The sequence below is a fragment of the Manihot esculenta genome, chromosome 3 (genome assembly GCF_001659605.2).
Source record: "Manihot esculenta cultivar AM560-2 chromosome 3, M.esculenta_v8, whole genome shotgun sequence".
NCBI lineage: Eukaryota > Viridiplantae > Streptophyta > Magnoliopsida > Malpighiales > Euphorbiaceae > Manihot > Manihot esculenta.
The window spans coordinates 22589882-22650829 of NC_035163.2; the positions used below are offsets into that span (position 1 = coordinate 22589882).

The 60948-nt window shown below is 29.9% G+C and overlaps 8 protein-coding genes across 11 annotated transcripts in view; 6 read left to right on the plus strand and 2 right to left on the minus strand.

Annotated features, from left to right (window-relative positions):
* Nucleotides 1–1898, plus strand: part of LOC110611895 — a 7443-nt gene extending 5545 nt beyond the window's left edge. Inside the window, exons 8-9 of the mRNA XM_021752452.2 lie at nucleotides 358–457; nucleotides 1562–1898. Coding sequence (XP_021608144.1) covers nucleotides 358–457; nucleotides 1562–1738 — 277 coding nt within the window. The 3' untranslated portion in view covers nucleotides 1739–1898. The remainder of the gene's footprint in view (nucleotides 1–357; nucleotides 458–1561) is intronic.
* A 6062-nt stretch (nucleotides 1899–7960) lies between these two features.
* Nucleotides 7961–13234, plus strand: LOC110612300 (phosphoenolpyruvate carboxylase). 2 transcript variants are annotated; one of them, XM_021753048.2, is made up of 11 exons: nucleotides 7961–8113; nucleotides 8360–8552; nucleotides 9194–9585; nucleotides 9764–9848; nucleotides 9989–10211; nucleotides 10352–10455; nucleotides 10582–10669; nucleotides 10879–11033; nucleotides 11162–12160; nucleotides 12257–12643; nucleotides 12774–13234. In XM_021753048.2, exons 2-11 carry the CDS (start codon nucleotides 8385–8387, stop codon nucleotides 13068–13070), a joined length of 2898 nt encoding a protein of 965 aa, XP_021608740.1. In that variant the 5' UTR covers nucleotides 7961–8113; nucleotides 8360–8384; the 3' UTR covers nucleotides 13071–13234. The 2 variants fall into 2 exon arrangements, with proteins under 2 accessions (XP_021608740.1, XP_021608741.1); XM_021753049.2 differs by lacking the exon at nucleotides 7961–8113 and adding an exon at nucleotides 8146–8282.
* Nucleotides 13235–15455: 2221 nt separating this feature from the next.
* Nucleotides 15456–23384, plus strand: LOC110611957 (dol-P-Man:Man(6)GlcNAc(2)-PP-Dol alpha-1,2-mannosyltransferase). Its single transcript, XM_021752544.2, has 10 exons — nucleotides 15456–15777; nucleotides 15990–16077; nucleotides 16220–16379; nucleotides 16626–16843; nucleotides 17136–17431; nucleotides 19996–20110; nucleotides 20566–20704; nucleotides 22610–22806; nucleotides 22898–22987; nucleotides 23077–23384. Exons 1-10 carry the CDS (start codon nucleotides 15503–15505, stop codon nucleotides 23206–23208), a joined length of 1710 nt encoding a protein of 569 aa, XP_021608236.1. The 5' UTR covers nucleotides 15456–15502; the 3' UTR covers nucleotides 23209–23384.
* Nucleotides 23385–25610: 2226 nt separating this feature from the next.
* LOC110610833 (olee1-like protein) lies at nucleotides 25611–26201 on the plus strand. Its single transcript, XM_021750908.2, has one exon. The coding sequence runs from the start codon at nucleotides 25701–25703 to the stop codon at nucleotides 26199–26201; it is 501 nt and encodes a 166-aa protein (XP_021606600.1). The 5' UTR covers nucleotides 25611–25700.
* Nucleotides 26202–28060: 1859 nt separating this feature from the next.
* LOC110610247 (ubiquitin-conjugating enzyme E2 36) lies at nucleotides 28061–32635 on the plus strand. Of its 2 annotated transcripts, XM_021750086.2 has the most exons (8): nucleotides 28061–28212; nucleotides 28622–28649; nucleotides 28863–28949; nucleotides 30481–30539; nucleotides 31605–31646; nucleotides 31725–31798; nucleotides 32165–32262; nucleotides 32388–32635. In XM_021750086.2, exons 1-8 carry the CDS (start codon nucleotides 28177–28179, stop codon nucleotides 32423–32425), a joined length of 462 nt encoding a protein of 153 aa, XP_021605778.1. In that variant the 5' UTR covers nucleotides 28061–28176; the 3' UTR covers nucleotides 32426–32635. The 2 variants fall into 2 exon arrangements, with proteins under 2 accessions (XP_021605778.1, XP_043811343.1); XM_043955408.1 differs by lacking the exon at nucleotides 28622–28649 and having other exon boundaries at nucleotides 28078–28212.
* Nucleotides 32636–32788: 153 nt separating this feature from the next.
* On the plus strand, nucleotides 32789–34034 carry LOC110611572. Its single transcript, XM_043955409.1, has one exon. It carries the CDS (start codon nucleotides 33522–33524, stop codon nucleotides 33927–33929), a length of 408 nt encoding a protein of 135 aa, XP_043811344.1. The 5' UTR covers nucleotides 32789–33521; the 3' UTR covers nucleotides 33930–34034.
* Nucleotides 34035–37365: 3331 nt separating this feature from the next.
* Nucleotides 37366–42091, minus strand: LOC110612010 (TPR repeat-containing thioredoxin TTL1). 2 transcript variants are annotated; one of them, XR_002487414.2, is made up of 7 exons: nucleotides 40753–42091; nucleotides 39475–39670; nucleotides 39212–39396; nucleotides 38791–39124; nucleotides 38470–38674; nucleotides 38259–38378; nucleotides 37366–38165 (listed from the first exon to the last, which is right to left on the minus strand). XR_002487414.2 is itself a non-coding variant. In XM_021752629.2 (7 exons), the coding sequence occupies exons 1-7, from the start codon at nucleotides 41637–41639 to the stop codon at nucleotides 38013–38015; spliced, it is 2067 nt and encodes a 688-aa protein (XP_021608321.1). In that variant the 5' UTR covers nucleotides 41640–42084; the 3' UTR covers nucleotides 37366–38012. The 2 variants fall into 2 exon arrangements, 1 of the variants encoding a protein (XP_021608321.1); XM_021752629.2 differs by having other exon boundaries at nucleotides 38259–38365; nucleotides 40753–42084.
* Nucleotides 42092–49697: 7606 nt separating this feature from the next.
* Nucleotides 49698–58286, minus strand: LOC110611241. Its single transcript, XM_021751436.2, has 8 exons — nucleotides 58018–58286; nucleotides 56230–56569; nucleotides 56049–56118; nucleotides 55852–55907; nucleotides 55473–55548; nucleotides 55329–55365; nucleotides 50472–50586; nucleotides 49698–50383 (listed from the first exon to the last, which is right to left on the minus strand). The coding sequence occupies exons 2-8, from the start codon at nucleotides 56523–56525 to the stop codon at nucleotides 50143–50145; spliced, it is 891 nt and encodes a 296-aa protein (XP_021607128.1). The 5' UTR covers nucleotides 56526–56569; nucleotides 58018–58286; the 3' UTR covers nucleotides 49698–50142.
* Between the last annotated feature and the right edge of the window lie 2662 nt (nucleotides 58287–60948).

Below are 60948 nucleotides of genomic sequence, written 5' to 3' on the forward strand. Positions count from 1 at the left end.
GTTCTTAGGGAGAGAGATAGAGAGATAGAGAGAGAGAGAGAGCAAGTATCCATTGCAGTAGTGGAAATAGGGTGGGAGAGGAGGGCAAGGCGCACACCAATTTTGCCTTTGGTAATAATTTTTCCTTCCATCTCCTACCTCAACTGCCCTCTTTCCTCAGATAAGGTGGAAATGCAAGGTCCATTGGAAATGTGAGTTCATGTGTAATATGATATGTAAATTGTTAACTGTATCTAAATCTACATCACAAGTCTTGAAAATCAGAAGAAAAGATTACAGTAAAGGCATAGATATTTGAACAGAACTTATTCCAAATATATTATTATTGCAAGTTATTAAATTCATCTCCCGTGGCAGAAAGCTTCAGGAGGACTTGACTGATGAAATGGTCCAGTTGGCACAGCAACTCAAAGAAAGTAGTCTCCTGATGAGCCAATCTGTAGAAAATACTGAAAAGGTAATGGTTTTTCTTTGTTATCCTGTGTTGCATAGTTCATGAACTTATGTTGACAATTCATGGGAAATGCATTAAGGAGGAGAATATGCAATTTAGTGTCCGATGGGTACATCTTACATTTTCTAGAGGCAGCGTTGCATAATCTGGTCCTCCATTATTCATTCAGTGGAAGTAATTTGATATGATAAAATATCAATTTGGCCACTAAACTTTTAGTAATGTCCATTAGATCCAAAATTAAATTTTGCTAGAAGGACAAAATTTTATTTTCTCGGGAGAGAACTATTTTACTATTATGGTATCATGGTATGCCCATCCCCTATCTCATATGATTCTCCTCTTTGATATGGAAAGGATGGAAATAATTTTTGGCTTGGTGGAAATACAGTCCCTAGTCCCTGCTAAAAAGTAAGGGAAACTGGTTTCCCCCTTAGATGTTTGCTGCCTATTGTCCATCCACTTACTTTCTTTCCTTGCCTCATCAATCCTGTTTGTCTTCATTATATATGTTATTAGTTATTTAAACAGAATCTGCGAGGGTTCTACAGTACAAAATGTATATCTACCGTAATAATGTGTTGCCTCCACCAACTCGTTCTGCTGTCTTATTGCTCAAGTTTTCATTATCTGTAGCATGTGCGTATCTATGGCCGTATAAATGGTGAACCATGCAGCACCATCACAGCAACAACTCTTAGGACTTGCTGCTGACAATTACAAAATTTAGCTTCTGTTAAACTGTAAAAGTTTTCATCTGCCACTTGGCAGTTCAAGCATTTATTTCACTCAACCATTCTGCCATCATTCATACTCTCTCTTTTGCATTTGCATGTGTTAATATTGCACGCGCGCACATACATACACGCCCCTCGTCCTCAGAACACCAAGAAGAATTATCCATAGCATCATAATTATCCATAGCTCTGGCGCTGAAGCATTCAACACTGTTGTGCAAGAAGTGCCATGGATATTTATGTGGGAGAAACATTTTCTGTTGTTTCCTATCTAAATTAATGACACTGTCAGCCATGTTGGCTTGCTACACTTTTGGTTATCATGTGTTGTGGTTTCACTCTTGGAGGATTATTGTTTGTTTGAATGCAGATACTTGATTCGACAGAGAAGGCTGTTGAGCAGAGCTTGGCTAGCACTAATCATGCCAACGTACGAGCCTTTGATATATACTCAAAAACTTCCAAGACCACATGCTTTACATGGCTTCTGATTTTTTTAATGACATGTATTTTCATCATGGTTGTACTCCTAATTCGTGTCACTTGAAGTGTTCTCTGGTCCATCGATGGACAATGTCTTTCCAAGTATTCCTTTCGTTTCATTTCAAGTGTTAATTTGACAATTTTTTTTGGTTAAATATGTATTTATTTATACCTCTACATTAATTTGGATTAATTCATTGAGCATCTAAATTAAAATTATAACCCATTTAACTCTTGAATTTATAAAATTATTAAACACAAATTAATCATATTATTGATAATTTTTTTAGTTTATTAATTGTGTTTAGAATTTTTATAAATGGATAGAGTTAAAAGAAATTAATTTTATCACTTTATGAAAATTTGTAGTCTAATCAGTAAAATTTTGATTACATTTAATAAGTCATTATTTTTTTTAATTTTTTTATAAATAATTAATATATAATTAATTTGTGCTTATTTATAATGATTTTTATAAATTTAGATATTTAATAAATTGTAATTTTAATTTAAGTATAGTAATTTTAATTTAAGTGTTTAATGAATTAATATAAAATAGTATTAAGCCTTTTCCTTTAGAAAATTAAAAAAGTGATAATTATTATTTTCCAACTTCACCCATGTTTATTATTATTTCCATTGTATTTTTCACAATTATTGGTATTTATTTCATAAAAAACTAATTAGTGGCTAAAATACTCTTGTATATTAGTTTTTTAGAAAAAATAAAAATAAAAATGTGAATATCCCGTAATCTCTTCATGTGTAAAAACCTTAAATGACCTTTAAAATGCAATAAAAGTAATAGTAAACACTGAAATAATGTAAATCATAATATTATTCTTCTCATTTCGCGTAATCAACAATCTTATGACGTTCTCTCTCTATTGGGAGAGAAATTTAGAATTTTAGAAAGCCTCCTCTGTGTCGGTGTAACACGGTTATCCTATCCTTTTCAGGTGGGGTGGCTCCTCCTCCTCCCTCGTTCAGTTGTGAGCATACTCCACTCCTGTTTGGGTGAGGTGTGCATACTTTTTAATTGATTTATTTGGACAAGTGAGAGTTAATAAAGGGAGTTTTGTTTTGGCTTGCCAATTTATTGTTACTGTTGTTTATTTATTTTTTAAATTTGGACGATTTGAATGCAGTGAAATCGTTGTGCAGAGTCTCTCTATCTTTTTTATGAGGTCGCTAGGAGGCTGTTCTTTGCCTTTTTTTGACATTTCTCTTGAAATTCAAAATTTTCTTATTTTTTAAAAGTAGTTGGTTTGACTGAATCGAAAAAAATAGCTTCCCTTTCATATGTGTCTGGTACCACTCCTTTAGCCGATTTGGTGCATGTCTTTATTTTTCGTCTCTTTTACTTTAGTGGTTTTGTGTTTTGTTGATGTGCATTGGAGTTCCTTTCTAACTTTTCTCAGTGATTTCAAATTTTTCTATTTTTATTGAGATTCTCATTCTTTACTCTTGCCGGTGGCAGTACCTTTGGAATTAAAAGTGGTGTTGCTTATTTTTTGTCAAATTAGATCTAGAGTTTTGTAATTTCTTTTTTTATATATATTTTGACTCCTTTAATTTTTGATAGACTATTTTTTTATTTAGTTTTCGTGCATTTTTTTAATGAAATTTTATCTCTTTGACAAAAAAACATAAAATTTAAGATAATATCTCAACACGATTCTTTATAAATTAACCATGGCATAAAGCGAATTTATAAATTTCTGGAGCTGGGAGTCAAATATTTTTTTCCATCATATCTCTTTGGCAACAGAAAAACAAGTATATTTGTAAACTATTTCCTTGATTCTTACAACTGTTGAAGTTAATTTCCAACTTCTCATATCTTGTACATTACCTTAGATTTTTCTTTTAGATTCTTTCTTTACATGGCTGAAAATAAGATAAGCTCATAAAGATATTTTTTTTTTTTTTTTTTTTTGCCCATCATCTATTATCATCCTTTATAAAGTGACCTACAGGATGGGACAGGCTTACCTTCCCAGCAATGATGGAATTGCCAACTGCCAAGTAGCCATGAAAGCATTTTTGGTTATGCTGAATTGAAATGCTTCCATCTTTGTTGGATTAGATGTATTATTTTTTATATATATTAATGATTCAAAACAACATTAATAATGTGTTTTCAATCATAATCGCACTTCTAAAATGTGAAAGTTTGCTAATGAGAATTCTCCACGGCATTACTTGTGGGTTGTGCAACTGTTGTTTCAATCAATTCTTATTTTGATCCTATGGAGTCGACTATAGGTGAAATCACCTTGTGTTCTTGATATTATTTTTTATGATATTTTTTTTTAATGTCATTATAGAGTTGTCCTATTCAAAGGATGGCCTTATGCTATAAAAAATCAGTACATTATAAGTCATAAGAAAATAATTGCAATAATAATTTGTAATTTGTAAATAAATTTATTAATTATATTTATGAAATTTAATGTTCACATGAATTAAGAGTTAACCTTTTTTCTGAGAAAGGTTAATATAATTATATGAAAATAGAATTGAAATTAGTATTCAAAGTTACCATTGAATTTTATAAATTTATTAATTAATAAATTACAAAAAAAATAGAGAATATATATATATTTTTTTTCAAATAAAACGAGCGATTGGGAGAATAAAATTTGAAATCTTTTAAATTTATTCAGATAAACTTATTATCAGATTAAATTTATAAATGTAAATAAAAAATATATTTAAAATTAAAATTTAAAAAAATAAATAATGAATTTTTAAATAATATTTAATAAATTTATCAACTTAATCCATTAATCCAATAATTAAAAATTAAAGATATATAATTTCGATATATCCAAATTCGAGTTTTCACTCCTTTAATCTCTTATTAAAATATTATCTCAATGTAAAATGTTATAATTTTTCTGTTTTAGGCCCTTTTATTTTGCTGAAAATATTTTTTAATAACATATTTCATAATTTTTAGCAGGAACGGATATTCCTAATAAAAGAAAAATTAAGTCACCTATAAAAAAATGGAAATTCATAATTTTCTAAATTTTAAATATTTTACTAATAAATTATATATATATATATATATATATATAAATTATATTAAAATTATTAATATTTAACATAGAAACCAAATAATATAAATAGATTATTTTTATAGAAAATAATTTTATAAAAAATGTATTAAATAAATTATTTTCCAAAAGCAAACTGCTACAATATTAACAATTGCATTGAATTCCTTATTAATTAGCTTATGCCCTTAAAACATAAAATTCACATGATATTTAAATAAAATTTTTTAAAAAATAAAAATAAAATAAATATTAATAGCAGAGAAATTAAAAATAAAGAGAATAATTTTTCGATGAAAAATAGCTGTATGAATTCAATTCATCATGTACTAAGATATTTTTAAAATATAAATAATTAATTTTTTTATAAAAAATAATTTTTTTAAAATAAAAATTAAAAATTCGAAAAATAAAACTGAGATATCTCCGATTTATTCAAACACTCACCACCAATCTAGTATAAAAAAAAAATTTATTAAATTCAAAATAAATTGAATTCATATAAAAAAGAATGAATCTTCGAAATCTAAATAGAATATTCTGCATCACAAAATCAAATCAAAACCCACATTGCTAACTTCAACTTCAATTACCTACCTTGATAATTGCAAGTCAAAGACTCAAGATGGTCCCCTCATCCTCTTGCTTATAAGTCTTAAATCAACGTGGAAAATGCATGGGTGATGTGGAATTTCTCAATTTAAATAAATTTAGATTTTTTTAAATTTTTATAATAAATTTAAATATAATATAAAAATATAATATTATAAAAAATATATTTAAGGTGAATACTATAAATTATTAATTTATATTATAACTATAAGTTAATAGTGATAGTTTAAAAATTATCATGTTTGTCTATATTATTTTAATAGATTTATTTTTTTTATAATAAATAAAAAATGTAATTATAATTATAATTATATTAAATATAAAATATATTATTATATATGTATAACAAAAATATGGTATCAATGAAATATAATTGAATGTATGAATAATTTAATTGTTGGTTCACTTTTTTATAGTTTTAAAATTATTTTTAGTCAAATTAAATTTAAAATTTATTATAATTATAATAAATTTAGAAATTAAAATTTTTACTCAAGATAAAAAATTTAGATTATAAACGAAGAAAAATGTGAAGTTAGAGCATTTTTAAATCAATAAGTCATTAAATTATATATTTAAGCTATTAAATTATAAATTTTCTTTGGCACAACGATGCATGTTTGACACGTGTACTAATTGCGTTGTACATAGTGGAGGAAGTCATTTTTAAAAATCCTATTTAAAATGTTAATTAATAATTTTACTTAAACCTATTATGGATAGTTGATGCTGACATGGAAATCAATATAATTAATTTATTAAAGGAAAAATTACTTTTTAGTTCCTGAGGTTTAACGTAATTAATACTTTTGTTCATTTATTTTGGTAACCCAATACTTAAGTCCCTCACTTTATTTTCTGTTCAAATCCGTAGTTATTCCGTCCAAAATAGCCGTTTGAGACACGTGAATTGATAAAATTAACCCTCACTAAACCCAAACCCAAATGTCTATTCTTTTTCTTCTTCTTCTTCCTACCCTTTTCTGCAACTTCTTCTTCTGCAACTGGAGAAAACATGAAAGAGAAAAAAAAAATAGGAATTTCACATTAAGAGAAGGGTATTTCTGAAAAAAATTATCATCTCTTATTTTTGACTTTTTGACTAAACGGCTTAAATGGACGGAAGGATTACGAATTTGGACGAAAGAGAAAGTGAAGGATTTAAATATTGGGTCGCCAAAATAGAGGGACAAAAATATTAACTACGTTAAATTTCAGAGATTAAAAAGTAATTTTTCTTTTATTGAATGAAAGAAAAATATCTAAGCCCTTCATGTGAAATTATAGTTTAAAATTTTATTTTAATTTTTTTAAACAATGACAAAATGAGGGAAAAAGAAAACTTGGCTAGATTCAAATTTACTTCTTAAAGGATTCACATCAGCTATTGACTAAAATTATAGGGTTATTTTTATTTTAATTTTAAATAATTTAAATATATAATGTGATTTTTAAAATAAAATTTAGGATTCTTGTGGTATTTTTTTCATTGAACTTCAGAATTATAAAGAGACAGAAAGAAAGAAGCAAAAGGACTTTGGCAAAAAACAGAAAGAAGCAAAACGACAAAACAGAAGAAAGGTCCTGTAACTGTAAAAAGGATGTCGTTTTGTACATGTCACCATCTATCTCTCTCGTAAAAGTAATAACAAAAGTTACGCCTATTTGTAAGTTTTGACTCCAAAGTCTCCATGAATCTGCAAGGCAAGAGGTTTGTAAAAATCTTTTATTTATTTTTTAATTTGAAGAAAATATATGTTTTATTATTATTATTATTATTATTATTTTAAAATATTATGTTATATATTTATCCGCCAAAATATCTTTTGATTTTAAAAAATTATTATTATTTTTAAATTTGTGGCTATCCATGTCAATAATTACTTTTTAAATATGGAACTTCAATTTTTTCATTGCATTATCTTACCATATTTATTTGAGAAAAAAAACCTTACCATATAAAAAAAATTGTTTTTCAGTTTTTATTATGTTTAATTTAATAGAACGAATTTAAAATTAATTTAATGGAATTTAATTTAAGATTAATTTTCTTTTATTAATTTTTATGTTTTTTACGAAAGTTAATTATGATAATAGAAAGAATTTTAATTTTTTAACTTAAAATTTTTACTTTAATAAAAACTATAAAAATAGTGGCACAATTCAATTTGTTTATTTAGGAGAATTAATATGAAATTTTTTAAATTTTAAGAAAATTCACTATTTTCTTTTTATTTTAAAATTATTTAATCATTTCATAAAAAAATTATTAGTTAAATTATTTTAACTTTAGTAAAAAAATAAATAGTATAAATATTTAAAATTATAAAAATTAAATAATATATATAAATAAAGTTACTAATAATTTTTTATAAAATACTAAAATATTAAATTTATAATATATAAAAATATTTTAATTAAATGATTTGAATAGAATCAAAATACTAAATTTCCTAAAATTTGATATATTTAATAATAATTTATTTTTTTATATGATTTTTATAAAAGAGATTTAGAGAGGGTTAGCTCGCAAATTATTCTCCTGTGTCTCTCAAATTTTGCTTCTCTCCGTCCATATATAGCGTACTTAGCTCCTCTTTTCATTCTCAACCTTGTCTTCTCTCTCCCTCTCTCTCTCTCTCTCTCTCTCTCTCTCTCTCTCTCTCTCTCTCTCTCTCCTCTGTGCAAACTCACTTGTCCAGATTCCATCTCTGCTCCATCTGGGGTATCTTCAACAATCATCATTTTCTGTCCCCACATACGTAAGCATTCTGTTTTTTTCAATATCAACCTCCATTTTCTGTTCATTACACGTGGCTTTTTTTGCATGGAAACCTGGAATTCACAGGCCCAATTTTAGTGGGTCATGATCAGTTTTTCTTGCTCTTGTTATTATTTGAAACCAATCCGTGAATTTTGCTCTCTTTTGTGGTATTTTTTTTCTTCTTCCCTTTTTGTTTGTTTATTTTGCTTCTACTTCAATCCCTTTTCGTGTGTGATTCATACAGATAGAAGCAAAACAAGAGCTGCGCAATGCAACCTAAGAATGTTGAGAAGCTGGCATCTATTGATGCACAGCTTAGGCTTCTGGCTCCTAAGAAAGTGAGTGACGATGACAAATTGGTGGAATATGATGCTCTGCTTTTGGATCGGTTCCTTGATATTCTTCAAGATTTGCATGGAGAGGATCTCAAGGAAACGGTAAACTCACGAGTCTGGCCCATATTTTTTATTAATATTTATATCTGATTTCGATCACTTCCAAATAAAATTTAATTAGCAGGGGATTGTGAATGAAAAGTTCTAATGCTAAGAATGGATTTTCCCCCGTGTGTGTGAAATTATCCATTATGCTTAAGATTTTTTATTTTATTTTATTTTTTTTGGGGTTCAGGGGATTTTATATCACTGGATTTGTTGATTCAAATGATAACCAGATCACAATTTTGTTTCTTGGGTACATTATTTAGTGGGAGAATCACTAAAAACCACCATAATCTAAAATTTCCACTCTGTACTACGTTCTGCTGACACACTGCCTAGTGAAGGCATCCTCTTAAATTTGTTTAAAGTTGAGATATATTTTCATTTTGATAGGTTTTGATTGGATACCTAATGTTCATGTTGTTATTCCTGTTTTCAATGATTTAGCCTTCACATTGGAGAGATAGAAGGATATAGTGATCATGATCCTGCAGTGTAGAGCTTATGGTGTCTGTCATAGAAATATATGTGCATGAGTATTGCTAGTTTTCCTGTATGCAAAATAATAACTAGTGGGATTCGTTGAAACTTTTGTGATGATTTACTATTTATTATTGTCAATATGTAATTTTGTTTAGGTTCAAGAATGCTATGAGCTTTCTGCTGAGTATGAAGGGAAGCATGACTGCAACAAACTTGAGGAGCTTGGAAAGGTCTTGACCAGTTTGGATCCTGGGGATTCCATTGTTGTTGCCAAGTCTTTCTCTCATATGCTTAACTTGGCAAACTTAGCCGAAGAGGTTCAAATTGCATATCGTCGAAGGCAAAAGTTGAAAAAGGGAGATTTTGCTGATGAGAACTCTGCAACAACTGAATCAGATATTGAAGAAACTCTCAAGAGGCTAGTTGTTGATCTGAAGAAGTCTCCTGAAGAAGTTTTTGATGCACTGAAGAATCAAACTGTAGATCTTGTCTTGACTGCTCATCCTACTCAATCAGTCCGTAGATCTTTGCTTCAAAAGCATGCAAGGTTTGTTCAGGAATTCCTATGGTTTGCTTTTATGATTTCTAGTGATTTCTTTGAATTGTTTTTGATGATTTCATCGTAGCTACCATAATTTTCTTGTTCATCATAAAAAAGTTAGTAAAACAGCATCTGGGTATCTAATTATTTACAATGTCTTGTTTTTTTTGTTCTCATTGTTCAGGATTCGTAATTGCTTGGCACAATTGTATGCCAAAGACATTACTCCAGATGATAAGCAGGAGCTTGATGAGGCTTTACAGCGTGAGGTGCCACCTATAAATATCTTTCTTTATCTGCATCAAATTCTCTAATTGATTTGTCTAATACATAAGCATTTTAAAAGTTGTTTCAAACAATAGAATGGTGATTTTGTTTTCTCATTTTCCATCTTTTATTTTTCATGCAGATTCAAGCTGGATTTCGTACAGATGAGATTCGAAGGACCCCTCCAACTCCACAAGATGAGATGAGGGCGGGAATGAGTTATTTCCATGAGACAATCTGGAAGGGTGTCCCGAAGTTCTTGCGTCGTGTTGACACTGCTTTGAAGAACATAGGGATTAATGAAAGAGTTCCTTACAATGCTCCTCTTATTCAATTTTCTTCTTGGATGGGTGGTGACCGTGATGGTGTGATCTTTCTCTATTAGTATTACCATTTTTATCCATTAGATTTTTTCTCTTTTATATTTTTTTTCTCTTTATATATATATATATATATATATATATATATCCTCCCCTGTTTATCATTTTCGTGATCTGAGATGCAGGTAATCCAAGGGTTACTCCTGAGGTCACAAGGGATGTCTGCTTATTGGCTAGAATGATGGCAGCTAACCTATACTATTCCCAAATTGAGGGTCTTATGTTTGAGGTACTTAATTTCTGTTTTAGCTTTAGGGTACTTATTATTTATGCAGTGTCATTTTGCTCATTTCACCTTTATGCATGCTTTTCATTATTGTGGGGCTAATTGCCTACTGTGTATTTCGATGGAAAGTTGTCCATGTGGCGTTGCAGTGATGAGCTTCGTGTTCGTGCATATGAACTTCACAGATCATCAAAGAGAGATGCAAAACACTACATAGGTAAATTGGAACTAAGCAGTTCTTAAATTTAATTTGCCTCAAAATTCTAATCTACCTAAATTGCCTAAGCTATGTAACTATCCTTATGTTAGGCTGTGGTTTCCTTGTTATTGTCACATATTTCATTCTAAGTTCCAGACTCATGAGGAGGTCACTTTAACCGCGTAGTTATAATATATTGATGTCATTTCTGTTTGCTTGTGGTGCAGAATTTTGGAAACAAATCCCTCCAAGTGAACCCTACCGTGTGATTCTTGGTGACCTGAGAGATAAGCTGTACCAGACCCGTGAACGCTCCCATCAAATGTTATCCCATGGGATCTCTGAGATTCCAGAGGAGGGAACCTTCACTAATGTTGATCAGGTGTATATTAGTGTTTATTTTGAGATTTACTTATGCTAGTGTGCGTTACTAAGTCATAATAAGAACCATTGAATTGCCTGTTGTTATTTCAGTAGATGTGGGACTGATTTGTATCCAATTTCATGCAGTTCTTGGAACCACTTGAACTGTGTTATAGATCACTATGCTCATGTGGTGATCGGCCAATTGCTGACGGAACCCTACTTGATTTCTTGAGGCAAGTTTCCACCTTTGGATTTGCACTAGTGAGGCTTGACATTAGGCAAGAATCAGACCGACACACTGATGTCATGGATGCCATCACCAAGCACCTGGAAATTGGTTCCTATCGAGAGTGGTCTGAAGAACGCCGACAGGAGTGGCTTTTATCCGAACTCAGTGGAAAGCGCCCCTTGTTTGGCCCTGATCTTCCAAAAACTGAGGAAATTGCTGATGTGTTGGACACATTTCATGTTATAGCAGAACTCCCTGCAGATAGCTTTGGAGCATACATCATTTCTATGGCAACTGCTCCATCAGATGTGCTTGCAGTTGAGCTCTTGCAACGTGAATGCCATGTGAAGCAGCCATTGAGAGTGGTTCCTCTGTTTGAGAAGCTTGCAGATCTGGATGCTGCTCCTGCTGCTTTGTCTCGGCTCTTTTCAGTAGAGTGGTACAGGAACCGCATCAATGGAAAGCAAGAAGTCATGATTGGTTATTCAGATTCTGGTAAAGATGCTGGAAGATTCTCTGCAGCCTGGCAGTTATATAAGGCTCAAGAAGAGCTTATAAAGGTAGCTAAGCAATTCGGTGTGAAGCTTACAATGTTCCATGGTCGTGGTGGGACTGTTGGAAGAGGGGGTGGTCCCACTCATCTTGCTATATTGTCTCAGCCACCAGACACAATTCACGGATCACTCCGTGTTACTGTTCAAGGTGAAGTTATTGAGCAATCATTTGGCGAGGAACACTTGTGCTTTAGAACTCTTCAGCGTTTCACAGCTGCCACTCTGGAGCATGGTATGCATCCCCCTGTTTCTCCCAAACCAGAATGGCGTAAGCTGATGGACGAAATGGCTGTTGTTGCTACAGAGGAGTATCGCTCTATTGTCTTCAAGGAACCACGATTTGTTGAATATTTCCGCCTTGTAAGCAAAGCATGCATCTCATTGTCTTATTGGTTCCATTTGGAGTTTACCAAAGTAAGGATTAGTAAAAGTTCTCCACTTTGCTTATGACTGCAGGCCACACCAGAATTGGAGTACGGTAGGATGAACATCGGAAGCCGTCCATCAAAGCGAAAACCAACTGGGGGTATTGAGACTCTCCGTGCAATCCCATGGATCTTTGCTTGGACGCAAACCAGATTTCATCTCCCAGTATGGCTAGGCTTTGGAGCAGCATTTAAACATGTCACTCAAAAGGACAAAAAGAATCTCAATATGCTGCAAGAGATGTACAATGAATGGCCTTTCTTTAGGGTCACCATTGATTTGGTTGAAATGGTGTTTGCCAAAGGGGACCCTGGGATAGCCGCCTTGTACGACAAACTACTTGTTTCTGAGGAGCTATGGCCATTTGGTAAGAAATTGAGGACCAACTTTGAGGAAACCAAGCAGCTTCTTCTCCAGGTAAGTCCAATAGGATGCAAACATATTGATACCTTAAGATTTTAATTTCCAATTTCCAATCTACTTAGAGTTTGCTATATGAATAATTTTTTAATTTTTATTCACTTATATATCTGTTTTTGTATTTCAGATTGCTGGACACAAGGATCTCCTTGAAGGGGACCCGTACTTGAAACAAAGATTATCCTTACGTGATTCATATATTACCACCCTCAATGTTTGTCAGGTCTATACGTTGAAACGAATCCGAGATCCAAACTACAGTGTGACTGTGCGGCCGCACATATCCAAGGAAATTATGGAATCAAGCAAACCAGCTGATGAACTTGTGAAACTGAACCCTACTAGTGAGTATGCTCCTGGTTTGGAGGATACCCTCATCTTGACCATGAAAGGTATTGCTGCTGGAATGCAGAATACTGGTTAAAACCTCTATTATTCTGCATTGTTTTCCTTTTCCTTTCTCTTTCTATCAGAGGTTTTGCCCAAAATAAGGAAATTATAAAGTTATTATGTGGATTATGTTTGAATATCCACCTTGAGGTTAAACATTTGTAAAATTTTTTCAAGTTGAATCATGTTTTTGGTGTATTTGTTGGAACTTTGCTCGACATAGCTTTAATACTAATAATCCTTGAGGCATTTGAATACATTTAGTTTTAATTTAAATACAGACCTCCTCACAATAAGCCAATATCTTTTGGCCAAATACAGTAATTAGACTTAGTTTTTATGTAAAAGGTGGGTTAATATGAAGATGGAATGGTAGGGTCTTTTCTTTCTTGACTAGTAGTCTCAAGTTGCGGAATGCAGGTGAGGAATCGGTCAGTTTGGTTTAAACTCAAATCAAACTGAATAAACGGAAAATTGAAATTTTGATATTTATGAAAATTAAATCAAATCGATTTTGATCAGAAATTAAATTGAATTAATTTTGATCAGAAATTAAATCGAATCAAACTGGTTTGATTTAGTTCAATTCGATTCGATTTGATCGATTTAAATTTTTAATAAAATTTTTAATTTTTATACTTTACTTTTATTATTTTAAAATTTAATTAAAATATTTTAATAATTTAATTTCTTCATATTATTAAAAATAATATATTAATTGATTCAATTCTATTTTTTTATTAAAATCGAATCGAACTGAAATAATTAAAAATTTTAAAATTAAAAATTAAATCGAATTAAAATAAATAAAAAAATTAAATCAAAATTTTAATTAATTCCGTTGAATTAATTTTTTCGATTTAAATCGAATACTCGAAACAGTAACATTAATAAAATTATAAAAAAATAAGAAATTATTCTCTTTGAAAATAGGTTATTTTCATTAAAAACAATTGAATCTTTTAATTAAAAAATATTTTATTTAATTAATTTTTCACAACATTTCAAATATTGAAAGTGCGAAAGAAAAAATTATATCCCTCCAAATAAATGGAGCCCTAATTATATAATATTTATTTCAAACAAATATATTCATAATAAGTAAAGAATGTTAGATAAAAACTATTAAAAACATTATATTAACATTATTTTGGCATAAATTTATTTTTCAATAATATATTTTAGTAACTTATAATATTAGATATTATTTTTAAAAATAATTATATTTTAATTTAATTGTACTTAATATTCATATGAATGTGGATAATTATAATAAATATATTATTATCACTATATTATATGTCAACTCTATTTTACATTTATTTTTTTCTTATTGAATAAAGAAATTTAAACCTTTTGGTAAAAGCATAACTATATTTTGATTTTTTAATTTTTAATAATTAAATAATTATTTTAGATAGCTACAAATTAAAATTAATTTTGATCAAAATTTAATTTAATCACCTATCATCCTATATGATTTTTTATTATTTTTTTAATTTATATCTTAACTTTTAAATTGTTGGACAAAATAATCTAATTTTTTAGTTAAATTATGTCTATATTATAACCTTTAAATTTTAAATAATGTTTATATAATTGTCAATCTAAGTATTACTTAGATGTGTTAAAAAATGAATAATTTCATTAATATTAATTTTAAAAAATAAAAATTATAATACTATTTCACTTTAGAAATTAAACTAAAGTTGCTTGATTTATGATTTAACAATTGAATTTTCTTCCAAAACAATAATATTAGTGTTGGATTTGATTTGTCATAGGCACAAATTTTAGAAAAGCAAATACTTTTATCTATTTAACTATTTGACTAATAATTTAAAAATAAAATAAAATACATTTATATGAATTAGTAATTCTCAAAATATTTTCATCTATTTTTTAAAATAAATGAATAATAATACATTCAAAAATTAAAATAGTTATTTATACAAAATTTGACTGCCACTTCAAAATAATAAAACTATTTAACATAATAAAAAAATTAATAATATTTTAAGAACCTTTTGAAAATGTTAAAAAAAAATTATTAATAGTTATAAAATTTAAGGTTGAATTTGTAGGATAAATTATAATTTAATAATATTGAAATTATTTTGAATTTGTAAAATTTCAATTTTTATTTATAGTTTAACTTAATTTAAAAAACTTACAATATTCATTTAAAAATTGATTTTATTTTATGTAAACTATGGAGATAAAATTATGGATATATATAAAATTAAAATTTTAAATTTTGAATGAAATAAAAAAATATTGACAATATTAATCACAAACTAATTTATGGGTTTTAAATTATAATTTCCTGAAAATAAAAAGGAAGTACACAGTATATCTTCGTCAGCAAGGAAGGAATCGCCCACCAATTTCCACGGTGTACAGCCGAATACACTCTTTACTCTCAGGATCATTTGCGCAGCCCGTTTCGCGCCCGGTAAATCGTCCATGGCTGTATCGACGCGGCAGCGCCGTCCCCTGCCTTCTGATAACACCTCGTCGTCGTCGGAACCATACACGAAGGTTAGTAAACCTCGGAGATCGAGTGTCGGAGATGAACAGGATAAGGGGTTAGGATGGTTCTTGCCTCTGCTAGCTTTGGGAATATTGAGATACATGAGTGCCACATCTAACATAATACATGACTGCGATGAAGTTTTCAACTATTGGGAGCCTCTCCATTATCTTCTCTACAATTCTGGATTCCAAACCTGGGAATACAGGTATTTTTATGTATTGTATGGGAATTGGTTTCTCTTTGCTTCTCTCGTTTTACAGCTGGAGTAGTTTCGCAGTTGATATTGTGTTTCATTTTGCTATTACGACTTCAAATTTAGTTGAAAAACTTGTTGGGTTTTGGTTATTCTAGTGTATTTGGTATTATTTGATGCTTGAAAGATTTGATGGGTTGCGTTTTGTTTTTGTTTACTTGCAGCTCTCAGTTTGCACTTCGGTCGTACCTGTATATTAATTTCCATGAGCTAGTGGGCTTACCTGCTTCGTGGTTGAATGGGGAAGAAAAGGTAAAATTTCCTGCTTCTGCCTTCTTGAAATTTGCCTGATGGATGATGATTCCTTATTTTTTTAGTGTGTGCTCTCTTTATTTTTTTCAATTTAAAAATGTGATTGCCAAGTAAACTTAAATACTTTTTTTCTTATTCGCAGGTGAGAGTATTTTATGCAGTGAGACTCTTCCTTGGTCTCATTTCTGTGATTGCAGATGCTACCTTGGTAGTTGCCCTTTCCAGGAAGTATGGCAAACGTCTTGCTTCCTATGCGCTTGCAATGCTATGCTTAACCAGTGGTTGTTTTTTTGCCAGTACAAGTGAGTGGTGCTTTTTGAGCTGGCTTTGTTATTTTTATGGAATTTGAATCTTATTTATTCTATTTGTGCTGCTGCTAGCAATTGGCCAAGTATTTATGGTTGTGAATTTCTGTTCTGGTTTCATTTAACCAATTATCAGAAGACAATGATTTTTAATTGTGATATTCTACTTATAAGAATTTTTTTTTTTTATAATCTTTCTTCAATAGCTTTTATGATATCTGTTTTCCTGGGTTTGGTTGGCAGGTTTTCTGCCAAGTTCATTCTCAATGTATGCCGTGAGTCTCTCTTCGGGGTTATTTCTTCTTGGAAAACCTGCAATGGCTGTTGTTGTTGCAGCTGTTGGGGTAATCCTTGGTTGGCCATTCTCAATCTTGGCTTTCCTTCCAGTTACAGTCTACTCTTTGGCTAGAAGATTCAAGCAGACGTTTTTAGCTGGTGCAGTCACTTCTATTGCTCTTCTTGTAAGTGCATCAATGCAATAATGTGTTTACCTATATCTAGCAATTGGCGTAGAAGAGATAATACTCCTTTTAATTCATTTCAAAGTTCACATTAATCCTCAACATTTGTGTTTATATCCAATAGCAGTACTTAATTGGAACTTGTAACTTTTTGTTTCCATAAATGTGTGTTTTGAAACCTTTGGGACCAGTTGACAAACAATTAAAACCCCAATTTTAGGGACTAAAATGGACATTTCCCATGTCATTTACATTTTTCTTGGTTATAATTTTACAATCTGAATTCCTTCAGGTACTCTCAGTACTTGTTGATTATCACTACTACGGAAGGTGGACATCATCTGTTTTGAATCTTTTGATATATAATGTCTTAGGAGGTGGTGAGAGCCACTTGTATGGAATTGAAGGGCCATTATTTTATATGAGAAATGGATTCAACAATTTTAACTTCTGTTTCATTCTCGCATTGCTTTTCCTTGGATTTTTGCCAATTGCAAGAAGAAAGTATGCCCCAGACATGCTAATTGTGATCTCACCACTTTATATATGGCTAGGATTTATGTCCTTGCAGCCCCACAAAGAAGAAAGGTATGATTTATGCTGTTGGTGTTGGAAGTCCTTATTGAATTGTGTTTCTTTTTGTATAAAGGAATGATATGGATCTGGATGCTTTATGCAAATCTTACTGGGATGTTTCATTCAAATAGATAACTCTGTAATTTTATTTGCCATTCAAAAGTTTGACCTTAACAATGACTTATTTCTACCAAATGGTGAAATTTGTTGCTGTGTAAGTTTGTTACATTTGGGGAGTTGTGTCTTGCTTGGGCTTGTGATATTTTTCTTGTTAAGGCTGCTCTATTCATATGATATAATTGTGCTGGTATATCTAGGATTCTCATTCTCTTTGGTGTGTGGTCTTTGTATCGCTAATTACATTGCATTTGTTGCCATAAAATCTGGTGTGGTGAACCTGATTTTGGAGGTAACTACACCCCTTATTTGTGTTATTTGTGCCATGTTGCTCTATTTGTACCTCACAGTCCTTGGTTTCACTTTAAATTTGAGAGCAAAATTAGCCAGAAGGGTAAATTTGTACTTTCTTTTTTTGAAGTATGGATAAATTTACAACTAATAACATGGTTGCTAGTTTGAAATGCTTCAGTTTGGTTTACAGTGAGTATGACAGGACCAACAGTTGTTTTCTAAAATGAAGATTTGAAATGACATGATGTTGTTCAGAGCAACAACAAGAAAAGATGCTATTGACAGTTAAGAAATTGGGTATCCATTGGTTTGAATAACACTTCATGCCCCAGAGTTTGAATCTCAGAGTATAAATGAAAGGTGGTGTTTTGGGGGGGGGGGGTTGCGCTACTATAAATTACTATTACTGTTATGATTTGAGTGATTATTTTGATATTTAAATTAAACAAGTTGTGAGCCTGCACTTTGAGCAGGTTTAATTTTTTGAATTAATTTCAAAGTGCTTTTTGTCCTTGTATTTTTATGTGAAAGTGATCCAAATGCTTCTTTTACATGTATTTATCTTTATACACACACATACATATTGTGATTATTTTATGATAATGAATATTAGTATAAATATATATTTTAAATAATTATTGTAACTTAATCATTCCAATTGCTTCATCAGATAATGGTATGAAATATATTTTTGTAAGTATATATAATGAATGTATTAAATAAATAATTTTAATACCTAATGGATGTTTTTGTGAAGGAATTTATTGAAATAATTTAATTAAACTTTCATTATTTGGCTCATTGAATTCATATTTAATTATTTTAAAATTAATTGAATCAAAATTATCAAATTGATGACTTGGTGAAAAATCATGGAAATATATATATATATATATAATGTAAACATTTGTATGTATGTATGTATGTATGTATGTATATATGTGTATGTCTCTGTGTGTATGTGTATAGATGCTTAATTGATAAGTTAAAAGAATGGCAAATTCATTTGCCTCCTCACCTTTTTATGAAAAGTCATTTTACCTCTAATTTTATTTTTATCTTATTTACTCATTTAAATTTTAAATTTTGAATAATTTAATCCTTATAAAGTGAGAGAATGTACATATCACCCCTTTAATTTTTAATTATTAAATAACTTAATCCTATAATGTAATAGTACGTGAATATCACATGTCAGTTGCAGAGATTAAGTTATTTCATCGTTTGAAAGTTGAAAGAGTAGATAGGATAAAGTTAAAGTTGAGGGAGTAAAATAACTTTTCATGTGAAATGAAGGGGTAAATTATGCATTCTGCCTAAATTGATTCAGGAAATTTTTTCTATATGCTTTAGTGCAATTATTAAGATGTAGTTGTTATGGATTCATAATAAAGAACTACACACACATATTGACACATCAGAACATGATATAAAAATTAGTACTCTGATAAAAGATAAATAAAATTTAATAGCATATTAAATAACATGGTAAATAATGAATAGCTAGTATTTTGTTATTTCTTTTTCTATAATGTTGAAGGTGTCCATATTTGTTATGGACTATGGAGCTCTTTTTTTTTTTTCCATGTGGATTGCATGGGGATGGGACGTGGTTTCGTAACCAATAAAGGCATAGTGATGTGGCAAATAACCGAGTTTTAAATTTATATGGCAATGCTTATGAACCTGATAATCTTGCTTTTTGACTTATAAGAATTCTCTGCTATTTGATATGAATTTGATGACATGTGGTGGAATTATTATCTTTTTTGTTTTAATACAACTGGAAATGCTGCTAAAACGTTTTTCATTTTGTTGTGATAAGCTCTTCATTGTGCCTTTAACAATTGACATAATTTCTTTGCATTCATCCCTCAATGCTTCTACAACGATATTATTTGTCTGGAGGGAGCTTTGGAATATGATATATTTTTTGTTTTTATTTCTAACAATTCAACTTGCTTATTTCTTTTGCATAATGTGAAATTGGTTTGATCTTACCGCAGGGTTATATCTAGTTTAGAAAAGAAAAATGCTTTTGTTTCATCGATAGGGTTCATCTTAGTTCATCTAGATAACAGGATACTTAATTCATCTAGTGCAAGGTCCAGTTCAGAGGAGTGTGGACTCAATATGTATATTTTTTTATTTGATAACTGTTGCAGGTTCCTTTATCCAATATACCCGCTTGTTTGTGTTGCTGCATCTGCTGTCATTGAGAGCTTTCCTGATCTTTTCCGAGATAGATACAACCCCTATGACAATTCTATGATAGTAATGGTAGGCTTCTTTCCATTTCCTATTTGTTGTTCTTGTTTCTGGATGGAAATTTACTATTTAGTCCGTATGTTATAGGAAAACTCGTTACTTGGTTCCGTAGTTTTAAAAAAATACATTAACACATTCCCAAGATTTTAAAAATTTTACTATTTAGGCTTTCTGTTAGTTTTAGCCGTTAAATGTGTTACTATTTAGTCACTGTGCAACGAGAAAACTTATTAGCTGGTGTTTACTATTTAATCCTTCCATATTAAGGGTATTTTAGACTTTTGCACAATACTTAAGAGCTAAAATTAATGGAGAGACTAATTAGTAGAATTTTTAAAATCTGAGACATTTTAATGTATTTTTCAAAATTAAAGGGATTAACTAATGAGTTTCCCTATAACATAGGGACTACATAGTAATTTTCCCTTTTCTATAAGCATTAAACTTAAGGTACTTTTTTTGTGCAGATAGCCAAATTTCTTAGACCTGCATTTCTCGGCCTCATATTATGTGCATCTCATGCTCGTACATTCTCACTTGTTAATGGTTATGGTGCTCCTATTGAGGTTTACAAAATCTTGGAGCACCATGATGATGCTGGAAAAGGTATGAATAAATTCTTTTCTGAGTGTCTTGTATTTACCTTCTATTTGCAGACGGTGAGGTTTTCTTACAGTGCTATCTCCACAACACTTGTTTTAGCAAAATTTCTTGAGAGAAATACTATATAGTTCCTAGGCTTTGCCGTTATTCATGAGTCAGCATCTCTTCTTTGAATATTACATTATTATGTTTATGAGGTTTGATTCCATTAACTATCTCTCCATTACATACGTGAAAATACAAAATTACACTCTCCCTCATCCACCCAACAGTCTCCCTCATGAACCCAGCATCCTAATGTTCTCCCTCATAAACCCAGCCACCCGTCACCCTCGTGAACACAAAGCACCCCCCACTTGGCTCAACAGATCATCGATCTTGAGCCCATTGTCTGCTCCTTCAACACCAAGCTTGGCCTCATTATCACACTCTACATGGGTCCTCTTCCTACCATCTTCATTACCAATTGCTCACTCTCGTTAATTTGAGTTGCTTAACTAGCGGGACTATTTAGTTGACAATAAAAAATCAGACGTAAATAATGTATTTTTAAAAGGGTAAAGTATCATTTCTAGGCAAACTTTTATTTTGTTTTTCAATTTTAACCGATCTTTTTTTTCTTTGATAAATTTAGCTAAATTAAAAAGGTTATTAATAATTTTAGCTAGAGATAAATTGAGGAGTTGAAGTACACTTACGTGACATGCTTAGTCAGCAAAAATATAATTGAAAATTATGGGGGCCGCCTTACTAAAGATAAACTATATGTTTTAGCTAATCTTTTACGCAATTTCACAATTTTAGTCGATTGTTTTTTCAATTTTAACTAAAATTTTTATATTCAATGGAATCAAATCATGTTCATGCAGTAATTACTCTTTGGCTAAAATAAGTTATAACACAAGGCTTATTTTTTATATTTGTAAGTAATCAATTTAGAATAAGAGACTTATTTACAAAAGTAATTTATAAAATTGCATCAATTTTAATCTAGAGTGAAAAGAAAACTTATTTTAGTATGGTAATAAAATATCTCTGTCCTATTTATTAGTATAAAATTAGTGTAAATCGTTGAATTCACTGCATCAAACTATATTGAGGCGGGTGCAATAGTAAAAATGTATTTTTTGCCTGATAGGATAGCTGATTCAAGTAGGATCCGCATTAAAAAATTAATTTTTACGCTAAATGAAGATTCATGTCAGTTCCTGTTACATTCTTTTTTATCTTTTGGCTAAAATTGATAAAAAAAAATAGAAGAATTTAGCTAAAATTGGCAATTTGCATTAATGTTTGGCTAAGATAAGAATTTATCATATTATAACAGGTAGGATTTATATTAAAATATTATTTTTTTTCTGACTCATTATGCTACATAAGTAAATTCTAACCTCCAATTGACTCTTGGCTAAAATTGTTAACAATCTTTTTAATTTGGTCAAAATTATCAAAAAAAGAAGATTGCTGAAATGAAAAGAGTATGTAAAGGTTTGGCTAAAAATGACAATTTACCCTTTTCAAAATATCGGACCGACTTGGGAATAATGGAAAAACCTGGAAAGCAAATAACAGTTCTCTCAAAATTCTTACGCTTTTATTTGTAGTTCAACTTTCTAAGGTTGGAATAGTTCTTTTATTTGTTTTTTATTCTCAAATATTTGATAACTGCAATTGCATTTCTCTAGCATCAGTATTTCAGTAATCAATAATCCTCAAATCTATTAATAGTACATAGTATTATCCAGTGGCATCTAATCTTCTAGTCTTTTCTTGATCGTGATTGCTATTATAAAGTGCAATTGTTAGTGGTTATTAGTTTTTTATGTTCTCAATTTGTACAAGGTGTTACTAATGTGGCTTAAATTCCTTTGAAGAAGCGAGTCTTAAATTGGTTCCAATACGTTGCAGGTTCTGTGCTTTGTGTTGGAAGTGAATGGCATCGCTTCCCATCATCATTTTTTGTTCCCGATTATATCAGTGAAATCCGGTGGATTGATGATGGTTTTCGAGGTCTTCTTCCACTCCCATTCAATTCGACCATGGGTGGGACTGCAGCAGCTCCTCCATATTTCAACAACAAGAACAAGGCAGCAGATGAGCAATATGTAATTAACCTGTCCACTAGTTATGGCTTTCGATGATCATCTCATACTTTTGTGTCATGGAATGAATAACACACCTTCATTCGTCGTGCAGCTCCTTGATCTTGAAACCTGTACTTTCCTGGTTGAGCTGCAGCTTGATCGACCTTACCCTTCACGCGGAAGTGACTTGTCAACTTGGGAGGTAAGCAGTTATATCCGTCTCCTGTTTCTCGCTCCTGTTTTATTTATTTCCTTTCGTGAATCGTGACTGCTCGAAAATATGTACTTCAGCCTATTGCAGCGTATCCTTATCTAGACAGGGAGCTGTCGCCTCCCATGTACAGATCGTTTTTCATCCCGCATCTATGGCAAGAGAAGAATGTTTTTGGCTTGTACAAGCTGTACAAAAGAATACCAAAATGACATGCTTTGTGGTTTGCTGAACAATTGTAATTCTTGTAGTTCCAATTTTTGATGCCTAACAGCTGAAAATTTCATCTCAAAAACTAGAGGAACTCCAACAGAAATGTAGTAATTGAGCACTTGTATTTTAAAATTTTTAAATTTGAATTCTGTAGTAAATTGGTTTGTTAGTCTGAGCTATGCCTCTTAATGTACCAATGTTTGTTATGGTGCCTCTTGCAAAAATCCAGCTATTATGGAATGGCGTCTTTAGGTCAAATTCTTTATTTTTTGGGAAGTCTTTATTTTTCAGGAAGTAACTTACTCTGAGGTAAGCAACGAAAGAAATTAGCTTTTTAAATATCTGAGAAGTTTGAAGAAAATGCCAATCAAACTAGCTGAATATATAGATTCTTTGTTTAGTAAAGATAAAAAAAAAAAAAAAAGAATTTTTTTTTTAATTCTGATATGAAAAAAATTATGTTTTCAGATCAGGGTGAATTTAATAATTATTGCATAGATAGGGTGAATTTAGTAATTATTGCATAGATTTGTAAAGTGTAGTACCTAGAAAAAACAAACAAAAAAAAACTTTAATACCTTACCCTACCTTTAAAAAGGTGTATATATATATATATATATATATATGATTTATATTATGATTCCTAGAATTTTAGAAAATTTATCACTTAACTCATTTTTTTTAAATATTAAATAATTTATATTTTATAACAGATTTATATTAATTTCTTTATTACTATATAAATTTTAAATCTTTAAAATTTAAATTTTTTAATTTTTAATTTATATCAAAATATTTATAGTAATTTTATATTAAATATTTTCTATACAAATATAAATATTTAAATTATATTATCTATATATATTAACATGATAAAAAAAATTTTAATGCAATTTACTTTCTAAAAGAAATTTTATACTGTTAAACAGAATAATTAATTTCTAAAATTTTATTTTGTTAAGAGAATAATTATTTTGTTAAAATTTATTATTAAATTATAATAATTCAGTCGTTTAAATTGTATTTTATAATAATTTAATTTTTATATTTTAAAAAATATATAAATTTTATAAAAATAATTTTTTACCTTACAGAGTTAATAAAATATTTAATTTAAGACTATAATAAAATATTTTAATATAAACTGAAAATTAATAAATTTAAAAATGGAAAGAATATTAAATATAAATATTTTAATATAAATTAAAAATTAAAAAAATTTAGAGTTTAAATAACAGAGAAAATATTTAATATGGAACTATTATAATATGTCTTGATATATTGAAAATTAAAAAAATTGATTAAGTATCAGAATTTACTTAATTCAATTGAAATGAGGTATTAATTCAATTGAACTTAAATGGACTCCCTTATTTTTTTAGGAAATATTTTATATATTTTTTAACATTTTAAAGCATTTAAAATGAAAAATTAAACCATTTTAAATAAAATAATTTATTTTTTAAAAAAATAAAATAATTTTCTACTTTTTTAAAATTTTAATAAAACTTTTATATATAAATTTATTAATATATTTTATTTTTTATATTAAAATTTAATAATAAAAAATAAATTATTTTATTAAAAAATATTTTTTGTAGAAAATATTTTCTATAAAAAATATTTTTTTAAATAAACAGAGATTTATAATCTTAATAAATTTTTTATAAATTATTTGTTTATTTATAGTAATAATTTAAAATTATCTTCTATCTCTTTAATTTGTAATTTATATATTTAGTTTGCCTAGGCATTAAAACTTATTCCTTCATAAGAAATAAATTGTTATAAAAACTATGTATGATTTCATTTATAAATTAAAAAAAAAATATTTTATTCTAAATAACAAAATTAATAAAAAAATTAAATTAAATTACACTTTTAAAAAATATTTTATTAAGGTAAGCATATTATTATTATTATTATTATTATTTTCAGTAATAATTGAATAAAATAACTGTAATATTCTGAAAAAATAACTTAAATTCTCACATGCTCTCTTTCGATGGATTTCTCAATTTAATCACCCAATAAAAATATATTACAAAAAGACAGCATTTAATATAAACTCGTCCACATATGAGTATTAGTTTAATAACAATTAAATTAAAATATACCATAAAATGTTATGTTATGTTATTAGAGGAACCGTTATTATAATATATTATTTATTTTTATAAAAAAATATAAAAAATATATGATAATTAATAATTATTATATTTTTTAATTTATGTGAAAAAATAAAATGAAAAAATATTATAGGATGAACGAGATAATATATATTTAGAAAACTAGCCAGAATCAACTGGCTGCAAAATAAAGGAACTAATATTAATAGCATCTCCCTATTTTTAACCTTTTAATGGAAATTTTGAATAGCCACCACCCAAAACTAACGGCTTTAACCAACTCTCGTCTCTATAAAAGCAACCTTAATTACTACTGCAACATAACCCATCAACATCTATATCAAGTAACTCCTCCCTCGAAAATGGCAAGCACCTTCACATTCACTGCCTTGGTTGCCTCGGCTCTTTGCTTCTTCTCCCTCCTCAGCAATGCCTTGGCAGCTTCTGGCTTGAATGTCGAAGGCAAAGTCTACTGCGACACTTGCCGGGTGGAGTTCGAGACAAAGATCAGCGAGATGATTTCAGGCGCTACGGTGAAGCTGGAGTGCAAAAACCGAGAGAACAACACATTAACATACGCAGTGGAGGGCGTGACAGATAACAAAGGCATTTACAGGCTGCCTGTGGAGGGCGATCATGAGGAAGATATCTGCGAGGTGAGGCTGATCAAAAGTGGAAGGGCTGATTGCAGTGAACAATTCAAGATTGTTGATCGTGCGAGGATTCTGCTGACCAAGAACGTTGGTATGGTTCAGACAACTAGGTATGCCAATCCTCTTGGGTTCATGAAGAAGAAAGCTTCCCCTCAATGTGCACAAGTTCTCAAGGATATGGGCTTCGTTCCTATTGATGTTGAAGTTTAATCAATCGTTGATCTGATTTTTTAATGGGTGTATATTTAACTAATTATACGGGTTTTCTGATATCTCTGTAATATTAACTATGGCAATTGTGGCTAATCATCACATTAAATGAAACTATATATGCAGCAACTTTGCCATACATCTTCAGCTTCTTTACTTGAAGGAGATTCAAATCTTCGATTTCACCTATTGTTGCAAAGAAGAAAAAGAACAAAAACGCTAGCACAAACGAGTTGATCACATGAGATAAACTTCTGTTTAATTAATTTGTCAACTTGTTTGTCCTCGTCCAAGAACAGTGGAGCTCTGTCTTATGTAGGATATGATTTTGTGTTTGGATAGAAGACGCAACACTAATAATTGAACGAATTATATATTTTTTTATTAAATAAAAAATAAAAGATAGAAAACTATAACGTAAATGAACGCACCGTAAACTTTTTGTTTCCTTGATTACGAGAGAAAAAAAATAAAACATGGAAAAAAGTTTTTTTTTTTTTTTTTTTTTTTGTAAAATTACATATATGTTCATTTAATTTCTATTTTCAACTTCAAACAGGAAAAGAAAATTAATGAGAGAAAATAACAATATTTTCATCAATTTGCTATTTCATGTCAAATGTAGATATAGAATTACCATTATATATATTGTGTAATTCTCCTGTTCAGAGGCTATTGTTCGGAGTTCTTAATAAATTAAATTATTACTTTTTCAAGTAAAATTATATAATTTAATATGTAATGAAAAAAAATCATACTACACTATTCGTATAGCGAAAATTTTCTATTTAATACTATTAAATATTACTAGTAAATTGCTATAATGTTGAGGTTTAATAAAATAAATAAATTTTATTATATTAATAAAATAAATAAAGTTTATTATATTAATAAAATAATCATTTTAATTAAATTTTATTTTCATATTTTTTAAAAATTTAATCTTTAAACAAATTATTTACAAATAGTCGTTATATTTTATGATCTCGTCTCTTATGTTTATTAAAATTTAATATATTATATTTAAAAAAAATAAAAGAAACATTAAGTAAAAAAATTTTGAGTCCAACATCCGTCCATATTTAAACTTACAAATATATCCAACGGTTCTATTCCGTTGATTTAATTTTCTAATTTGATTTGATTAAGACAAAAAGGATAACCAAATTCTTAATGTATTTTTATTTTTATTGTTTTTAAATATAAAATATTTAAATTTAATATACATACAGAATTAATTTATAAAAATACATGGATTGATTTAAACATAACAATAATAATTTTTAATGATAAAATTATAGGAATTTAAAAATAATTTATAATTAAAAATATAAAATTTGAATTAAGCCACTATTTTAACATAGCAAATGTTGAAAAATATTTCAAAGTACGAGAACAATAAAAATGGAAAAAATTTTATTGGAATTGGTACATTGTAGATTTAAAATTTTATAAGAAATATTTTTTTTATAAAAATTTGGAGAGTAAAATATAAAATTTCAGTCATTATCGAATTATTTATAAATGTAAAATTTTATAAAAAATATTAAAATGAATTTTAAACATAAAAAATTATTTATTTTTTAAAATGTTTTACATCTATATAAACAGTACGCAGAGAAGTATTTTCTTAAAACTTTAGTAATACCTAAAACTCAGGCTCTTTTATTGTAAATTAAATTACAAAAAATTTATTTAAAAAATTTAATAAACCATAAAATAGTTTTCTTTAAATGTCCCTTTTTTTTTTGAACCCGTTTATTATATGCACTGCAGAAATTTTGATATTCGATAAATTCATTCTATGCGAAAAAATATAATATAATAAAATAAAAATCAAAATTATTCGGACTATAAAAGGCGCCCAAAATGTGCCAGTAACAGCAAGCAATCCCTCAAAATAGTTGTTAGAGTTTAGTGAGAGAAACGCCTAAAAACCCTTGAGGTAGCGTTCTTTTCAATCGACCTCGAGGAAATGGCCAACAGTAATCTTCCCCGAAGAATCATCAAGGTTTGTCTACCGATCTTTGTTTCCTCTCCGTGATTCACTCTCAATTCCGCTGATCGATCAGTTTCTATTTGGTTCCCGAGAAAGCAGAATAATGAGGAATTGGGACCTCCATCTGTTAATTCTCTTATTGTTTTTCGCATTTCATTTGTTTATGGAGTGAACAAATTTGGAGTTACTGAGCCGCATTTATTAAATTATTAGTGTCAATTTTAGAAACTTGTAAAAATTGGCTTTAAATAAACTGTTCCCCTTTTGTTTTGCTTTCTTACTGTATTTTTTGGGGTTAAGTCTTAATTTTAGGTTTCTGTTAATTTTTTGTGACTTGTTAATCTGAATTTTCTGTTTGTATTTTATTGTATGAATTGTTTGAGAGCCTTTTTTAAACACTCTCTTGAATGTGATCTAACAGGAAACTCAACGTCTCCTCAGTGAACCAGGTGAGCCGTTGACTCTTTCTTGCCAATTTTTGTTGTATCTTGTGTTAGTTTTGCGGTCTTATACCAATAATTTGGATGAACAATGTATAAAATACAGTCTTATTTAGAGTCGGATGTCAAGTAATTATGCAGCTGTCCCTTGTGTGCATGAATGTTGAATTTATAGTGAATGCAAGGGTTATATTTTGTTAATTTTGCTATTCATGGGTGCAGCACCGGGAATAAGCGCCTCACCATCAGAGGATAATATGCGATATTTTAATGTGATGATTCTTGGCCCAACACAGTCTCCATATGAAGGTAATCCTTGTGCTAATATGGAATTTGTTTCAATAACATATTCTTTGTGATGCATTAGAAATGTGACATCAATCCTATTTAGTATTTCACTTAAATATGTTATTGAAGCAAGGAAACATTTGTTTTTTGATGGAAAAAAATTACAAAATATTTTTTTTTATTCTAACAAAAGTTCTCATTCCAGACTAGGAGGTTCCATTATCTCTCTTTGCTTCAACTAACTTTTTAGTTCCCACAAAGTAGAGAAAAACAGCTAGGGGAACAAACTGTCTAGGCAGTGGACCCTTCAATGCTTACGTCATTATTTATGTAGTATCGGTAGATGGAATACTTGCTCCCTCTAACTAGATACCTTGATATCTGTATTACTTTGCCTGTTTTCTTGTTTGTTATGTCATGATTTTATGTCCTAACTCCTTTCTAGTTCACCAGCTGTAATTGGTGTGAGGTAATACTGAATGTTATCAAGGTGAGAGGCGATACTAAGGCAACAAGCTCCTCTCTCGCCTTAGGCGAGAGGTGAAGTGATGCCTTTTTGAATTGAGGTGCCATACTTATATATACATATATATGTGTGTATATATATGTATACATGTATTTATAGCATATAGATATATATGTATATATTCATATATGGATATTGTATTAATTCCTTGTTAATTAGTTAATCAGTTAGCATAATTATAAGGTATGTATTCCTAATTGGTTAGCTGAATTATAAGCATATTTATATATAAATATGTAATATTTTTCAATATTGGAATGTACTTGAATATTGATAGTCAACTATGTAGATATTATATTGTTTCTTTCCTTATTAGTTAAGATATATATATATATATATATATATATATATATATAAAATTATGCTAACTAATTAGGAATACATCCCTAATTAGTTAGCGTAATAATAGGGATATAGATCTCTTATTAATTAGCCTATTATAGGGTATAAATCCCTAATTAATTATCATAACTATGGAGATAATCCTCTAATTAGTACCTAAAATTTAGTTCTTCAATCAGCTACTTCAAAAGGAAATATGAATTAGGGTTTAGTCTTTAAAAAGGAAGAACAAAAGAAGCCATGCATCTTATTTTCAGAGGAGAAGCCTTGCCTCGCCTCGCGCCTCGAGCCAGGTGAGGAGAGGTGATCGCCTCTTGCAAGGGACCTCGTCTTGCCTCGCATTGCCCAGCGCCTTCATAACACTAGTAATACTTCTGAATATCAGTTAGTTAAGTTCTGGACTTTGATGTTGTTAACCTTTATAACATTTAAGATATATTTAATGTGGTTTGTCTTGTCTTCTTTCTTGACTTGGGCTTAGCAATCATTCTGATGAATGCCTGAAAGCTCACTCCTACATACTTATTGAGTAGTTTATGATGTGAATGTACACATGGCTGTAGCTTTTCTTTCTTCCTGGATTTTGCGGAACATTGTACTCTGTGTTAAAATAATCTAGTTTTATTATTTTCTTTTCCTGTGCATTTGCCATGTAACTTGTGCTATGATTGCAACTTTATTTAGGTGGGGTTTTTAAACTGGAATTATTCTTGCCTGAAGAATATCCGATGGCTGCACCAAAGGTATTGTTATTTTGGTTATTCCTTCCATTTCCTTCTAGAGATGAATCTTTTATTTCTCATTGGCTGTTAAACCACAAAAGATTGAGGATGTTTTGCTGGAATGAAATGCATCCTTTACTATTGTTGAAGTTCATTTCAGTTTCCTCCTTTTGTCATCACATTGAATTTACTAGCTATTTGTGATTATGGCAATGTTACTTATAATAAATGACTGAAATGTACTTTGATAAGACCAACTTTAACATTTAGGGTTGGATTTGGCAATTTGGGTTGGGAAACATCATTTTTAGGCTTAAAAATGATTGCAGGTGCATGTTGAGAAGCCATCATGTCTTGTCCTAGATAATAGAAAAATTTAACTGCATGCTGGTTTTCTATACTAACGTGTGAGTTCTTAAAACTTCACCAGACTCGTTTTGTGGGACAAAATACATAAGTCCAAGTACACCTGTATAAGAATTCTCAATCCCAAGCTGGCATATCTATTTTCATGGTTATAGATATGTTATCTACTGGTAACTCAAGGATGTGGAGATTTTCTATTAATTCAATGTGTGCTTGATGAAATCCTGTGGGACGACTTAAAAAGTTTCCATCTCTAATCATAACCATTAAAAATTTCAAGGACAGGTTAACACATAGATTCACATTTTGCTTCCCATGGTCTGGAGAATTGATATTGTGCCTTTAAAACTTGGGAGTAGTGCAAGGCTAATTGGATTAGGCTTGCAATGCAATTGGCGATGTTTGTTCTTTGCCCAAAAATTCAAAGAGGCTGAAGATAACTTTAGTTATCTCTGAACGGATCTGGATAGTTGAAATCGAATGTGATGTTCAGGCAAAAATTATCTTTCTAATGAATGTTCACGACTTTCAGGAAAAATTACTTAATAGTATGTCGAATGTCTTTTATAATATTTTATGTGTTTTAAGGGTGTACCTTTTGAACTCAACCTGAATTTGACCCAATCAATGTTTCGTGATCTTCATATATTATGTACTCATCCTAAAAATTGTGTACTTTCTCAATTTGAGTATATTTCATGATGTTATTTTCTCTTACAGGTTCGATTTCTTACCAAAATTTATCATCCTAACATTGACAAGGTGAGCGTTGTTTCTCCTCTCTCTCTATTTTGAGTCCGGTTGTTTAACATCTTCAACAGAGTAAATTTTCTGATGTAGCTTGGAAGGATATGCCTTGATATTCTCAAAGACAAATGGAGTCCTGCACTCCAGATACGAACTGTACTTTTGAGGTACTATGGGATTTGATTATTTATTGGTTTGCTGATCCTTGTTGAATGTCTTCATTTAAGAAGTTTGTGATGTCATGCATTTGTTGTTGAGGAAGGAACTGGTTTTCAAGGAGTATTTACACTGTTGATACAAAATGAAACAATCAAACAACACTAAAACAGGAAAAATATTTCTGCTTCTCTTGTTTTGTTTTTCTTCTCTTTTTCTTCTTTAAAAAAAATCTCCCTCTTCCCATGGAGATATAATAAATGACCAGTTAAGAAACAATGTTAAATGTGTTAGAATTGGGTCTTACAATTGTGCATATATTGCAGATAAGACAAGTAATATTGTGCCTTTTTTTTTCTTTTTTTTTTTTCAAATAGTATCCAAGCACTTCTTAGTGCTCCAAACCCTGATGACCCACTTTCTGAGAACATTGCGAAGCATTGGAAAACGAATGAGGCTGAAGCTGTTGAAACAGGTTATTTTTCTAGTTCAAGTTTGACCAGTTCCTGCATTATTTTTTTTTCTTTGGTTAACGTTGATGCCAATGCTGTGTCCATATTTTTCACGTTATTGTTGTATTCTCCAAATTGTACACTGCAGCAAAGGAATGGACCCGATTGTATGCAAGTGGTGCATGATGTTGTGGTGGAAACTTCTCTTCAAATGACTTCCATGTGATATATGCTATTAACTGATAATTTGAATCAAAATTTGAAGATTTCCTGTTTGGACAAATTAGAATTTTATATTTTTCAAAGCTTCCAGATACTGCCTATTATTATTAAATTGTTATCTGATGTTGGAAGCATCACCTTGAAACTTGTATGATAAGGAAACTTTTTCATCTCTGTGCATTTGTTCGTGCATAAGTACATAATGGTGCAGGTTCAAGGATTCCATTCCAACCTTGAAAATTTTTGGAACCCTGGCAACGTCTGCAAGCGAGCAAGAAGTTCATGTGATATACCGGATAAACATTCGCTATATGCACAATTTTCGTCCCCGTATTTATTGGGGAAGTTCAATCGAGTCGGCTTAATTCAAAAAATAAAGATTTTTTAGTTGAACAATTTTATTGTTTGACTTGGATAAAGTACTAAGAAGTTTAATTTTATAATCTTTGGAGGATAGTTGTGTATTTCTTTGATTTAGTTCAGAAATGAAGCAGCTTGTTTTCTTGATTTTCTATTCTTATCTTGACAAAAAGTTCTCTCTCAAAGCTTTAAAGAGCCCTTGAACCGCGATCCCACAGTTCTGACACATAGTTCAATCTTCAGTTCACCATGTTTTTCTAGGACAAGTCTTGTTACGTAATAATATATACTCCTCTCGGTTCAAGTATTGAAATTATATATGATTGCAATAAATTTATAAATTTAAGTAATAACGAAAAATTTTAAGTTCTTTATATAGAACTTCATAATATGTCAACGTTGCTCTATAAATGCAAGAAATGAAGGGCCAAAAATTAAGAGAATATAGATAATTGCTATAGAGATGAGATATTAATTAGTTTATTTATCTAATTAAATAACGGTTCATTCTTATTGCCAATGTCGGGGTTGCCCTTCTATCCAAAGAAAACAAAGATAAACAAGAATAAGTTGGGAAGCCCGCGGTGTATACTATGCAAAATACATAGGATTTCTCCATTAACAATGCCTTATTAATCACAACAACGTCCATTGACGTGCATATTTAGAAGCTCCATTACAATTTCAAATACACAAAATCATGGCCAGAAGAGAAGGAGCAGTGGTGAAAAAAGGTGAAGGAGGTCTCAAATTGGCAGTCTCACTATATGAGGAGTTTGGGCTTCCACTTGGGCTTTTGCCTCTTGATGATGTAATTGAAGTTGGGTTCGTTCGGAGCTCCGGATACATGTGGATCCTCCAAGAAAAGAAAGCGGTGCACAAGTTCAAGATGATAGGAAAACTTGTGAGCTATGACACTCAAGTAACTTGTTACATTGAACCCAACAGAATCAAGAAGCTCAAAGGAGTGAAAGCTAAAGAGCTCATATTTTGGACAGCATGTGGTGAGATCTTTGTGGATGATCCTCCTACCGGAAAAGTCCATTTCAAGGCCATCGGTGGTCTCACCGTCACGTTTCCCTCAGAGGCTTTTGGCCTTGGTCAATAATTGTTGGCTTTTCCTATTGTCTTGTCATGCTTTGTTATTTTATTAATCATACCTTTCAAGTTTCATCGACCGTGTCATTTACTGTTTATTGAATTTTATAAATGGTTTAAATATGTAAAATATAAAAATATTTTAATTAATTCTTTAAAAGTAATAAAAATTAAGAAAATAAATATAATAAAATATAATAATTTAATCCAATTTTCAACTATTAAAAAATAACTTTTTTGATGAATAAAGGGCTGATAGGGGTTATTATCCTTTTAAAAAATATTAATTTTATTTGAGAGTATATTAAATATAAATGTAATTTCAATAAACACTCCTATTTAACCCCTCTCATCTCTTTTTGCTCGTGTTTTGTGAGACCCACAAAATTCTTTTTCCATGTACACCGTACTAACTGCATTCAGAAGAGTAGCGTATGCAATCACCGTTCGAGCCGCTTTGATCAACTTTTTCACTTGGCTTCATTTGCGTGAAAAAATTTTTTTTTCCTTTTCTGTTTATTATTATTATTATTATTTATTATCCATGTCGGCGGTCAATTGTAGTCGGTGCTCTTACTTCTTCACGCGCTTCCCGAATTCGTGAAGCAACTGCCATTATCTTGCTTTATTTATTTATTAAGAATAAAAACATGAATTTAGTTATTTATTTATTATTTATTCAATCGTTATAAAATTGTTAATAGAAAACATGACATTTAAAATTTAAAAAATAAATATAATAATAATTTACAATTAAAATTTTATTTATTTTAGGGTAAACTATAATTTAATCCCTCTGATTTAGTGAAATACAATCTTTCGTCTCTCTGTTTTAAAAAATCGTCAATTTAATCATTCACATTTAAAAAAATGCAAAATAGTCTCTACCGTCAAATTTTCAATTAACCTTTCATTTATTTTAATGAAAATGACTAAACTACCTTTTAAGTAAAAAAATTCAACCAAACAGTATTCACTCCATCCCAACACAGAAGAATAATGAGGAGGAGGAGGAGGAGGAGAAAGGATCGGGAAAAGAAGAAGAAGAAGAAAAAGAAGAAGAAGGAGGAGGAGGAGGAGGATGAGGAGAAAAGGAAGAAGAGGATCAGAAGGAGGAGGAGGAGGAGGAGGAAGAAGATGAGGAGAAAAGGAAGAAGAGGATCGGGAAAAGAAGGAAAAGGATGAGGAGAAAATGGTAGTTTAGTCATTTTTATTAAAATAAATGAAAGGTTAACTGAAAATTTGATGGTAGGACTATTTTGTAGTTTTTTTAAATGTGAATGATTAAATTGACGATTTTTTAAAATAGAGGGACAAAAGATTGTATTTCACTAAATCAGAGGGACTAAATTATAGTTTACCCTTTATTTTATAATGAAGTTAATTAATATTACATAATATTTATTCAAAATAAATTATAAATTATTACTATAAAATAAGATTATGTAGTAAGAAACGGACAAATAGAAAATATAGTTGCAGCAAAAAAAATAAAGATCTGAATCTTTTAACATCCTGATTGGAAATAAAGCTTATTCTCCTCGATGAACGAGACTTAAACATAAAATTATCATTGTTAGCACACTCCATCTCGTTTGAGATTACGAAATTACCCTATTTAGTAGTGGACGATGTCTCTTATCGAGTAATCAGTCATATCATTGTTGAATTTACAGAAAATACTATATTTATCTCTATCTTCTTGCAGTATAAAAGAAAAACTATTGTAGATATAAAAGTACGCTATCTCTAATACTACACAAACTCTAAATAGTCCATTATATTTTTCTACTTTTCAAAATATTAATTTGAGTATCAGATATCGGAGTGACTGTTGTGAACACTCAACACTGTCTCACACTTTCTTTCTTATAGATTATGATCTATCACAACATAATTCTCTTCCGTCCGAATCATTAATCTAATTTCAGCAATATCATTAATAAAATATTTTTTTTCCATTGTTCACTACTATCAATGTATAGAAGTAAAAAGTTTGATTATCAAATAAATTAAGTAATACTTCCTTAATTCACCGATTTTCAAAAATTAAAAAAATATTTTTTTAATTTTTTATTATTAAAATAATAAATGAAAATATATTTTTATTAAAAAATTATTCAATCACTTAAAAAAAATATTTTAGTCATTAAAAAATATAAAATATCTATATCAACTAGCAACAATTTGTATAGAAAAAAATATTTTATTAAATAAAAATTAAATTTAGAGATTAATTTATTATTAAAAATTTAATAAAAAATTATTCAATGAATTTTACCAAATTTCAGAAAGATTGATATAAATTACCCTAAATAAAACTATTAAATTTTATTTAAAAAATTATTAATTGATCATATAACATAAAAAAATTCACGAATTAATTTCTTAATTTTAAAAAATATGTTAAAATATTTTTAATATAAAAAAATTAATCAATATATTATATATAAAATTCAACAATCAATTAATAATTTTTATCATAGTTAAAAACACATCGATAAAAATTAATAGAAAAATTAAATATTAATTAAAATAAAAGATTAATTAATGAATTTTATTTAATTATATTGTAAAAATTAAATAATAATAAAATAAAATAAAATAAAATAAAAAAAACACACGCACACGCACAGACCAGCCCAACAAAAAGGGGCGATTACTGTCACCGCCAGGATGCCAGCAAGTAGTAGCACCGACTTTTGTACTTTCTGGACTTTATGGCTGCAAGCGAGGACGAGTACAGTGTATGTTCAGCTGAAAATTGAATTTAAATCTTTTTTAAATTTTAAATGTTTATTTTTTTTTATCAAAAAGTTAATACTGTAATTAATAAATTATTAAAATTTTATTATTATAATTATGAAATTAATTTAATATTTTTTATTATAAATAAATTTATTAAATTCAATAATATAATATAATCAATATGTAATCTAATGCATAATCATTATGTTCCTTTCTTCTTCTTTTTTTCTTCAACTTTTTATATTTTAATCTTTATACCCTTTCAATTTTTAAATCCAAATTTTTTAAACCCAACAACCATTTTTGTCAACTCTTTAAATCAAATTCCTTTTAAACCCAACATACAGAACCCACCACACCACTTATTAACAAATGGAAAAATAAACTTGTGATATGACTCCTACCATCAATTCACAGCCAAATGAATTCAAAGATGATAATCAATTGAGCTGCTAGGTCTCAAGGATGTGACTAACAGCAAATTGAAAAAAAGGCAAATGCAAAAAGATAAGGCCACTAAACCCAACAACACATACAAAGAGCTATGAAATTCTAGCAACCACCAAAAGTCGCATTCTTTTCTAAATGAAAACACCAACCCTCGTTTAAATCCATTACCAAGACCAGGTCAGTGCTCCATTACATGACCATCTAGACCCTATGAGAGAATGCAAAATAAACTGTAGATAAATGAAATGGGAAAAAAAAATGGGGATTTTTTTTTATTGATGAAATGAAATGGTTGAGGAAAGAAACAACAATATTAATTAAACAACAGATTTATCATTTTTTTCACTAACCCATAAGTACCCACCAGGAATCCAATCTCCCGCAAGCTGTCCATTTCTTTCTGTATATATCACATATATATATATACATGTACAAGATCCCAGCCTGCTAGTCTCTCTCAAACTAGGAAATCTCCCTAATCAATTGTACAGATCTTTTTTCCTTTACTTTTCTTTTTTCCTGTGAAAGAAAGTGGGGGATACAAGAACAGGCTGGCCTACAAGAAAATGGAAAGAAAAAAAATTGCAAAGAGCATATAATTTGTAATAACAAAAAGTGATGGGAGGAAGAACATGGAACCAGAGAGCAATGAGGAATGAATGAATAAATTATAACAGCTAGAGGAGAAACTAAGCTATCTATCTGGGTTCCTCTGGCAATGGCCGCTAATGGATTATTTTGTAACTCTGGTTTATGTGACAGGTATCTGGTAATCCTTACGAGGTGGGAGGAAAGCTTGGAGGGCAGTAAAGGGTTCCCATCAAATGGGGTTTTGGCTTAGAAAGAAGGAAATGAGAAAACTGGGAGAATAGTAGTACATGTGGAGCCATGAGTTTTAAAAGCTATAATGCCTCACCGAGTGTTCTAACATATCACAGCTTGGGCAAACAATCTCCTTCACTCGACTGCCATTCTTGTAGATCTTGAATGTTGGTACAATCTTCACATTTTCAGCATCTGCAACTGCTGGGATGTTTTCAATATTCACCTGTAAAAAGACACCACCAAATGTATATAAGAGAAATTATCTTGTTTCCTGTTTCTCAGTTCAAAGCCTTGAGCTAATTGGCAGGTTATTTACCTTGAGAAAGTTTATGGATGGATAGCGACCGCATAGGGTATCCACAAACGGAGATATTTGTTTGCAGTGCAAATTAGAGGATGTTTTGAAATGAACTACTGAGATGCCTGTGACATAAAACTTCAATTTTTATAAGTTTAAAGGATGTAAAAAAGAATGGAAGCAATATAAGATGATTTTAAGAGGAAAAATAAAATAAAGGAATGCTTACCAGGGAGAGATATAGCAACTCTGAATTGCTCAAGTCCCAATACTTCCTCCACTTCACCACCAAACTTCATATTATACACTTCTTCTCCACGTGATTTCTTCAATGCAACTTGCACATGAAATAGAGATTCAGCAACGTCATTGTCATCCGGAAGTTCCCTGTTCAGAATCTCATAATCCCTCACTGCATCAGCCCACCTTTCTAGCTGTTTATAGCAGTACAGTGAACTACTCTTTTTAGAAATATTCCTTTTTCTTTTTAGAACAAATGGTAAATATACATATGTTGGACAGTAAAAAGAAAATGCTTTCAGGATTATACCTTGCTATTTGAGGCAGCTCTTCGAAGAAGAGCTTTAGCATAATTAGGTTGTATGTGCAACGCTTGGTTGCAGTCATCAATAGACCTCTCCCACATTCCAAGCTTAAACCAACAAGCAGCTCTGTTGCAATAGAGAACAGAGTTCAAAGGATCTAGCCTCAAGCCTTCCCCATATGCTGAGCAAGCTTCAGTGTACCTCTCAGATTTGAAGAGATCATTGCCACGTGCACGAGCTCTTGCCACCAATCTCACATTGTGAAGCAGCATTGACACTTCGCCATTCTGTGGATCAATCTGTCCAGCTTTCTCAGCAGCTGTAACTGCATTCTCAAACCTGCAAGACATCCATCATCCATTCTCAACACTCAGAAAATCATCTAGCATCCTAGTTCTGATAATGCTTTTGGAAATCTGAAATCACCTTCCCATAGACATCTCAATCTGTGCTTGAACTAAGAAAGTGTAAGCTTCAGAAAGCATCCCAAAAAACCTGCTCTGTGAGCAAGAGTTGCTATATGGTTCCAATTTTGGAATATTTGATAAGCATGATTGGGCACCTTCGAGTTGGTGGAGCTTCAAAAGAGCTTCAGCTTTACACATAAAGAGCTGTATATTCAAATTGAAACAGTTCAGCCATCCTTAGCCATTTTCTTGCATACAAAAAGTCAGGTACACTGCATTTACCTGGGGAGAATAGTTAGCTCCAGCAGCAATAGCAGCTTCACTTTCCCTTAACACATTTTTCCAATCGTTAACCTTTCGGGCATCTGAACATTTGTTCAGATGCTTCTCTACCAACTGCAACTTCTGCAATTCAGAAGGATCTGTATGATGCCCTGGAAAGCATAGGTGCCTCCTGGCATTCTCTATCTGTCCTAACCTGTCATAAAATCAAGTTAAACAATTGTTGTTCAAACACAATGTATGTACTAAACTCTCTGCAAGAAAATGCAGGAGAAACAAATGAAAAATTACCCTCACCTGAAATAAGATAATAGATCTATGCAAATATACAAGCAAAGAACTGAATAGGTGGAGACAAATTTGTTAATGATGGACATAAAATCATGCCTATGTGCAGGGGGTTCGCAGTTCTAATGCGGCTCAAAATGGCATTTGATGCTATTGAATACACAAATAGCAAAGCATACAGCAAGAAAATCCTAATATCACTAAGAATTTGCACTGAAGTAATCTAATAGCCAAACAAGCAAGCATGTATTGAATCATCTGTGTAAATAAACGCATGGAGTTGAACCTATAAAGAATTTTGTCAATAGATGAGAAAATCAAGATTAGTGAAATGAAAAAAACGCGTGTAAGTAACAACAAGAGGAACATTTGCACTAATTCAAAAAATTAGAGGGGAAAGAACACAAAACAATGTCCACACTCAACAGCCATAACCAAAAGAAAAAAGATACATGCAAATGTGTTAACAGATGAAATTGATTATAGCAGTCCAAGAAAGAAGAATCACTGTGACCAATAAGGATAAAAACAATGTGCTGAAAACTAAGTTCCCAAAGCATCAAGCAAAAATTATCATGAATCATATACTGAAATATGCAGGCCAAAACATTATCACAAACTGTTTACTGAAAATCGAGATAATGAACTTCTGCAAATGAACCTATAACTGAAACACATCCTGACTGATGAATAAATATTACCACCATGAATAAATAAAGAGAAAGAACTTCATTCTCCCTTATTACAATACAAGCAATGCAGATAAACATCATAAAAAGATTCCCCCAAAAATTAAGCAAATTGTTGCAAAAATCTGCCAAAGAAGAATAAGACTTGGAACTTGATTCATACATCTAAGAACCAAAGAATATTATCCACTCGATGAAAGCAACACCAGAACTCAGAAAACACTCGAAAATAAATACCGAAATGCCTAATACAAAACTCAACACTAGAAACTCACAACAAAAGCACTATCCACATACTCACCTAATAAACAAAGATCCCAACCTCTGATGTGCCCTCCAATAATTAGGATCCAACATTACTGCCTCCTCACACTCCCTCACTGCCTCTGCTACTCTTCCCAAACCCATCAAAGCCGCCGCCCGGTTACTTCTGTAAGCTGCATTCCCCGGTGCCAAAGCTATAGCCTTGTCATACAACACTACTGCTTCCCCAAAATGGCCTTTCTTATGCATTTCATTCCCGGCCCTCTTCAACTCCTCTGGATCCACTCCCCCCATCCTTGCGCCACCAACACTTCCACGGACAGTACTAGTACTGCTACTCAACGAATTTCCCGCATCCAAATTACTGCATTTAGTCGTTCCTCCGCCCCGCATTATACTCCCGTGCCCGTAATTTCCCGTTCCCGAACCTAAAACGTCCGTCTTGGAACTCCGGCTGGTCATTGCCATACCTGGCTTTAAGATCCTTCCCGACGGACAGATGTTCCCGGCGGGAAGTACATTAACAGGTGCAGGAGAGTTCACCGAGCTCTGACTGCCGCCGGCCGAGTAGATTAAAGGGTCGGATCTGGTGGTACCCTGTTTGGAATTTCTGAAAGAAGTTGGAGGACAGGTTTCGCTGGAGCTACAAAGCTCGCCAGAATGACCGGATTTGAGAACTGGGTTGTGCCCATTTCGGCTGCCGGAAACGGATCCAGAGGAGCTAGAACTAGAGCTGGTAGTGGTGGTGGTGGTGGTGGTGGCGGTAGTGTTAAGTCCACGAGTTCGGAGAGGAGAAACGGGAGAGCCCAGATCGAGTTCACGGAAATCAGGCTTATTGGCCTCAAGAGAAGAAAGAGAATCACGGAGCTGATCAGTTAGCGAGTCAAGCCCCATTTCCTCATTGGGCTTCCCGGAATACGACATTTTCTCAGCAGCCAAACAAAATGAAAGCTCTTTGTATCTCAACCTCTGATATCCCCTTCCCAGCTAATTTCTCAAGCACTACCCTCACAGCTCGAAGCAATGTCTGTGAATGGGAATAGAAAACCAAATAAAGCAACACAACACAGAATAGTAAACGAGCGATGTAGAAAACACAAACCTAGAAATGTCTCTGAAGAAGACATCACAGAGAGAGATGGGGATCTCGTGAATATAAAAGGAGGAAGCAAAGAATGAATGCGAGTGTCAATGGAAGGAAAGGAGAGAGAGAGAGAGAGAGAGAAAGGGGATAAGGAGAGAAAAGAAAGATCTTTTATTTCTTTTGGCTTCAGCTGCTGCTTCACGAGACAGCTTTCATCTCTCTCTCTCTCTCTCTCTAATTCGCTTTTATTTCTTTGTTTGTTTACTTGAACGTGGAATCTATGGCTTCTGCTTATTATGTTGTCTTCCACTCTTAATTCTTCTGGATTACAGAAATGCTTGATGGATTAAGTTCAACATAACCATAATTATAGTGGATCAGTTTTAATAATAAAAGTATTTTTTATTAATTATTGTAATTAACCAATAAAATAATTCAAAAATTTGTAAAAAACTGCATTTATATCTTAAATTTTCGTTCCTAAATAATAAAACCAAAACAAAATTAAATTGAGATTGAAAAATTTTTAATATGATCCTTGAACTTTTCTTTTATTAATAAAATAGTTCATCAAAACAAATATTTTTATTTTTATCATGTTCTTATTTTTATTATTAAATCCAATCATATCTTCTTTTATTAATTATATTATAAATTTTAAATTAAATTTACATATTTTATTTTTTTAATTAAAATAATATTTTTAATTTAATTTTAATAGTATTTAAAACTTTTTAGACTCTTGAAACTTTTATATATATATATATATGATTTTGGATATTATTGAATTTCAATAAGATAAAATGAAATATTTGTACTCAATATTTCATATTCAATAATATTAAAGATCATTTATATAAATTTTAAGAACTAAAAGAAGTTCTAAATTTGATAAAATTAATTTAAAAATATTATTTTGTTATTCTAATATGTATCTATAAAAAATTAAGATAGGTTAAATTTAATTTAAAATTAATTTTCATGATTCTATAATTATTAAGAATGATGAAATAATATAATTAATCAAATAAAATTTCAAAAACTATACTATAACTTACTATTAAATTTTCAAATTTAATAGTCAATTGATTAAAATTGGGAGTAATTTTAAGTTTTGACTTCATTAAATAAATAAATAAAGTTTGGGATATAAATATAATTTTTCATAAATTTTTAAATTATTTTATTCAGTATGCTTATACTTAAAATAAAATTTAATAAAATAAAACATTGAAAAATTTTCTTATCGATTCAAAATAAATGAAAATCAACCTTATATAGTGAACTTAAAACCGCTTAGAAAATTTACAAAAAATATAGATAAATTAAACTATAACCCTTTAAAAAATTAATTTTTTTAGTGTAGAGAAAATAATTTAAAATTATTAAAGGTTTATATGCCTCCTAAAACCATATTTGATTTATAAATAAAATTTAAAAATTTTATTTAATTTATTTAAATAGTTGAGGGATTTATTTAAATTTAAAAAAAATTAAAAAATTATTTTATTGACAGATAATTTAAGGACTAAAGTATACCTTTGCCTTAAATTAGTTAAAAATTATATAACATATAATAAATAATTAATTTGATCGTAGTTAAAAAATTATCGATTTTTTTTGTGTCCTAGGTAATTTTTATTAATTTTATTTATTTAACCTTTTATTTTTAAGTTTAAATTAATTTAAAAATTAATAACTAGTGAATTCTTTTTAAACTTTATATATTCATGACTTTAAAAAAACTTAATATTTTTTCAAATCATATTAACTAAATAATAAAATAATACAGTTAAAATTAATCGAATTACTAAAAAATTTATTTTAATATATTTTTTAAAATTAATAGACTAATTAATAAATTTTTTTATAATATATTAATTAAATAGTAATTTTTTTATAAACATTTTATGGAATATATATATAATTAATTAAACTATGGGAGGTGGTTGTGTCACATGATGGATAGAAACACTAATTCACTCAATAGGGTTTGACTTGGTAGGCATTTGGAAATTTGTCATTAACCTCTTTTTTCAACAGCATCAATTAAATTCACATAAATCCTATACAATACAAATGCTTTTTTTTAAGGGAATTAAGATAATCATTAATAGAATATTAATATTAATAGCAATGAAAATAGAATAATTTGTTGGGTTTTTGTTTTTTTAGTGATAATGCAAAAAGAAATCATTTTATTTTGGACTGGTTTAATTGAAAGGTCAATATCAAGCATTTTTTCAAGCTCAAGAAAAAATTATTAACCTAGCCCTCTAATTTTGGGGAATCTGTCTGACATTTGTGGCCAGCCACCAATTCCATTCACTTCACTCCAAATTTCGACCGTTATTTAGTGAAGCAATCATCAATTATAAAAGGATTAGATTTGTTTAAATAAAGATTTTCTTTAATTATATCAAAGAAAAACTTGTCATATTATATATAAACTACAACCACCACTGACAGGTCACTTTAGATATACTCAAAAAATTTAAGTGGAAAAATTTAGATATGTCAAAAAACTGAATATATACGTAGAATTTTATAATAATTGAGATTAATTCATTTAACACTTAAATTAAAATTATAATTGATGTTAGCAGAAATTAAATTGATGATATGACTGAAAATGAGACTGTAACGTAATTAGTAGAAATTTGCAATAGTAAAAACGTGAAGTAGTGGTGGGTGTTTACAATAATCGCCCTGACGTTTAAGTCAGTACTTTTATGAGCAGAGAAAATGCAATGAACTACTAAAATTTTTAATATTTTAAAATAGCGTACATTTATTTTTGTAATTTTTCTCCTTTTATACGGTAAAAAAATGGAAATGAATGCTGCATGTTTTTGATAATTCGACAGTAATATAGCCGTTTACTTGATAGAGGGTATCGTCAGTCATTAGGTAAAAATCCTGCGATCACAGGCGTAAAAGATGTGATAATGATAATTTCGTGTCCATACTCTCTTTGTTGGGATATAGACGAGTATTCTAATAACAGCTCGAGTGTTAAAATATCTGAATCTTTTTTTTTTGTGTTGGTCCGAATTTTTCATTTGTAAGATACATACCGCCTATCTCATTTTATATTAACAGCTCACGATTTACTTTAAATGATTATTGTGTGATATAAATAATCCATAAAATATATATACTAATTGAAATTAATAATATAAATATATATTTCGCTAATACATTACAAACATAGTTAGAACTCACATGCCAAACTATGTAAATCAGCTATCCTAAGAAGAGAATGAATTGCTTTATTAAATTGTTTGTAAACCCTACTCAGATTCCAATTAGATTTTTATATTAAAAAATATCTATTTTCATAAACTACCGACTAAACTTAATCATTTGTTTGGTATAATTTCTTTTGAAAGAAAAAATTTAAATAATTTTTTTATAAAATTATGTGGTAATTTAATTTATTTTGAAATAAAAATTTTTTAAATTAAAAAAATTAAACTTTTTCATTCTAAATAAAAGAAATATTAGAGAGAAATCAATTAAATTAATTTTTTATAAAATTTTTTATTTTAAATAGAGAAAAATAAAGTTTTCTCATTTTAAATTCACAAACTAAACACATTGTTTATTGAAAGAAAATTTTAAATTATTAACGGATTCAATATTAACAAATTTATTAATAAATTGATAAATTTTAATATAAAACAAATTAATTTATTAATAAATTTAAAATTTTATTGATAAATTTTAATATAAAAAATTTTATATAAAAATTTATCATCATTTATTGGTATTGTTAGCGAATTTTAAAATTTGTTAATAATTTATAAAATTATAAAATAATTAGGATAGTAAATTTAAAAAATATTTAAATCATTAATCCACTCTAAATTACTGATAAATTTAGAAATTTATTGTCAAATTTTATTATTAAATTAATAAATAAAAAATATTATTGCTAAATTTTATTATTAAATTAATAAATAAAAAATATTAAATTTCACTCTGAATGACATATGTCAATAAATTTGTTAGGAAATTTAAAATAAAATTTTGAGTAAAATTTTTGCATATTTTTCGATTATCGCTGAATTTATTAATAAATTTTAAATTTATTAACTTATAGAGAAAAAAAATTATTTTTTTTTAAATTTAGTAATAAATTACGAATGTGTTAATAATTCCTAGTACCACTTTCACTTCTTTTATCATTCATTTATTTGATAATTTTTCCTTTCTTTCATTTATTTTTTTAATTATTTTTTTATTTTATTTTCTTATTTCATAATTTTTTTATTTTTTATTTTTTTTATCTCTTATACCTTTTTCTATAATTTTCCTTTCACTTTCCTTTTTTTTTCCTATCATTTTCTTCATTTTCCTTCTATTTTCTCTATACTTTTCATTTATATTAATTTATTTCATATTATTTTTTCTATTATTTTCTCTTTATTTATTTTTTTCTATTTTTTTCTCATTTTTCTAATCATTTTTTTAATCTACTCTCACTCTTCCTTCTTTTTCATAATTTTTATTTTCTATTATTTTCTCTTTTCTCTTTCTTTTATTATCTTTTCTCTCATTTTATATCATTTACTTTTCTCTTATTCCCACTTTCTAAATATTTTTAATAAATATTAGAAACATAAATTAAAATTTTAATAACGATAATAATATAATTTTAAATCTTATTAAATTAATAAAAAATAATATTAATAATAAATTTATTATTTAATTTCATAATTAATTTATTAACAAATTACAGTTACTAAAGAATTTAAAATCTACTAATAATAATAATAGAAATTTTGTTATTAAATTTATTAATATTACTAAAACCTTTAAAACTATCAATAAAAATTTAATTATAAATTTTTTAACCAACAGATCATAATTCATTGATAATTTATTTACCAATAAAATATTAAGCAGTTAAAAATTAAATTTGAAAAAAAAAAATTATATTATGCATATGGGTGCATTGCAATATTAGTTAAAATTTTGTTTACATTTTATTATATTTTTTAAAATAAGAGCATGTGAAGATGTAAAATAAAATTAATGTTAAATTTAGTGGCAGAATCAGAAATTGCTGTTTGGTGGCAAAGAATTAATGAGATTAATTAATGAGATTCAATAATTAATTTTCTAAAAAATAAAAAACAAATAAATAAGTGTGTGTATATATATACATAATTTTTAAACGTAATTAATTAATTTTTAAAAATTAAAAAATTAATTATTAAATCTCATTAATTAATCTCTCAATTTTGAAAAGTTTAAAATGCTATCGGTTAAAAAAATTAATAGATGAATTTTATTTATATTATAGATACTAAATAGTAGAATACTCAAAAGATTAACGAAAGACTGATTAGTAAATTTTTTTTAATAAATTTTTATCAAATGAACTAATTAATAAATTTTTATCAATGAACTAAGCTAATCAACCTTCCATCATGAGTAGCTAATAATAGATTAATGATGAATTTTCTCATCATATTAAAAGAATAATTTTGCATACTTTTTTTATCAAAATAATTTTACACACTTAATTAGTGACAGAATTATTTTCTATCTAATGATGATTGTTTTGATCACAAATAATAATGGATTTTTTTTTACCCTTACTTTTTGTTTAAGCCCATATATTTTAATGAAATTAATTTAAAAATAAAATATATTAATAAATTTATATATAAAAATTTTAAAATATAAAAATAACTTAATTTTTTAATTAAAAAATATTTTTTATTAGCTAATTTTCATATGTGCTCCAAACACAGAAAATATATAATATTTTGTTTGAAATAAATGAAATTTTAGTATATATATTAATTCTAATTAAAATTTGAATTTGAGACACCTCAAAAAAACTACGATATTAATAAAGAAAGAAAGAAGCTGCAGCTATGTGCCTTGAGAATGTCTCAAATTTTGCATGCTCAGTTTGTGTAAGAGTTCAGACATCTATACATATAAAAAAAAAATTAACTTATGCTTTTGCAGTGGGTCTCAGTATGCAACTATCTTCATCAAATGAGAAAGGAAGAGAGAAAGTAACAAGAATTTTCCTCATTTTACTCCAATTAATCTCTGTCATTGACTTCATTATATATTCATCCTCTTCCATATGATCTCACCTTTTTTTAATAAAAAAAAAAAAATCAATTAGACCCACATGGGATCTATCGATCTCTATCTATCCTATACATATTAGTGGATAAAATGGTTTTGTCATGGAGCTGCAACAACACTCTCGTGATACTCACATGGACATGGTCATGCATATTGAAGATAGACCATTTATATATTTCTCTTCTTTCGTTTTGGGGCAGTGTTGAATCCTTTTCAAAAGCTTTCATCTATGTCTTTTCTAGTGATAGCTGCTCATCATCATCATAATCATCTTCTCATCATCATCATCCACTCTTATCTCTCTTTGAAGATATATGTACATATCCATGTAATTGATGAGTTGTATGTATAGTTTTAGTAGTTTTCTCTCATTCTTAATCTTATTCATTTAGAAAGTTCAATATCGATACATATTAAATTTGGAGGAAGTATAATTTATTTCAAAAATTAATTTGAAAAAAAGATTACTTAAGTTCAATATCGATATATATTAAATTTGGAAAAGGTATAATTTATCTTAAAAATTAATTTGAGAGAAAAATTGTTTATAACTCATATAAGAGACACGTTATATTTTTACGATTGAATGTGAAATTTAACTATTAGAGCCGATGCAACCGGAAGGCATATGACCTAAAGAAGGGAATATAATGGGTGAGGAATCTCAAATAGGATTTGTAATAAAATTACATTGAGACACCAATAATGATAGGTGTGGGAGTGCCATTGGATAAAACATTAAAGGTTGAGTTGATAAGTTGCTTTTGTTTCACAAAGAAAGCAAAGACAGCATCCTTTTAGGCTTTCAATTAGGACATGTCACACATTTAGCTACCTATCTAGCTACCCATTTCTCTTGTCCCTACATTTTGCTGGATACCTCTCATTTCTGACAAACTTGTAAGTCCCCCCAAATAATAGGGAAAAGACTTTTTTTTTTCTTTTTTTAGGATTTTTTTTCACAATGTAACACAATTAATAAATTTATATTTTATTATATAGTGTTGAAAAATTTGATAAAAATTATAAAAATTGTCAAATTAAAATCACATGCTTAGAAACATGTTGAGGTGACATAAAATGTTGAATGTCTACTCAAAGGGCACATTGGATTCCTTTGCGAAGAGGGTGTTGTTTTTTCCCTTGGTCAATGTTGTCTATTCATTGTTTCTATTTATGTGAAGAGATCATCATAGTTCTGTATCACTCTGTTTGAAAATTATTAATTTATAAAAATTTAATTATTTTGATGATAAAATAAATATTTTTACTAATTTACATCTAAAAAATATTGACATATTAGATTTAACTGCAATCAAGATAAATGAACCTTCTAATTTGAAAGGTTGGGTTTGATTCTTTGGTTAGAATGAGCAATTTCTATAAAACTATATTAAACATTTTTTTAAAAGAAAAATGAATATTTTTATTTATTTAGAAGCTGTATTACAATAATTTACAACTAATTAGAAAGCAAACTTTAATTAATAGGTGATTTTTAAATTTTATAAATAAATTTTGATATTTATAAACAAACTGAATTATTTAAATATCAAATACAAATTTGATAAATTACTCTTAATCCTTAAATTACATAAGAAAAGACAAAAATTTTCATAAAGAAAGACTCATTTAATTCTATTAAGCTATTTATTAATGGGTATTGATGAAATTAGAAAATTATTTGCCGCTGCCAAATGAGTTGATTTTCATCAGCCTCATCCTTATGTCATAATTGGGAAATAAAATGATTTCATTTAAAATTGGGCAAATGATTGCAATTTTAGGGCTCAACCAAAAAGTCTCACTCACATTCATAAACTCCCTTAAAATTCAATGCCACTCCACTTTCCCAAATAAGAAAATTCTTAGGGAATTCAAGCTATAGTAGCTTGTGCACATTACTTCACAACCTGCTCCATTCCTAGTTTTGTTCAGTACTCAAGGTTTCATGAGCCCATCTCATTGTTGAATATTAGATCACAAACTTACCAAATTTATCTACAAAAACAAAAATTGGAAGAAAAAGAAAAGGCAAAAAATGCATTAGAGCCTAATGCTCTAGCGGAGAAAAATACAAGTCCCAGCAGAGAACACCACCCTTCCCTTTCTTTATAAGCCAAAAAAAAAGTGAAGGGATGGGGGCCTGGGGCTGGTGCTGGTGCTGGTGCTGGTGCTGGTGCTGGTGCTGGTGCTGGTGCTGGTGCTGGGGAAGGAACTACAATCTCAAAGTTCGTCATGCATAGGCTGACCTAATGGTACCTCCACCTTGCGAACAACATTGCCGTAAGCCTGACCAATATCCACACCATTTTCAACTCCTCTTGGCCTCATTTCACCTTGTCCAGCCATACCAGCCTTTATGGCAGCGGTGACAGTTCTCTGCAACTTAAGCAGCCCAATCCGCTTTGAAACCACATAAAGAACAGCAAAAGTAAACAAGAAAAATCCTACTGCAAGTATCACTCTGTCCAAATATAACCCCAAATTAGTTGTTCTCAAATAGATAATTTGAAATAAAGCAGAAATAAAAGCCCCTTTTTCTTCTGCAATACCTATCAAGAACATCCTGACGTTGCATTGTGGAAAGTAGATTTCGGGTCCGCATCAACAATGACCGATGGCCCTTATATTCACTTTCAGCCTTCCTTAATACACCTGTTGATTCCTCTGCAAAACCACCATAAAAATCTTAAGGGAATGCTTCTCTGATATCTAAACCATTCTTAGATAAGCGAAGTTATTTAATTCTCGAAACACAGAAATTAACACAAGTAATGAACTCTCACTACAGTTTTTGAAGCACCAAATGTGTTTTCAAAATCTGCCAAAGTAAGAAGAGGTCATGTAGCAGACCCAAAAAATATATATAAAAAAAAATTCAGAATACAATCAGAAGACGACAACCAAAAAAAAAAAATTCAAATTAGTGTACCACAGGTTTAATATGCTAGATCAAACAAAATCTGTATCCTTAATTACATCTAACATTCATCCACTGGAATTTTTCTAAAGAAATTTATGGGAAATAGTGTAGAATATGCTCTTGGAAACATGCAATGTATAACAGGATGACGTTGGAAACTGATCAACAAGTACCAAAAGGCAACAATTCTTGTAAGCTAAGAATTTCTGACAAATAGCTTCCATCTAACAGCAATCGACAGTGACTAAAGTTGTTTATCATAATAATGTTGCTTATTTTCCTTGCAGAAAAATCAATTGATCTGTTCAGATTTTAGAGTTGGTAACTCCATGCATTTCAACGACTATTTACAAAGATACAAGGACTTAAAATTTAGATTCCAGGGACACATAGCTGTGGAGATATACAACCTCTTTTAGTTTCCATTCAATTTTTATTATCAAACAATACAGATCCAGTCAAGGAAGACTAAATTTAGCTATTACTGTGATAATTTTTAATTGTAAAATTAAGATCTTTAGCTCAACTTTCTAGATCAATTATTAGAATTCTATTATTTAGGAATAGTTTACCTATTAGGCCTTTTCCTAGTTAGATTAAAATTCCTTTTTATTATTTTTTTTTAGGATTCCTAATCCTAGTACTAGTAGGACTAGTTATTACACTATAATATCCTGAAGAACGCTCAAAGGAGAAGAAGAAATAAACTCAAAATGCTATTGATTCTTAATTGTCAATATCAATACTAATAAGGTAGATGGTATATTCTAGAAGAATGAAGAAGATTTTCAGAAGGAATTCAGTTACAGCAAACATAGATCCATAGCTAAGCAAAGGGAGAAATTCTGTTGTTGAGGGAGCATGCACATGGACAGAATCAAAGGAGGCAGAAGAAACTAAGGGGAAAATTTTAGTTGAGAGGGCAGCATCTTTTTCAGGGAATTGTAATTTAGAAAGATTGTCCTTTCTCGTCCTGGGCTATTCTTTGCTCTATCAATATCTACATCAATTCGGTACCAGAGAGATTTGACCAAGATTGCTTAACCTCTCCCTCCACCGTGCGGCCATTTTCATCTTCCAAACGCTTTCAGCTGATAGGTTTTGTTGTTCTCTTGGAGTACAACAATGTGATTTACAACCAAGAATTGCTTGGCAATAGCTTCCCTAGTGAAACATAATCACTTTGTAACTAAAAAGTTAAGACAGCAGTAAAGCTTTCCTAGTGGAATATAACCATAATAAACTTAATATGAATGCAGCAGCTCCTGTCAAAAAAAGAAAAGTAGAGGCAGCAGCAGTTATTTGGGGCATAGCCACATAGCTCTGTCTTCAATGAGCCATTAGGCAGTATTAGCACCAAGACAGCTTCAAAACAACCTGACAAACTTCTTCACCTGAAGGCAGTTTAAATAACAGCTTGCTTTCATTATGGCCTTTGAAGATTGCATTGCATCTTTTCCTCAACTAGAGTCTATACAGGCTAGCTAAGATTCAAAGGTTACAAGCTGAAATTGGTAGAACTAGATGAGATGTTATTTGAAGAATGCAAAAAGGGGAATTGAATAATATCCTCTTGACTTATTTTACAAATATAAACTATCAAACTTTTAAAATCTATGAAAAGAGAGCTAGAAGCATATGGGAAGGAAAATATGTTTGACAAAAGAGCCAAATTTGCCCTTGAGCTATACGGCGGGACCAAAAATACCAAATTTTAGCTTTTGGTCCAAATTTATCCCTAGACTATCATTAAAAGGCCATAGAGAGTGTGGGTGACAATCTACTCAGTTTATTTTAATGATAGTTTAGGGGCAAATTTGGACAGAAATATAAACTTGGTATTTTTGGCCCCTGAGGCAAATTTGACCTTTTAGCCATATATATATAAACAAGAATATTGGAGAACTTTAGTTCAGCCACAAATAATTTCTAACTATTTGGATATGAGGCCAACTCAAATTTCCAGCTTCAAGAAAAAGGTGAGCTGCACCTCGAGAAACTTTGAGTTGGGCCAATAGGCTAAAACCAAAGCTGGAAGCTTCATTAAGAATACTTGAAGATGTATTACAACTTAGAAGGACGCAACAGAACAATTTTAAAATGAACCACTTGAGACTTCATAATACTGAATCCAAAATGATAAGAATGATGTGGGAAATCTAGAGCAACTTATTATTGAGAAAGAAGATGATGCTGAAGAATAAGAAAAGTTTGGGGAATATTTCCTGAAAGAAGAAAAACAGCCCATGGAGAAGACAATAGAAACTAAAAGTTTATCTAATTCTTTAGTTTATGGTGACATGAAGAGCCTTTCCACTAGTTGTGACCATAGTCACTTACCTAGTACAACTTGAAATGTGGTATGGGCATGGGTATGCATGTTAGGTGCAGACTTCATTGGTACACCAATTCGAAGTGCAACACTTAGCTTATTCACACCTCTTCTTATTCCTCTAGCAATGCAGACAATGATTTTTCTTCTTCCTTTGCTGACACATGCAAAGTCAAATAGTTCTCCTTTTTCAGGCTTTGCTGTTGAGAGAAACTTCTTTCCTGTATACTAGTCGCCTTTCTTTTTGATTTTACATGAAGCCCTTAGGTTGTGTCAAGTGAATGAGATTGTTTGATTTAGAGATCCAAATTGCATCCCGAGTGATTTGGGACCAGTGTTATTAAGGCGTGCCTAAGACACCATGCGCACAAGGCTCTAAGGTCTATGCCTATAGACTCTACGTAGGTGATCTTTAAAATGTGGACCAAGCATGCCTCAAGAGGCCCAGGTAACCTATTTAAGATGGCCTATTCCTATGCTGCCAAAACCTAATCACAAAACAAGTCTATCTTGCATGAAGGAGGAAGAAGGCACATCTGCTTCCGCATTCCACCTCCAGGTTTGTTTTGGTTTTCTTCCTTCTCTCTTTCTTCTTCTTATGCATCAACTGCTTCTTTCTTCTTTTCTTCTACCTCATCTGCTTCTTTCTTCTTCTATTCTTTCTCATCTGCTTCTTTCTCTCTTTCTTTCTTCCTTTCTTTTCCTCTTCTTATTTTTCTAGCATGGCAACTAGGTTATTGGCATGCTTTTCTTGCTCATCTAGTGCCTTTGATCTCAATGAAATGGAGGGCTTTTGTTAGTTTTATAACTGAGCACAAAAGCTGATTGTGGTAACGGAGACCTAATTTAGATCTAATTTACCTTATTAGTTACTTTTTTCTTTTTGCATGAAGTTCTTTTAGTTTTATTTTTCCATAAATTGAATAATAAACATAAGTTATCCTTATTTTGTCTACATAATTATGCATAATATATAAATTTTAATTTAAATTATTTTAAGTTATGTTTAGCAAGGTATTATAAGATTAAACATATAATGAAAATGAAAATTGCAATAGAACGAAAATTAAAATTAGTAGTTTGATATTGCATTTGAATGAATAATAAACATAACAAAATACAATTTACTAATATACGTAGTTTAGTTAAAAGTGATGATGCAATGCAGTTAAAAAAAAGTAATAAAATGAATAACACATATTTTTATATGTAATAAACATTCTAACAATTAATTTTATGGTGCTTGTTTTTAATGAATTCATTATAAAATTTATTTTAATTGATTTTTTTTTTTAAATTCTAGCACCTTGAATCACTCAGAGTGGCACATGTGCCTTGAAGCTGTGAAATCATTACCATCCAAGAAGGGTCACTTGTTCTCCAAATTGAACGATCTAGTGTTGTGCCTAAGGAGTAGAATAGTTTGCAAGTACATTAGTTAGTTACATAATAAGTTATGAGATTAATGTTGTATAAATAGCATTAACCAATTGTAATTGAGACATCAACTCTGTAAATACAACAATTATTTCCTCCTTGGTTCTCTACTTCTCTCTCTCCCCCCCTTTTTCTTCTTCTATTTCTTTGTTCTCCTACCTTTTCATCTTCATTTATGTGCCTTGGATCATGAGAATCAAGCTACATAGCATCTAGGTCATGGAAACTGGGGGAGGGGTACACAAATTTAATAATTATGGTCGTGACTATAGTTGTGCTTGGAGATGTGAAGGGAAAAAAAAATGAAGTTGATCGTTTCAATCTTATCATTAGCATCCAGCAAAATATGGTTGCTTGCATTTCTATTATTTTAGTAGCGATAATCATTGATAACCAAGAAATAAAAGAAATTAGAGTTTACTTCCTTTTTTCCCCTTGACTATTCTTTGTGTTCTACATCAAATATTGAATTAAAAACAATCTATCAACCTATCAAATTTAAACGACTAAATTGTCTAACAATTTTTGTACCTGGGAGAAAAAGATCACAAAGAGGTAAACTAGCTCTGGTTGTTATCTAGTTGAAGATTTCTTCACCTTAAATTTGATTATATATGAGAGCATAATTGGTTCTTTGGGTACACCTTTCAATTGTTAAACTAAATGAAAGTGAACGTTACCAAGCATTAACTAGCACAGGAATGGAAAACTACCTACCAAAAGTCATGAGTGTGCTAGCACTTCTTTCAACCTCCTGTAATAGAAATATGATAAGGGATAATATAAGCACCACAAGGAGATCTATCCCCAAGATTATGAATGGTAAATGCATCACATAAACAATAAGGGGGAGCAACTAACCTGAACCATTAGCTGACGAGTGCGGCGAAGGCTCTCGGTGATGCTTTCTGCTGCAGATGTCATCCCAGCCTTTGTTCTAAAAGACACTAAACTCATGCATCATATATGATAAAAAGAATAAATAAAACAAAAAAAGTAGGGCAACATAATATGATTTAAAAACTTTCTCAAAGAAAAATTACTGCCAAGTCTCTTTCCATTTTAAAATTTTCACATAAATTATCAGTATGCTTTGAGCCAAAACCAATTCCAACCCATCTAAACATTTACTCCTTGAGCTTCAACTAAGGGTATAAACATTAAATAATAACAAGAGAAAACTGGACATGTACACATATGCTAGATTAACCTCATTGAAAGCAATGAAGAAAATACATACTGCAAATTGCGTCTGCGGATTGTTGACTCTTCTCCACCACCCAATAGAAGTTCTCTCTACAGTAGAAACAATTTCAAAATAGTTCATGATTAGATATATAATGCACCCAAGCCACAACAATGTAGACCAAATTGCAACATTGATTAAACCAATTAATGGGTCATCAAACACACTAAGGCAAAATCAAGTTCTTTTACCTCTTCCTGAGCAGCTTTCCTCATGTTTGCCTTGGCTTGCAAATTAGCATTTCTTAAACTCAACCGCAGTCTAGTTTACAGAAAAGATTTAAGAAAAAAAAATTTTTTTAAAAAAAAAAGAAAAGAAAAGAGAAGAGATGAATTAGTAAAATATTAAACTAGCAATTCGAGGATTTGGTACTTTTGGCATTGGTTCTTCCATGATTCGAGTGACGCTTGCGCTGATTTCACTTCATCATCAGTAGGTAACTGAGGGGCAAGAAGATCAAGCTTAAATTGCAAAGACTGGAGCAAAGCCAAACCATCCTGTGCCAAGCCATTCAATCTGGGAAGAGAATTCTTCTCCTGGGTAGCTGCTACTTCTCCTCTCCTCGATTTGCCATATTCCTCAATTGCCCTGATATGTTCTTGCATTTTAGCATATGCTTCATCCCATTCCTTCTTCACCGTCTCCACTGCCTCCACTACCTTGTCCATTTGAGACCTTATTTGCCAAAGCTTGTAGAGAACCCTTGACTAATCTGTTTGGATGCCAGCAATATCAATGAAAATTGGGAATAGCAGTAGGAAAATATCCAATTTCAATAAATTAGGGTAGATTCTTGGGGCTCCTTGCCTTCTTCGATTCAATCTAAAGATTCTAAACAGCAGCAGTGATGGCTTCAAGGAACAACCAAATGTTGATGCCTAGAAGCCATAAGCATGGACCTTCTTGGTCCATTGATAGTTCATTGAAATCCCTAAATTCTCCAAATTTCCCAATCCCAACAAACGGGTAATATTTTGTAGTATTAAAGTGAAAGTGGTTAACTTTGTTTCTGAGAATCAAAGAAAAACCAGATACTCACACCTAATGCTCGTTGTGTTTCTAGTTCGGGTCCGGTTCAGGTAAGGGTCAGAGAAGGAGATGAGGTACTTCTATTATGTGGAAGCCAGAATGGGGAAGTGATATGAATAATGGAAGAGATGCAAGAGATGTTGTGAAGATGCCGGTGCTATACTGCAGCATACATTATTGGTATAGCACTGGTAGAGGAGATGGGGCTGGCGATCAGGGCTGTGTCAATCAGTGAGGTTGAAGGTGAACAGGGAGATGCTGATTTGGGTTATGTAGGACTGGTTCTGTGTTGATGGAGGTAGAGTGAGAAGCCGGTGTATGTTATGTTGTGGGGATGAATGAGATTAAAAATTATAATAACTTTTAATTTAGAAATTATTATTATAATAACTCTTTAATTTAATTTCTCAATTTTTCTTATTAAATTGCTCGTACAAAATATAGTGTCTACATTGCAGACTAATTGTGAACCACAACTGGCAATTTTAGTCCAGCCAATAAAATTGGAGACGGAAGCTGTGGTTGCGTATATAAGGTGATTGCTTGTGTTGTAGGGATGATACATGGTAGGGTACCCATGAAATTTTAAGAACCTATTTACAAATATACTAGCAAAACCCGTCCCAGACCCAGTTTATAAATTAGATTTCACTGCCTGTATCTGTCTCAAGCCCGTTTACCCTTTACATTACATGTTTACTACCCGAACCTACAGGAACCCGATAACCATAATCCAAAAAAAGAAAGGAATTTCACACAAAATCTCACATTAGCATTTCACTAATCTCACAAAAACAACTCTCAATTATCATTCACAATAGCCTATTTTAACAAATTTTCGACAAATCTCACAATTATAATCCTCAGAACATTTGCATAAATCTTAGCATTTCTACCAATTTTCAGGAATCATTAACGTTTCAATAAAGTTCATAAACCCATTTCAATAATCTCACAAAAACAACTCTCAATTCATTCACAATAGTCTTTATTTTCAACAAATTTAAAAATAAATTTCACAAATGCAACCCCAAGCACATTCAAATTAATCTTAACATTTCCACAAAATTCAGAAACCCACGTCAATAGATCTCACAAATCTGAAACCACAATCTCAAAACCCATTCAAACCTGCATTGACTGAGGACGTAGCGGCAAGGAGAAGCAACGGCGTGATTTAGGACGAGGACCAGCGGACGCAGCGACGAGACCAGAGGGAGCGGCGGAGGAGAGAGAAGAAGCGACCAGGACAGCGGACGCAGCAACGACGTTAACACCGTGAACAGCAGAGAGACTACACGCAGCTGTATCAAAGCGAGAGCTGGAACAGGGGAAGGGGAGGAAACGGGCGACTGTGCTGAGAGTTTAGAAAGAAATGTTAGAATGGGGTCTAAACTACATTTTACTGAATTCCAAAGGGGAAAGTTATTATTTAATTCTTGTGTAATACAACTTGTTACTTTGTTTTTTAATTTTAAAAAATATATTAAAATATATATAATGTTTTAAAAAAGTTATTAATTAAATTTTTTTATTAAGTATTATAAAAAATAAAAAAATATATAATATATAAAGAACTCATTTAGTAATAATTTTTATAAAATTGATGAATGAACTGATCATTGTTTTCATATAGTATTTCAAATATTAAAAATATAAAAAAATATATATATATTTTTTATGTGAAATCTTCATTTATTCGTTGATAATAATTTATATTTAAAAAATATTTTTTATAAAAATATTTTTTAAAGAGATAATTTATTTTTTATTATTTAATTTTAATTTAAAAAATAATATATTTATAAATTTATATATAAAATTTTAATAAAATATTTAAAAGATGAAAATAACATTTTTTATTATAAAAATATTTTTTGTTAATTAAATTTTTTAATATAAATATTAAAAAATATAAAAAATATATTTTACTCCATTTATTTGTAGAAAATAATTTATATTTAAAAAATATTTTTTAATAATATAACTTATTTTTTATTTTTTAATTTTAATTTAAAAATAAAATTTATTAATAAATTTATATATAAATATTTTAATAAAAATTTAAAAATATAAAAAATAACTTTATTACTTAAAAAGAGAAAATCATTTTTTAAAGTAAAATATTTCTTATTTATTAAATTTTTTGACTATGGACTGTGGATGGAGTTTAGCCTGATTTTTCACGTTGAAAAAACTGTTTGATGTGTTTATTTATAAATTTTATATCATAAAGGCCAATGACTTGAGAGATCAATAATATTATTCTTATACATTCTTGGTATATCGACTAAAAATTAAACCTTTTCAATCTGGTAAATTATTGTGCCGTAAAAGAAATTTAGATTATAAAATCATATACTATTAAAAGTTATAACCTGTTAAATTTATAATTTTGTTGTTTGAGAAATATCATTTATTATTCGATCTGATGTGTTTGTTGATATCATGTATATGTATATATCTATATCTTTCAAAGCCTAAGTTCCAAAATTTCTCTTATAATGGATAGGCTTATACAAAACTGGAAAACTTGGATCCTGAAAATTATGGACGAATCTTTTACTCATACAGTCGTACTACTTATGTTTCAATTTTCAATTTCTAAGCAAAACAAAATTAATGTATTACAAATATTAAAAAAATGAAAATAGAATGAAATTTTAAAATTTGTTATATAGTTAAAAAATATACAAATTATTTTTTATTTTTTTAAAACTTACTTTCTATAATTGACAGATGACAGCATGTTTTATGTTATTTTTTATAGAAAAATAAAAAAATACACTTTTCTTAGAAAATAGAAAATTAAAAAATGAACTATTTTTGTAACCAATTTTTAATAAAACACACGATTAAGAATTAATGTGGCCGGAAATAAAGCAGCACTGTAATTGATCAATCTGCAAAAAAGAAGTGTGAGGTAATTAGCGTTTATTGGCAGCCACCTCGAATTTTTTAAATAAATTTTTATTCAATTCAATTCGATATGTTTATTCGATTTAAACTAAATACTACTTACTTCTATACCGATCGCCATCCTCCATTACGCACCACAACCACAGTTGAGTTGACGACCTCCTGTATAATCAACTATTAATTAATGATATTTAGAGGACCTTCTTATTATCTGTTTGGTTGTTAGTTCATCAGCCGACAATTCGTCCTCAGCCAAAAATTCGTACACTGGCGCCATCCACGTTTCTCCTTCCTCAATGGAAAAAGACTCATCTTTATTGGTTGCCGGAATATGTAGCTCTTCGAACTAAAATGGGTGAGTTAAGTGTTATTTACTTGCAGCTGCCATTTTTGCCAGACGATCAGTTTTCTCATTGTCGCTTCTGGTTATTTGGTGAAGTTCACCGTCGTTCTGCCTATCTTTGATCCTTGCCACTAAGAAGCATACTTTTTCTTCATATTTGACAAGCTTAGATTCTCAGACTTTAAACTTTCTCTGATATTGATTAACAACTAATCATAAGTCACTAAAAATAATAGATTTCTATATACCTATTTTTGCGATAATTTTCAGTGCTATAATTACGATCTCATACTCGACTACGTTGTTAGTGATACTGAAGGCGAGTTTTGCTGCGTAACAAAACTTTATCCCAGTTTGTCTCTGTAGGAAGATTCTAATTTTAGAATCTACGGCTTCACAAGCACCGTCTACCCAGACTTTATATTCCTCAACGAGCAGTTCTGGGGTCTCCAGAGGTCGAGCCATCTCATGAAATCAGCTACCGTCTGGGCTTTCATCACATTTCTCAGGACATACCTGATATCTTATGTTGATAGCATTACTGCCTAAGTGGATAACCGCCTTGAAAATTCTGGCCAGTGGAGTACCTTTAATAGGGGATAGTTTATTCTTTCCACTATGATATGCGACTCAAAATAGGAACGCAACTTTATAGCAGACATTAAGACTGTGAACGCCAATTTCTCGAAGGAGGATAATTCAACTCCACTCCTTTCAAGACTTGGCTGGTGTAGTAAACTGGGATTTGCTTCCCTTTGTCCTCTCGAACGAGCACAAAGCTCATTATTTCTTGCGTGATA

What these genes read in the sequence shown, in the direction of transcription:
- LOC110612010 (XM_021752629.2), bottom strand. Translation starts at nt 41,639, where the DNA reads ATGTCGTATTCCGGGAAGCCCAATGAGGAAATGGGGCTTGACTCGCTA. An exon ending in GAGCTAACTATTCTCCCCAG is followed by an intron (nt 39,397 to 39,474) that starts GTAAATGCAGTG and finishes TTGAATATACAG; the next exon opens with CTCTTTATGTGTAAAGCTGA. An exon ending in ATTGAGATGTCTATGGGAAG is followed by an intron (nt 39,125 to 39,211) that starts GTGATTTCAGAT and finishes GATGTCTTGCAG; the next exon opens with GTTTGAGAATGCAGTTACAG.
- LOC110612300 (XM_021753048.2), top strand. Translation starts at nt 8,385, where the DNA reads ATGCAACCTAAGAATGTTGAGAAGCTGGCATCTATTGATGCACAGCTT. An exon ending in AGATGCAAAACACTACATAG is followed by an intron (nt 10,670 to 10,878) that starts GTAAATTGGAAC and finishes CTTGTGGTGCAG; the next exon opens with AATTTTGGAAACAAATCCCT. An exon ending in CCAAGCAGCTTCTTCTCCAG is followed by an intron (nt 12,644 to 12,773) that starts GTAAGTCCAATA and finishes TTTGTATTTCAG; the next exon opens with ATTGCTGGACACAAGGATCT.
- LOC110610833 (XM_021750908.2), top strand. Translation starts at nt 25,701, where the DNA reads ATGGCAAGCACCTTCACATTCACTGCCTTGGTTGCCTCGGCTCTTTGC.
- LOC110610247 (XM_021750086.2), top strand. Translation starts at nt 28,177, where the DNA reads ATGGCCAACAGTAATCTTCCCCGAAGAATCATCAAG. An exon ending in TTCCCCGAAGAATCATCAAG is followed by an intron (nt 28,213 to 28,621) that starts GTTTGTCTACCG and finishes GTGATCTAACAG; the next exon opens with GAAACTCAACGTCTCCTCAG. An exon ending in GGCTGAAGCTGTTGAAACAG is followed by an intron (nt 32,263 to 32,387) that starts GTTATTTTTCTA and finishes TGTACACTGCAG; the next exon opens with CAAAGGAATGGACCCGATTG.
- LOC110611572 (XM_043955409.1), top strand. Translation starts at nt 33,522, where the DNA reads ATGGCCAGAAGAGAAGGAGCAGTGGTGAAAAAAGGTGAAGGAGGTCTC.
- LOC110611957 (XM_021752544.2), top strand. Translation starts at nt 15,503, where the DNA reads ATGGCTGTATCGACGCGGCAGCGCCGTCCCCTGCCTTCTGATAACACC. An exon ending in TTGTTTTTTTGCCAGTACAA is followed by an intron (nt 16,380 to 16,625) that starts GTGAGTGGTGCT and finishes TTTGGTTGGCAG; the next exon opens with GTTTTCTGCCAAGTTCATTC. An exon ending in CCATGATGATGCTGGAAAAG is followed by an intron (nt 20,705 to 22,609) that starts GTATGAATAAAT and finishes AATACGTTGCAG; the next exon opens with GTTCTGTGCTTTGTGTTGGA.
- LOC110611241 (XM_021751436.2), bottom strand. Translation starts at nt 56,525, where the DNA reads ATGGACAAGGTAGTGGAGGCAGTGGAGACGGTGAAGAAGGAATGGGAT. An exon ending in TGGAAGAACCAATGCCAAAA is followed by an intron (nt 56,119 to 56,229) that starts GTACCAAATCCT and finishes TCTGTAAACTAG; the next exon opens with ACTGCGGTTGAGTTTAAGAA. An exon ending in CGTCAGGATGTTCTTGATAG is followed by an intron (nt 50,384 to 50,471) that starts GTATTGCAGAAG and finishes ATATTTGGACAG; the next exon opens with AGTGATACTTGCAGTAGGAT.